Source organism: Zootoca vivipara, chromosome 9 (assembly GCF_963506605.1).
Source record: "Zootoca vivipara chromosome 9, rZooViv1.1, whole genome shotgun sequence".
NCBI lineage: Eukaryota > Metazoa > Chordata > Lepidosauria > Squamata > Lacertidae > Zootoca > Zootoca vivipara.
This window is the reverse complement of record NC_083284.1, coordinates 18177185-18249273: the sequence shown is the minus strand read 5'-3', so window position 1 is coordinate 18249273 and position 72089 is coordinate 18177185. Positions and strand designations below refer to the sequence as shown.

The window sequence follows — 72089 nt, the reverse complement described above, 5'->3', positions numbered from 1 at the left end:
CCCGAATGCTGAAAACCTTCCGTTTTTGAACATGCCTCAGAAGTTGAATGGCTTCCAAGGCGTGTTTCTCAATTTTCACCATTGAAATTACCGACAGCCCTTTGTGCCTCGGTTGTCGAACGTTTCGGAAGTCAAACGGTCTTCTGGAACAGATTACGTCTGACAACTGAGGTTCCACTGTACTGAAAGCAGCTGGAGGAGGAAAATAAATTTGGAGACCGGGTTTTTGTTTGTTTGTTTTGTACAGCAGCTTCTGGGTAGGAGCATTTCATCTGTGTAGTTAGAACTCTGGATTTCAGCATCAGTTCCCATTAAGATTCAGAACCAATCTTTACTCCCTCTGGTGTCAGCTTCCATGGGAAGGCATAGAACTGGGAGCCTGCCTTGAGGCAAAAGTCAGGAGAAACCTATTTACAATACCAGTGAAGTGTGAGGCAGCCTTTAGCTACAGAGCTTACTGGGTGGCCATGGGCAAATCACTGTCTCACAGTGGGACCTCCTTTTTAAGCATACTGTTGTGGAGATAAAACAAAATGCTATGGGCACCATACAAATGTTAGAAATTGCTTTAAGGATTTCGGAAGCATTTCAGAAGCACACTCGGCCTGCTTTGCCATATAGAATGAGACATTATAGGATTCTCCTTTTCATTCTCGAAATCCATCTGCTGCAAAATGAAATAGCGGGCAGTGGTGGATCACATTAACCCAGTGCTTAAGCTGCAAGAAATCATTTATTTCGTTACTAAGTGCATTGCTCTCAAACATCACAATACAAATCATTTCCAGTTTTAGGAATTTAGGATATTAACCTAGTTATCTTCAAATAAATTAAGCAAATACCACTTAGACTGGGGGAGAATGATTGCATATCCTTCAAAGGGATTGGTAAGCAAGTAGCCTGATCCTTTCCTGGAAACCTCTTTACAATGTTCTGAATGTCTTATGTACATAACTTAGGAGACATGAACTGCCCCATTTCCAAAGCCTGGTACATGGAAGTGTGTGTTCCTATGTGTGGAAACGCCATCTTCTCCTTCACCTCAGGAAGACTTGGGTAAGCCCTGATTGTAACTTGACAGTTTTTGCTGTGCTCATGCAGCCACTGCTCAGGAATTATGGGAATTGTAGTCCAACAACATCTGAAGAACACTGTACTCCTATGTATATCACACCCTTAAAAAATAAGCAGGGTGCAAATGTGACCCAAACACCTGCTGGTAATTTCCGCAAATTTTACATCCCAGTAATATGAATTATGGCCATTTTTATATGAATCCTTTAAAAAGCAGATCTCTCTCTGCAGTCAGTATAACTACAAAATTACTATAGGAAATCTTTGAAATGCATGGGAAGTACATTTGGGGGAAAAGGATATGAACAACGTCTCTGCAGATTCCTCACTGGAAACAGTTTAAAAAGAAACACTAAAAGGGAAGTAAACAAGCATTTAGATATACTTGACTGAGCAAGTGCTTTGACACCTACATTCAGGAGAGATTTTTTATGCATTGCACTTCATGTTGACTGAGAAATTTTCTCTCACTCACTCTAATTTTGGCCGTTTTTTAATGTGAGTTGCACTGCTGAGGGGCTCTAAAGTTTATGCATCCAACAAACTCTAGTCCATGAAGCTTATGCCATCATAAATTTGTTAATCTTCATTGTGCCACAATATTCTTTTTGGTTTTTACTTCTGAGCAGAGAGGTTGATAGAACTGGTCTGTTGAGCTTTGAAATTATTCCCACAACCTGCATTTCAATTTCAATTCCAAATTCAATGTATTGAAGCTGGAAGACAAGTATTTACATCAACTACTGAAAATATATTGTGTTCCATAATTTTGCAACTGTTCATTTCAGTTCTGCTAAAGTCAGGAAGGAAATAAATCGATGTGCATCACTCTGACCCAAATTGGTTTTGTTGGTTGCTTAGCTTTTGTGATGACTGGTGGTTTTTAGAAAATAAATTTGAATGACTGACAAAATTTTATTGACTAGCTTGGCATTTTTCATAGTAAGCAGAAGGCTCCATATTGAAGCTCCTGGAGTTTGGCTGTGTAGATCTGTAGGGAATTCATTCATCCTGGTATTCTGAGTATTTCCTATCATACAGGTGCTTTGGGGATGTATTTTCATTTTTGCTATACAGGAATTGATCCATTACTGGTGGCTAGATGGAGAGAGGGCGTTTTTAGTGGTGGTGCCAGCCTGTGGAATCCATTCCCCCTGGAACAAGGAACAAATGACACCATCCCTGTGTGGGAATGTTCAAGAATGTGGATGAGGAGATATTGTTTAATATATCCTATCCCCGCTTGTGCTAGCAAGCGCCAAACTTTAGCAGAGTAAAAACATTCCCCTTTTTCAAAATACACAGCAGAAAAACGTTTGCGCAGGCTTGATTTAAGCCACTAAAATAAAGTGTATTTTCCTGGTATTTCCCCTTTTTCCCTCTTAAAAGAAAAGACACAACACAATGCTCTTAAAAGTATAAAAGATGTTTACTTACAAGCATCCTGAGGTACAGCACACTCAAGAGGTAGACTTGCTTAGTTAAAAGGTAATATATACATTGTGAAGTTCACTTATAAGAAGTGAGACTCCATCTCATCTCTCTCTCTCTCTAGGCTGGAGGCCTTGAGGGAGAGACTCACTAAGATGTGTGTAGTCCAAGAGGTCTGGTCCAAGAGAGGGAAAATGGCTGTTTCCTTCGGGATTTATCTGCCACTTCCTCAACTCATTTGCATGTGAAGGAAGAGGAAACTACGCTTAGTCATATCCTCCTCCTCAGTCCTCCAAGTGGACTATCTAGGGATTGTTGTGACTTGACTGCACTTAACCCTTTGCATCCCACAAAAACCCCTTCTCAGGCAATTCACAACATACACAAAAACATACATAAATAACTTTAATCAACCACCCAAGAGTCCCAGCTTGCCACGAAGATCCTGGAACTTCTCTCTTGGCAGGGGCTTTGTTAGGACATCTGCAGTCATCTGGTCAGTGTTGCAGTAACACATTTCAACAAGTCCATCCTCGATCACCTGGCGTATGTAGTGGTACCTGACCCCAATGTGTTTGGTGCGTGCAAGGAACTTTTCACTTTGTGTCAGCTTCATACTGCTCTGATTGTCCTCCATCAAGCTGACAGGTCCCGTTCTTGGCACGCCAAAGTCCTTCAGGAGCTGATCCAGCCAGGGGATCTCTCTGCAAGCTTCCGAAGCCGCAATGTACTCAGATTCTGTGGACGATAAAGCTACACATTTCTGTTTATAGCTGCCCCATGCAATAGCTCCGTCCCCATACATAAAAACATAGCCACTTGTGGATTTATAATCCTTATTGTCCCCAGCCCAATCCGCATCAGTGTACCCAAGCAGTTTAGGGTCTCTGACAGCTGGCAGTTTTAATTTACAGTCCATGGTTCCCTTTAGATAACGAACAACCCTCTTAACTCCAGCCCAATCATGCTCAGTGGGACAACTTACTTTCCTACTTAGGATCCCCACTGCACTTGCCAGGTCAGGTCTGCATGTGGTAACCAAATACAAAAGTTTGCCGACCGCTGACCTGTATTGCGTGTTGTTTGGCAGCAACTTCGAACCTTGTTGATTCTTCAAGAAGTCTGTGGCCATCGGTGTCGCAACTGGGTGTGCGTCCTGCATCTGCATGCTTTCAATCAGTTCAGTTATCTTTTGCCTTTGGCTGAGTAAGAACGATCCATCCTCTTCTCTCTCAACTTGAATTCCCAAGTAGTATTTCACTTTTCCAAGTTCCTTGACCTCTACTTCCCTGTTGAGGTGTTTGACTATGTCTTTATAGTCTTTCTCATTTGACGTAGAAATTAAAAGGTCGTCAACAAAGGCTAAAATGTACGAAAACTGTCCATTCCTTTGTTTGGTGTACAAGCACTTATCAGCAGTCCCTTGCTTGTACCCAAGCTGCACCAGCATCTCATGGAGTTTCTGGTTCCAAGCCCTCGCTGCTTGCTTCAAACCATAAAGTCCTTTCTGCAGCTTGCACACTAGATGTGCCTCATTTGGTTTAATGAAACCTTTGGGCTGCTTCATATAAATCTGCTCAGAAATTTCGCCGTGAAGAAAAGCTGTCGCAATGTCAATATGGTAAACTGACATTTGCTTAGATGCTGCAATACTTAAAAGTAGTCTGACACTGCTGTATCGAACTGTCGGTGCAAACACTTGATCGTAATCCTCTCCATACTTCTGGGAAAAACCTTGTGCCACAAGCCTAGCTTTGTAGCGTTGCACCTCCCCTTCTGAACCCTTTTTAACCTTGAACACCCATTTACTTCCAATTGCTTCCTTACCAGGAGGTAGTTCTGTGAGTGTCCAGGTCCTGTTCCGATGAAGTGCATCTATCTCCTCCTGAGCAGCTTTCCTCCAGAGACTGGCTTCATCTGGTGGCATCCTCTCTATCTCTTCCCATTTGGAAGGTTCCTGTGGAGACGCCGACCTTGTAAGGTAGGACAGCCGTAATGGTGGAACACCTCTGTTGGTTCTGGATGAGCGTCTGACCTCTGGTCTTTCGACCGCATCAGCTTCCTCATCCTCCTCCAGCAGTGGCATATCCCCATACAGCTGCTCGTCATCATCTTCGTCTCTGGTGCTGCCAGGGGCCTGGACCTCCACGTCTTCTCGGGTGTCACCTATAGGGGGTGCTACGACACTAGAAGTTGGATTAGTACTTTGTATTGGTTCAAAAGGAAAAATCACAAATTCCTCATCCTGTGGCTCCTTGGAACAATCAATGGCAGTGTCCTTTGTATCAACTTTGCCTTGCTCATCGAAGTAAATTACATGCTGCGAACTTGTCTTGCCAGTTTGCGGATCCAAGACTCTATATCCTTTTCCTCCAGAAGCGTACCCAACTAGGATCCCTGCCTTCGCTCTGGAATCAAGTTTGTGTCTGTGCTCTTTGGGCACATGATAGTAGCACAAACTTCCAAATACACGTATATGTGACAAATTTGGGGCTTTTCCATGCCAAAGTTCAAATGGTGTGCGCTCTGCGCCTTTTGTGGGCAGTCTGTTCTGAAGATAGACTGAGCAACGAGCCGCTTCACCCCACAGCCTGTGTGACAAGTTAGCTTCCTTTAGCATGCACCTTGTCATTTCCAAAATGGATCTAAATTTCCTCTCTGCAATTGAGTTTTGTTGGGGTGTGTAGGCAACTGTGGTCACGTGTGATATGCCTTCTCTAGCCATGACGGCCTGCATCTCATGTGAACAAAATTCCCCACCATTATCGGACATTAAAATGGAAGGGGCTCGCTGGAACTTGTTCTTGACCATGTTAAGATAGTCCCTGAACAATTCCACTGTCTCACTCTTCTCCTTGATAAAGTAGGCTACGCAGAATCTCGAGAAATCGTCCAAAAATATCAAAATATATTTATTACCTCCTAGAGAAGACACATTCATTGGTCCACATAGATCTGTATGGACAATGTCCAATACTTTAGTGCTTCTCTTCTCTGCACAACGTGGGAAAGAAGGTTTAGTTGCTTTCTCACTAACACAAGTTATACATTTTGATGTTGGTGTATTTGTGTTGCTTTGCTTTACCTGCAGACCTCTCACAAGATCACCTTTCTGTAGTTCCAGAATAACGTTGGTGTCTCTGTGTCCAAGTCTCTTGTGCCAGAGATCCAGACTTCCTTCGTCCTTTTGACTTGGTTGCGCCACCTTTGCAGACTGGTTCTGCTGGTTCTCTGAAACATTAAGCTCATATACACCATCCTTTAGTGTGCCTTGAACATAAACTTCATCATGCTTAGTCACAATACATTGTCCTTTTTCAAATGTAATTTTAAAACCTTTCCTGTCCAAACTGGACACGCTGAGTAAGTTGCAATTAAGCTTTGGTGCAAACTTAACTTCAGTTATCTTAGTATTAATTGTTTCATGATCTACGTTGAATTTCAAATTCACAGTTCCTGAACCAATTGCCTTTACAATGTTGCCATCAGCAATCTCAATTTCAGAGGTTTCATCCCCATTAATCTCATTAAAATACTCCTTTTCATAACAGAAATGAGAACTCGCTCCACTGTCAAGAATCCACTTATTGCGCTTATTTTCACAATCCTGGACAGCTAAACTCCTCTCCTGCATCAACATGGTTTGCTCATGACTCCCCTTCTTAACACCTTGTGGTTTTGAGGGGTGGGATTCAACTTTATCCCCATTTTGACTCTTGCAGTTCCTTGCTATGTGGTTTTTCCCATTGCATTTAAAACAAATTATTTCTCTAGATGTCTGTCTGGACTTTCCAAAATGCTTGGATGCATAGCTGCTATCCTTCCTCCTTGGATTCCTTTCTTGAGAATCAAGGCTATCTCTGCATTCCTCTCTTAAATGGTTGATAAGCTCATTAAAAGTTAAATCCTTTGTGTGATCCATTATACTTTTAAATGGAGCAAACGTAGGTCCCAATGATGCAAGCATAAACGTTACTTTAGTCACATCATCAAAGGCTCTGGGAGTAAGGGCAATTCTTTGAACAATCTCAGAAAAATTCTTAAAATGCTCTGTAAACTCTTCTCTAGAATTCATCTTCAACTTGAGTAACTTATCCAACAAGTATCTATAGGAACTCTCTGTAGATTGTGCATAAATGCGTTCAATGTCCTCTAGGATCTTAGATGCATCATCTTCAAAATTTATCATTGATAGATGCTCATTCCTCAAACTGCTCAAAATTATGTGCTTGGCTTCATCATTTTTAATACTCCAAGCTTCTATCTTAGCTAAAGCTTCTGCATCGGTTCCTGTAGGCTTTTCTTCCTTAATGGCCTGCAGAACACGCCTAGCAGCAAGATAAACTAAAACGCGCTGCTTCCACTGCACAAAATTATTGTCATCCAGCAGCATAAAACTTGGTCTTGCCTCACTATCAAAACTGGAGCTTGCCATCTTAAAACTTCAAAAATTTCCAAAATTCAAAAATCTTTCAAAAATCAAATTCAAAATCTCAAAAATATCTTCACTACCTCTGAGCTTTCTCAGTGCTGTAAACTCTGAGGGAGGGGAGGGGTAGTTAATCCCCCAAGCACACTGCAGAACAAAGAGACCATGTGCTCAACCAGGAAATCCTAACTGGAAAAATCCTACAGAGTTCAAAATCACAATCCAAATCAATCCTTCAAAAATACACAAAATACGCAACTCTGGGCCGCAATAACCCTATGTGGGAATGTTCAAGAATGTGGATGAGGAGATATTGTTTAATATATCCTATCCCCGCTTGTGCTAGCAAGCGCCAAACTTTAGCAGAGTAAAAACATTCCCCTTTTTCAAAATACACAGCAGAAAAACGTTTGCGCAGGCTTGATTTAAGCCACTAAAATAAAGTGTATTTTCCTGGTATTTCCCCTTTTTCCCTCTTAAAAGAAAAGACACAACACAATGCTCTTAAAAGTATAAAAGATGTTTACTTACAAGCATCCTGAGGTACAGCACACTCAAGAGGTAGACTTGCTTAGTTAAAAGGTAATATATACATTGTGAAGTTCACTTATAAGAAGTGAGACTCCATCTCATCTCTCTCTCTCTCTAGGCTGGAGGCCTTGAGGGAGAGACTCACTAAGATGTGTGTAGTCCAAGAGGTCTGGTCCAAGAGAGGGAAAATGGCTGTTTCCTTCGGGATTTATCTGCCACTTCCTCAACTCATTTGCATGTGAAGGAAGAGGAAACTACGCTTAGTCATATCCTCCTCCTCAGTCCTCCAAGTGGACTATCTAGGGATTGTTGTGACTTGACTGCACTTAACCCTTTGCATCCCACACCCTGGAGCTGCCATAATTGTTTTCCCAACTGATGGATATCAATGGGAGGGAAAATGTACAAGGAAAAACAAAGAAACCAGGAAAGAGGGATGCAAGAATGGCTATTGGTTCTCAGTTCCCCTGTGTTGACACGTCTGGCAGAGTGCTCAGTGCCTCCATCTTCGGATTCCCCCCCCCCCTTAGAATTTCAGCCTAAGTGGAAATTTTTAAGTAAGAAAACCTTTTTATCACATTTTGGCCATTTCTTTAGGGTTTAGACTGTCAGGTCAAACAGTCCTTTGGATACGGACTGTGGCTCAGTGATGGAGCATCTACTTTCTATGCAACAGATTCCTGGCATCTCCAGGTAGGGCTGGAAATGTTCCCCACTTGAAACCCTGGGTAACGATTCAGGGATCTGAATTGGTATAAGGCAATTTTCTGCATTCCTACATACAGTCAAAGAAGTGAGCAGGCTTGTTAAGATCTTTTCAATAGTGAATAGCCCACCCCACACTTGTCCATGTCCTGTCTCTTTGGCAAATGTGCAGCTACTATTTGTGACTCCCAGTAGTGTGCTATTTCAGGTACCTGAAGAGGTTCATAAGAAAAAAACATATAGTTATGAAACTGGAATTACCCATCGAAATAGAAAGCTGTTGTCTGAAGAAAGGCCAATAAATGTGTCTGGAAAAAGCAGGAATTTAAAGAAATTGAACATGGCAGTTACCTGAGTATAAAAATGGTCAGGAATTTCATGAGTGGGCTGTTGTTTTTTGCTTCAGCCTTCGACATCAGACATATGGATGTGGGGGCTTGATTTTTGCCACCAAAGGAAATCTAGCTGGTACTTGCTGGAACTCGGGTCTCTCTAAGCATGGTGACACTAGTTAGATGGAAACTCAGCCAGACAAGTTAACACTTATATGGAAGCAGATTCCATTGATTTTGCTTACCTAATTACTGGGAACATAAGCAGAGTTGTGATGGATCAGGCCAAAGGCCCATCTAGTGCAGTATCCTGTTCTCAGTGGCAAACCAGGTGCCTGTAGGAAGCCTGAAAACAAGACCTGAGTGAAACAGTGCTTTCCCCATGTGTGATTCTCAACAACTGGCATTCAGAGCCTCACAGTGCTGGTAGAACGTAGTCATCATGGCAAGTAGCTACAGATAGCCTTATCTTCCATGAATTGGCCTAATCCCCTTTAAAGGCCATCCAAGTTGGTGGTCATCACAGCCTCCTGTGGGAATGAGTTCCATAGTTTAATTATGCACTGCAAGAAGAAGTACTTTCCTTTATCTGTCCCAAATCTTCCAACATTCATTGGATGTTCGTAAGTTCTATTGTTATGAGGGAAGGATAATTTTTCCCCATCCACATTCTTATTCTTCCAGACATTTGGGGTGAACCAGTGAGACCACTTTCTATTTCCAGTATTTTTAGGCCGTTCTTCTTGGGAATAAGAGGGCTTTTGCCCTCAGTTGGGGACAATACAGAATATTTTCAAGAAACAGTCAAGGGAACTGACCTAAATAGAAAAGACATTCACCAAAGAAAAGGTTGCTTCATTGGGTGGTCTGATTCCAAACAAGAGTTTGGGTGAGGTTAGATGAATATTATTTTTTTCCTACATAATCTTGTAGTTTCTTGTTTCGTGGTGTCTGAGCATTTTATCAAAGCATTTGTTCAACTTTTTTTTTTTTAAAGGCCTGCACATTTACTTAGAAAGCTGCCAGCTTTGGGCATCTCTGCCACTTAATTCTACTTCTGGCAGAAATGATATTCCATTTTGTAACTGTGAGGCACCAGGAGAATCTAAATGGGGAATGATAAATAACGTAGGACACTGCCAGACCAGTTGAGCTCAGTACTGTCTATCTGCACTGACTGCCAATGGTTTCAGAAAGGGAACATTCTCAGCTGTATCTGGAGATTTTTTTGGGGTGGGTGGGTGTGATTTGGGGGCTGTCTGCATACAGAGCAGATGCTTTACCACTGAGCCACAGCTCTTCCCCAAAATGCTTAGGTATCTTACTCCCTGCACCACCAGAGTACCTTTAAGTCCGAGTAAGTTATTTGTCTGCTATTTTTTGCACAACGCCCATGTAATGGGCAGCAGGGACACTAAAGCACATTGACCTTCCCTGGTCCTATTCTAAGGAACTTTTAGCAACCTGCCTGGCTTTATATAACTGCTGCTCCTGACTTTGTTCCTCAATCTGGGCAACTTGTCCATGGGTTAATATCTGCTGCTATGGAAGTTGACCTCTGGCTTTTTGAATCCTTGTCTATCTATTCTGAAACCTGAACAGCCCACCGTTGATTATATGGGTACTTGCTTTTGACTTCGCTGAACCCTGGCAGCAATGTAGCTCGGAATTACAAGCTGATGGGTCACATGTCAAATCAAGCGATTACAAGCTTAGCAACATCACTAACTTGCATTCATTTCTGCATGTTAATACTAGCATATGAAACCATCTGAGTTTTAGCAGTGAACAGATAAATGTGGTATTGAGTGAACAAGTGCCTTGCTCTACAGAAGACAGCCCTCTATTTGAAAGGCTGTTCAATCCAGTGATGGCCAGTGCCACCTGGGACCAACAATAGGCGTAGCCAGAGCCAATGAGAGGCAGAACCAACTTATTCTTATTTTGTCCCCATACTCCTGCCTGCTGAGATCTCTAAGGAGCACTAAAACAGGAGGAGGAAGCTGACAGACAACACCATCCTGTAGGTTGCTTCTATGGTGGAAGGAAAACAGATTGGGGCTGTCAGCAGAGTGATTTGGGCAGTGTGCCATTCACCCTTATGGACCACCCTCCACTGGTATGATCCAGGCCCAATTTAAAAATATGAAGGGGATAAGAAAACAAAAGCTTTGAGGCTGCCCATCAACAGCACCTGCATAGCAGATTGAGAAGGCACACAGATCATCTGACCAGTTCCCCCCACTATGGCCACATGCATTGCATTTCTATTTAGAGTAACTATTTCTGAATGTGCATCAAAGCACATTAATTGGCAAGTCCCAATTTTATGCAAATCCACATCTCCTGTTGTCCCCTTTTTGGGTGATGTGCAAGTGGTTACCCTACAAGGATAGCTAATTACATGTTGGCATCCATCTGTCAAGACAGACAATGGAGTGTGCCTATGGGGGTGAAGTCAAGCCGCTGCATTAGCAGCACTGAGGAGGAGTACGGGGCACCAGCCAACTATCTTAGTGACTCCACTCTGGATTTGCGCAGGGTTTACTCCTTAGCCTTTTCTTCTCCCAGATATATCCCACAAGGCAGTGAAGGTTTAGGATCAGAGTTTTCCTTCTCCTAGATGGACTACCTCCCCAGGTTGATGAGTCCCACTTCCTTCTGTAGCATGTGCATAAACTGCCTTCTTGACCATTGGACCCACTATTGGTCTTATCCACTTAATTCACCAGAGCCTGTCTTCGCGTGCAGGGAGGTCCCTAACTCATGCAGGGTTTGAGACCCATCAGCCACCCTCACCTGGTTTAGCAGGCCAGACGAAGCCGTTCCCAAGGTGTGGCTGCTGCTGCTGCATACTGACAGCTTCTAGGAGCCACAGGTGAGAGCTGAGATCAGGGTGGGGACCAAAGATGAACAAATTACCCTAGAAGGAAGACCAGAGGTACTTTTGTTGTTGTTTAGTCGTTTAGTCGTGTCCAACTCTTCATGACCCCATGGACCAGAGCACGCCAGGCACTCCTGTCTTCCACTGCCTCCCACAGTTTTGTCAGACTCATGTTGGTGGCTTCGAGAACACTGTCCAACCATCTCGTCCTCTGTCGTCCCCTTCTCCTTGTACCCTCAATCTTTCCCAACATCAGGGTCTTTTCCAGGGAGTCTTCTCTTCTCATGAGGTGGCCAAAGTATTGGAGTCTCAGCTTCACGATCTGTCCTTCCAGTGAGCACTCAGGGCTGATTTCCTGAAGAATGGATAGGTTTGATCTTCTTGCAGTCCATGGGACTCTCAAGAGTCTCCTCCAGCACCGTAATTCAAAAGCATCAATTCTTCAGCGATCAGCCTTCTTTATGGTCCAGCTCTCACTTCCATACATCACTACTGGGAAAACCATAGCTTTAACTATATGGACCTTTATCGGCAAGGTGATGTCTCTGCTTTTTAAGATGCTGTCTAGGTTTGTCTTTGCTTTTCTCCCAAGAAGCAGGCATCTTTTAATTTCGTGACTGCTGTCACCATCTGCAGTGATCATGGAACCCAAGAAAGTAAAATCTCTCACTGCCTCCATTTATTCCCCTTCTATTTGCCAGGAGGTGATGGGACCAGTGGCCATGATCTCAGTGTTTGTTTGTTTTTTGATGTTGAGCTTCAGACCATATTTTGTGCTCTCCTCTTTCACCCTCATTAAAAGGTTCTTTAATTCCTCCTCACTTTCTGCCATCAAGGTTGTGTCATCTGCATATCTCAGGTTGTTGATATTTCTTCCGGCAATCTTAATCCCCTAACAGCCCTACTAATTACATGTTAAAACAAAATTGTGCTAAGAATCAAAGCAGCTTAAGACACAGCTAGGTCATTCATTTACCTTTTTAAAATTCAGATCAAAGCTGGTTTGACGAAAAGATCATGAAATCATAGTAGTTAAATGTAGGATAGATGTGGATTGTGGTTAATGTTGTGTGTACACCCCCTTCCAAATAAACATTGGAAGGGCACTGGATACAAAGTAATTGAGTGTGAATGCAGTCAAAGAGGTAACCATTGAGTTCTGTCCTCCAAATGAGTGGGAGCAGGACCTTTTTACAATACCTTTAAATATATATGCTATATAAAAATAAACTTAGGGTTGCCATAAGTCCGGAATTTCCCGGACACATCCAGAATACTGCATTTGGCAGCAGTGTCCAGGCAGGAATCAGCAAAATGTTCAGGATAATCCAGACGTATGGCAGCTCATGTCATCAGCAGTGTCGTTTCCCCATAAAAATAGCTCAAAAACGGCTTCTTCTTTTTTGGGCGATTTTGCCAAAAAAGCTCAACAACTGTTTGAAATATGGCAACCCTAATAAACTATTATTTTTTTGTTCCTTTTCTCCTTTCCAAGTATGGATGACCTTTTAATTGCCTGAAATTTCATGAAAAAGCAGCCCTTTGGGCGCTCTGACAATTAGGGATTGTTTGTTCCTAATGATGGCTGCAGCATAAACAAACATGGTTTGTAGAAACTAATTCGCAAGAGCGGGAAATGCAATTAAAGGTGACATTTCCACCAAAAGGCCCACCCTTGGCTGTGGAGAAAGAAGCAGAATTGGCTGAATCAGCCCTGTCCAGCTTTTCTCCACAGCCTAAGGAAGAGGCTGGCTGTCATCTTACATCTTTTTTTGACCCCCTGTTGTTAATAAGAATCTCATTAATGTGATGTTTTGGGGAACGGGTTCTTTCGTTGTCCTTTAAATTGCTTTAAATTACTCACCCTTCCATTTTGGTGTCTAGTTCAATGCCCTGAATATTTTTTCTGGTGTTCCTTGATACTTGTCTGGTTAGATTTAGAAGACCCTGGCCATGCTCACCAGTCCACAACCCTCACTGCAAAAGCTGAAATTTTTGAAGGAACTGTGGTAATGTCTTTTGTTTGCCTGAATGGAGGTGTGTGTGTGTGTGTGTGTGTGTGTGTGTGTGTGTGTGTGTGTGTGTGTGAACCTCTGACATTTGCAAAGACACTCCCAAGTGTCCCTATTTTCCAGGGACAGTCCCAGATTTACAGAAGCCGTCTCAGTAACATTGCACTTTTCCTTAGGACGTCCATATTTTCGTCAGAGAAATGTTGGAGGGTATGATTTGCATGGCTGGATTATACAAAGGTAAGAGCTGCATCCATTGCTCCACTCACATTTTCTCTGACTCCACCATTTTCACTGGCAATGCAGCCCCCGGAAGAGAATGTGGCCCTCATTCTGCAAATGTTTCCCCATCCCATTCTACAGATTTATGACAGCTGAGAAACTTCTTTCAAGTTTCCAACTGGAATTTGCCTTTGCAATCAAGTGGCCTTTAGTGATAATGTTTAGAATTCACACATTGCAGCTCTTAAAATGGTGCCATCCCAAAGGCCCACTCTGTACCTGAGAACAACCTGAAAATGAAAGGAAGGGAACATGGGAAATGTCGCTTCGAAACACAGTGGGATTCAATAAGAGAGAACCAGACGCAGAATGACATAAAGAAGGGCATGCCTTTGGGCACGCAGGCAAAAAGAGAAATGAAAATGCTTGGAACATCTTCCTTGGAAGAAGCAATGTGGGCCCCATCCAAGGAGCTGGGAGAGAGCTGTACTCTCTCAAGTGTTTTCTATTCATAGCTCTCAGCTTGTATGTCGCTTGAAAAACTATGGAAGAGAAAGGAAAATGAGTTCCTCATAGACTTTATGTCGTAGTCCTGTGCTGCCAGCCAACCAGCCGAGTCTCAGAGGGGAACTTGCCTGGAGGCAGAGTCCGTATGCAAGGTTCAGTCCAGTCCCAAGGTCAGGTGTATCTCAGTTCATGTAGTCAGACGATCCGGGAGTCAAGAAAGCAGAGAGTCCAAGGTCCCGAGAAGCAAGAAGCAGCAAGGTCTGGCCAGGAACAACAAATGTCATTTCCAGCAAACTGACTGAGGCTGGAAACCTTCCTTAAGAAGCTGGAGCCAGCTGCTTCACATCAGGAGCAAGAAAGCTGATCAGCAGCAGGTAGAGTCACTCGGCCTTCTGCTCCTTCAGGCTGCTGCTCAGCAGGTGAAGCCGACTCCTGGCCCATGACACTTTATTCCCAAAAACTCTGATTTTAAAAAATGGATCCAGGGGGCTGAATATCTTCTCTTTTGCTATTGTGGGATCATAAAAAAAACACCACTTAACAGTCTTTCTTAGGAGATACAGAAGGGCTGCCAAGTGTGTTTGATATGCCCAAAGGCAAGTTGCAGAGAGTGGCAATTTCTGCGTGATGATAATTCATTCTGCCATAGTGAGAAGCAGGCAAATCTTAAGAGACTTGGCATCTGACGCCCAGGTAAATACGGTAACTGTTTTCCTTGCAACCCTCCTTGCCCTTTCCTCATGACAGCCTGCCACCTCTACAGCGCTTCTGCTTGCTCCATCTTACCATTTTGCCTTGAAATAAGCGGTTATGGGTTAGTGGTAGAGGAAACATGTACCAGGAGTGCCATTGCATTGATGGGTCCGGATTATGATGCAGCCTTCACACACCTGGTGCCTTCCAATGCTTTAGGAAAGGCTGAAGTTCAGTGGCAGAGCATCTGCTTTGTCTGGAGAAGATACTATAAAACAGAGAAGGCTAAAGCACTAGTCTCACCTAAAAAAACTACAACAAATAAACTCACCTTAAAACCCTGAGGCCACACTGTCCTGATCACAGAGCCTATAAATGTGAACAGCTGCTCATGGCAAAATAAAAAAAATCCTTCAGTAGCACCTTAAAGACCAACTAAGTTTTTATTTTGGTATGAGCTTTTGTGTGCATGCACACTTCTTCAGAAACACTTGAAACAGAAGTCAGACCCTTATGTATATACAGAGGGTGGTAGGGGTGGGTGGGAATGGGCGATGGGAGTGGTAAACCTGTAGATGGCTGTTAACGACTGCTGATGACTGCAATTGGTCCTGCGGGGGGAAAGCAAGGGCTGAGGCGCTAAAGAAAGCTTGATCATGCATAATGAGATAAGAATCCAATGTCTTTGTTCATCCCAGGTGGCTCCATGGTTTTAAGCTTGGTAATGAGTTCCAATTCAGTAACTTCTCTTTCCAGTCTGTTCCTGAAAATTTTCTGTAATAAAACAGCTGCTTTGAGATCTTGTATAGAATGTCCTGGGAGATTGAAGTGTTCTCCTACTGGTTTCTCTGTCTTGTGGTTCCTGATGTCAGATTTATGTCCATTTATCCTTTGGCGTAGGGTTTGGCCTTTTTGTCCAATATAGAGCGCTGAAGGGCACTGTTGACATTTGATGGCATACACAATGTTAGAAGATGAGCAATTAAATAGTCCTGAGATGGTATGTTGGATGTTGTTGGGGCCAGTAATGATGTTGTCCGGGTGGCAGCAAAGTGACAGCCATGTCCATCCAATGCACAATGATGAGTGTTGAGGGTGGGGTGAAATGTTCTTGACACCACGAGTGCCCTACTTACCCTTTGCTTCCAGGTAAGAATTAATACATGTGAGTTTAGGGTTGCCAGGTCAGGAGCATCACAGACCCTGATATTTCAGGGCCCCAACCTGGAACTTAGGGGACACTGGCAATGCCACAGTGGTAGGATCTGGAGGCAGAGGTTATTGTTATCTATTAAATCTCTATACTGCCTTTCATCCAAAGATCACAGAGCAGTTTGCAATAGAAAGGCACAAATATACATAACCTAGTTGCAAACAAAAAATACCACCTCCCAACAGTTTCAAAGGCCATAGATTGTTGAATCAGCCAAAGGCCTGGTGTCTAAAGATATGTAATAAAGGCACCAGGTGAGCCTCTGTAGGAAGAGCATTCCACAAACAGGGAGCCACCGCAGAAAAGGCCTGTTCTGGTGCTGTTCCCCCCCTCCCCCGGGACTTCCCATGGAGAAGGCACACGAAGGGGGGCCACAGATGATGATCATAGGATCTGGGGTGGTTCATAAGGGAGATGGGGGTGGAGATGCACCTCCAGGGGTGAAGACAAACCACTGTGTTAGCAGCAGTGAAGTGACATCCCCAGGGCAAGCATGGGCCATGTGTGTAGAGGGCCTGTGCTGACCAGATGACAAAACTCCCCCTCTCAGTCTCACCAACGTGGTCTAAAGGAAAGCAGAGCAATATGGTTAGCACCAGCTTGGCTGCAGGAGTTGCCAGAAGGAGGCATACAAGGCGCCATCAAACCATCTTAGGGACTCCACTCTGGATTTGTGTAATAATAATAATAATAATAATAATAATAATAATAATAATAATATTGATAATTTATTATTTATACCCCACCCATCTGGCCAGGTTCCCCCAGCCACTCTGGGCGGCTTCCAACAAAATATTAAAATACAGAAATCCATCGAACATTAAAAGCTTCCCTAAACAGGGCTGCCTTGAGATGCCTTCTAAAGGTCTGGTAATTGTTGTTCTCTTTGTCCTCTGGTGGGAGGGCATTCCACAGGGTGGGTGCCACTACCGAGAAGGCCCTCTGCCTGGTTCCCTGTAACTTGGCTTCTTATAGCGAGGGAACCGCCAGAAGGCCCTCAGCACTGGACCTCAGTGTCTGGGCAGAACGATGGGGGTGGAAACGCTCCTTCAGGTATACTGGACCGAGGCCATTTAGGGCTTTAAAGGTCAGCACCAACACTTTGAATTGTGCTCAGAAACGTACTGTTTACTCCTTTGTCTTTTCTTCTGAAGTGGTCCTGCAAGGCAGCAGAGGTTTAGGATGAGTTTTCCATCCCCTAGATGGGCTACCTTCCCAGATCGACAAGCCCCATCTGCCCCTCACTTCCCTCTGCAGCACATGCGGAAACCGCCTTCTTGACAGTTGGACCCACTTTTGGTCTCGCCCATTCCATCTCCAGAGCTTGTTTTTGCATGCAGGGGAAGGTAAAGAGGAGGGCAACACAGTGTTATTTCTGCACACTAGGGAGGTGGAAAACACACACTTAACCTAACAGTCCCCATCCTCCCCTATTTTCTACTCTGCTGTGATTGCACCATTAGTGAATGAGGCTTTGGGGCCCACGTGAGTGCTTTAACATGGACGTGACCTCTGCTGGCTTAACCTCTGCCCACCTTATTAAAACGGCTTTAATGCAGACAAAAGGGGAGTGGGGGGGGGCACAGCAACTCACGCCAGGAGGATCAGAACGATGAGCATGTTGAAATGGAGGGGAAAGCCGGGACACTGAAGAGGAAAGATCGCAGCGGTGCTAAAGGAATGTGAAAGAGGGAGAAAGGAGGCGGGAAGCTAAAGACTGGGGGTGGGGAGGATATGCCAGTAATTGAGTTTTAATATAGGTCAGGCTGGAAGAAGCATTCATAGTGAGAGGCGATCAGAGACAAAAAAATATAGTTCTGGAAAGACTCTACCTCTAGCGGGCAATGTGGCCCTCCAGTCTTCTCTGTCTGACCCCTGAAACTCCAGGCTACACTTCATCAGCCACACACCCCTTCCCCAGGCCACACCTCTCAGCAGGTCCGCTTTCCACCCAGCTGGAGCGCTTTTGCCTAATTGATGTTTTGTTGAGCTCTAGCCATCCCTCTTGCTTGCCTGGATGGAGAAAGGAGAAGTGTGTGTAAGACTAGCCTAATGTTCAAAGGCAAAACCTGCAGGTGTTGCTCCGCCCCACCTTTGCCTCTGGCCCCACCCCCCAAGGATCAAAGTCAGGAGACTAAAGAAAGCCCAAGAGGTCATACCTTACAAGCAATGAATAAATACTGAATCGCAACATTGCCAAGCTGGTGTCTTCCAGATGGTTTGGACTATTACAGCATCAATCAGCTCCAGCCAGCATGACCATCGTAGTCAGAGCCCCAAATATCTGGAGCACCAGGTTGGTGAAGATTGATATAAGTGGTGGCTGCCCCCAGTCATCTTCTTATGATCACGGTCCACAAACTAGCACCTCCTAGATGTTTTTGATTACAACTCTCACCACCCCTGACCATCTCCCTTTCTTTTTGCAAATTAATTCCACCTTCTTCCCATTGACCTCCTTCACTTTACTTCCAATGCTGCCACCTTCTGGGAGAAATGAAGCCGACCCCGTTTTGTAGCATTTTGCAATGAGCATCTTGTAGAATTTTTGAAGTCAGGCCTCTCCCCACCCCTGCCCCAGGGTCATTTTATCAACCATTTGTTTGGCAGGGGAATATGTGGAGATATTCCTGTGCGTGTATGGCCATGTGAATCAAGGGCAAGGGTTACACTGCACTGAAGAATTAAGGAGGACCTTCCTATCTAATCTAGAGCCTGGTTCCACTCACTGAGACCAGCACTGGTCTGCCATATACAAGCAAATTCCAGGAAGAAAAAATAAAAAATATCTGGGCTCAATTTGTGACCTGAAATACAATAATTGAACAGCTCATACATTCAACTATATATTGTGTTTTGGACATTTGAAAAATTGCCTTACAAGAGGTCAAATTATATGTTCAGTTCAACTAGTCTAGCATTAGCTCTCCAGGGTCTCTCTCAACACCAGCTGCCTTAATTTTTTTAACTGGAGACACTGGGAATTGAACCCGGAGCCTTCTGCATTTCACCATGACATTAGGAGTTATGGTGTAACCGGTGAGAGAAAGGTTTGTTTTGCACACAGCTGGAAGCGTCCTGGGGGACTTCACGTGGATGCCTTTTGCAGATGGTTCCCTCCTCATAAACTGTTCCTTCTGCAAGAGTGGGGGGCCAATTAAGATGGCCTGCGCTCAGAGACTTACAGATGACGATGGATCGCTGAATGCTCTGGGAGACTTTCCAGTAGAAAGAGGTGATCCAGTTGAGGCGCTCATCTCACCGTGGAATGGTGAGTTCTGAAGGACTATTGACACGATCGCTCCTGAGCGACCTTCTCCGGAGCTGTGGAGTCCGCAATGCCCTCTTGTATTCTAGTGAATTCTGTGTGATGAAACAAGATGGATGACAGCCAGAGCACTGGTGGGGTAGAACTTGCTTCCAAGGCCAAACAAGCACAGTTTACAGCATCAATAAGGGCAGCGAATAATTCTTTTTAAAAATTATTTATAGTTTTCTAGTTCAGCAACAGTTTTGTAGGTCAACTGGAATCTGGTCTCACCTGTTGGTGGAGATGTGCCTTTGGAGCCAACAGAAGCCTGCTGAAATAATTTGCTTCATCATTTTCAGGATGAAGTTGCTTGACTTCAGAGCACTTTATGCACTACCCACTATGGTTCCAGTTCCAGCAGAGGTGTCCATTGCTATGTCTTCCCTAACTCTGTGGCATCAATTTTAGTTTATGAGGCCCAATGCTGTGGACAAGGGGCTTGTGGAGTTGTGCCCATTGTGGCTGGTGAAATTGATCAGGGCCTTTTCAAACATCAGCCCAAAGGTTGGGAGAGACAATTAGGTTTGGGGGGGATAATAATTTCATTATTTGTACCCCCGCCCATCTGACTGGGTTGCCCCAGCCATTCTGGGCAGCCTCCAACATATATAAAAACATAATAAAAATTAAAAGGCTTTCTTATACAGAATTTGCCTCCCCCCACTCCTCCAATTTGTTGTTGTATTACAAGGAGGGCAGAAAACGTATTGCCTTATTGTATTACAACTCCCATAATTTCTGATCACTGCCCATGTTGGCTAGAGCCACAGTCCAATAACATCTGAAAGGCAGCATATTTGCTATCCTAGTTTTAACATGCTGACAAGTTTTGTGAGTTGAATGTGCAACTTATTTTTCTCCTGTTGGTGGGTATGTGTCAATGGGATTTCAGTTAGTTATTGTTTATATTCCTAACACTGTTTTATGTACCTTGTGGACTTATGCAAGTCTCATATGGTTCTGAAGGTGGGATAATACATATCATAAATAAAGAAAATAAATAAATAGTGACTGAGATATTGGGGCTGTGGAAGGAGGAAGAGATTGGGAAGAGACATATCCATGCAATGAAAAGATAGGAGCCTGGTAACAACATATATTTAGATTAGCTTGCAATCTAACCACTGGGTATAACCTGCCCTTTTTATGTATTTTGTAAAGCAACCTAACATTTTAAGCACTTCACAATGATCATAATCTTGTTTATTCCCAACAAAATTCAAGGAAGTTTTTATCTACAATACAACTATGTATAAACAATAAAATCTGTAAGAAAGTCAGTAAATGTTATTATATTATCTATAGCCAAACTAATCTGTACAAGACATCAAAACAAAATGTGATTCACTAGTTTCAAAGTTTCTGGAGAACAGATCTGTTGTCCATTACTTTCTAAAACCAACTGCAATTGGAATTCTTTGCCCAATTCCTTGCCCAGAAAACCTCAGCACAACTCTCCCATATTTAATAAAAAGTATATTTGAGGAACTTAAAACTTATGATTACATTGCGTTCCCAGTTGAAATGAAACTCCTTCTGGGTTTCAAAAAACCATTTACCAAAACACCATCAGCCAAGGTTCAATTTTTATTTTGTGAACAATTTGATACAAAACATTACAGTACTTCAAATAAAAACAAGCAGAGAGACAAACAATATGGGCATTTCAAATAAGGCACATGTAAAAAAAACCCCACACATCCAGTGAAATAGACAGGTTCTATATATATATTTGGAGGTAGAAATAATTACAAAAATATGGAACAATTTTAAGCATTAGCAGTTCAGTTCAAACTCGGATCCCATTTTAAAATGGCCTTGGTAAGATAGCTTATGTGGCATTTTATGCACTACATTTTTGTGGCATCTCTACTTTTTGCTTCGGAGTAGCAGAGTGGGGAGGAAAAGAAACTATGCCATGAGTAATACAACAAGGAAATTACAAAAAGTTATAAATGTCCATACAAATGTTTTCAATAACAAGAAATTATTGAAGCACCACATTTTAATTCCCCCCTCAAATTAAAAAGATATCTACAACACTTTTCTTTTTATTATTATTATTAGAGACCTAATGATGCTTTTAATAGCGTTGCTATATCTGCTGGAATGGCCCCTTCTTCTCCTGCAGAACAAAAAGAATGCGTCAGAGGTGTATTTGTGAAGAAGCATTTCATGCAACCAAATAATCAGAGTTCTACACAGCTAAAAAACCTGCAACCAATAATAATCCATCCCCTTCTGCAACCTTGCTGGCTTCTTAAGGTGGGGGGTCCAAGTGACCTCAAATCAATTTGGGTGTTACATTATGGCTAAGGACTAATGATGTAAAGAGTAGCTTGGATATATATACTGTACTTGCAAAACCAGAGACACAAACCATGCAAGTCTCTAGGTTTTGTACTGTTGCGCTGAGCCTGATACTATGCTTGCACAAGCTGTGATACAATATGCTAAGAGGCACAGTAAATATCTGGCTTGCAAGCATCTAGCATCCAGCTAGATGTGAAAAAGTGCTGCAATGCTTAAGAAAGCCATCAAAGCAGTGGGCTAGTATTCAAAATGCTACACTGAGCACACTACCCAGGCTCTTTCCTTTGGAAAAGCTTCAGATATCCATTAATCAACACGAGATTTCTACTCTGGAAATAAGGTGCCAGGAATGTGTTGCGTTGGAACTGAATTCGCAAGTTTGTACAAACAGCAATACGCTACTTGTTTTCCCATTAAATTCTTTCCCCAATAAATTCTTGTCCTTTAGAATTCTTATTCCAAAACAATGTTTTAGAAGTATGTCTGAACAGGAGAAATGTAAGAGATCTTTTCCAACACCCATTACATTTAAAGTCCTGTGATGAATCTGCCATTGCACCAGCTGTTAGCTGTGTTGACAAAATGGTGGAATTAAATATTGCTTTAACTGCACATTCTGCTTTCTTGCATTACTTTTTAACATCTTAACCCAAAGAACCACAACCTCAACTGCCCATAAATTATTCATTTCTCTTCCCCATTGGCCTCCTGGCACAATGAACCTAAAGATTGTATTTCTTTATTTCCCTCACAGTTTGGGGCCCAGAGCTGCTTCTACTCAGCATATTCAAAATGGTGCTGCAAGAGCTTACCTGCATCTGCTGCTGTCATGTCTTGTTCTAGTTTTAATTTCTGCTGACTAATTCTCAGCATGGATTCCTCTATAGTCCCTTTACTTATGAGCCGTATCACTTTCACTTCTCTTAAAATAAAATAAAAAGAACATGTTTGTTCATACAATTCTGTAAATCCTGATTTTGTCACAAGTGTTTTATTTCCATTTAAATTTCCAGCAGTTCTACAGAAAAGAACGGTGCTTGCACATTAATTATTTTTAATGAAGACTGTAAGTCAGGGGTCAGCAAACTTTTTCAGCAGGGGGCCGGTCCACTGTCCCTCAGACCTTGTGGGGGGGACGGACTATATTTTGGGAAAAAATATGAACGAATTCCTATGCCCCACAAATAATCCAGAGATGCATTTTAAATAAAAGGACACATTCTACTCATGTAAAAACATGCTGATTCCCGGACCGTCCGCGGGCCAGATTTAGACTGCGATTAGGCCACATCCAGCCCCCGCGCCTTAGTTTGGGGACCCCTGCTGTAAGTGTCTCATCGCATACACCTCTGTCAAAAAATAATATTCCAGTATAAAATTAATGGCAAATGAATTCAAGTTTTATCCAACACTATGCCAGTTATACCAGCTTGCCTACACCTCCACACACACAAAATCTCTTCTAAAGATTTAGAATACTTGATGCAGTGTATCATAGAGAATTTATTTTGCTTACAACTAAAGTTTCTCCTCATAAACTAAAAACTTACCTAGTTTGTCCTACTCTATGACATCGGTCTTCCGCCTGCTTGTCATTGTAAGGGTTACAGTCAATGTCATGAAGGATGACCACGTTGGCTGAGGTCAGATTAATCCCTAGACCACCGGCTTTTGTGGAGAGCAAAAAGATAAATATACCCATATCTGAATTGAACTCGTCTATCAAATGTATCCTACCAAAAAGAGAGAGAAAGCAAAGCAGTCATCAATATACAATCCTATTGTTGTTTTGGCTTCAACTATTTGAGCTGATCCTTCATGGATCACTGCCTTGTCGTGGTGAAGGGGCTTGAATAACTCAGAGAAGCTATGAGCTATGCCGTGCAGGGCCACCCAAGATGGACAGGTCATAGTGGAGAGTTTTGACCAAACGTGATCCACCTGGAGCAGGAACTGGCAAGCCACTCCAGTATCCCTGCCAAGAAAACTCCATGGACAAAGACAACAGGCATATAAAAGTTATGACGCTGGAAGATGAGCCCCTCAGGTCGGAAGGCGTCCAACATGCTACTGAGGAAGAGCAGAGGACAAGTACAAATAGATTCAGAGCTGATGAAGTGGCTGGGCCAAAGCCGAAAGGTCACTCAGTTGCGGATATGCCTGGAAGCGAAAGGAAAGTCCAATGCTGTAAAGAAAAATATTGCATAGGAATCTGGAATGTAAGAACCATGAACCTTGGTAAGCTGGATGTGGTCAAAAATGAGATGGCAAGAATAAATACTGACATCCTGGGCATCAGTGAACTATGGGAATGGGTGAATTCAGTTTGGATGACCATCATATCTACTACTGTGGGTAAGAATCCCGTAAAAGAAATGGAGTGGCCCTCATAGTCAACAAAAGAGTGGCAAAAGCTGTACTGGGATGCAATCTCAAAAATGACAGAATGATCTCGATACGAATCCAAGGCAGACCTTTTAACATCTCAGTAATCCAAATTTATGCACCAACTACCGGTGCTGAAGAAACTGAAATTGACCAGTTCTATGAAGACTTACAACACCTTCTAGAAATGACACCAGAGAAGGATGTTCTTCTCATTATAAGGGATTGGAATGCTAAAGTAGGGAGTCAAGAGATAAAAGGAACACCTGGCAAGTTTGGCCTTGGAGTCCAAAACGAAGCAGGGCAAAGGCTAATAGAGTTCTGTCAAGAGAACAAGCTGGTCATCACAAACACTCTTTTCCAACAACACAAGAGATGACTCTACACATGGATCTCACCAGATGGGCAGCATCAAAATCAAATTAATTATATTTTATGCAGCCAAAGATGGAGAAGCTCTATACAGTCAGCAAAAACAAGAACTGGAGCTGACTGTGGCTCAGACCATCAGCTTCTTATAGCAAAATTCAAGCTTAAACTGAAGTAGGAAAAACCACTGGGCCAATAAGACAAAATCTAAATCAAATCCCTTATGAATACACAGTGGAAGTGAGGAACAGGTTTAAGGATTTAGATTTGGTGGACAGAATGCCTGAAGAACTATGGATGGAGGCTCGTAACATTATACAGGAGGCAGCAATGAAAACCATCCCAATGAAAAGGAAATGCAAGAAAGCAAAGTGGCTGTCCAATGAGGCCTTACAAATAGCGAGGAAAGAAGGCAAGCAAAATGTGAGGGAGATAGTTAAAGATACAGGAAATTGAATGCAGATTTCCGAAAAATAGCAGAGGGCCTTCTTAAACAAGCAATGCAAATAAATAGAGGAAAACAATAGAATGGGAAAAACCAGAGATCTGTTCAAGAAAACTGGAGATAGGAAAGGAACATTTCGTACAAAGATTACCATAATAAAGGACAAAAGTGGTAAGAAGCAGAAGACATCAAGAAGAGGTGGCAAGAATACACAGAAGAATTATACCAGAAAGATATGGAGGTATCGTACACCCCAGGTAGTGTGGTTGCTGACCTTGAGCCAGACATCATGGAGAGTGAAGTCAAATGGGCCTTAGAAAGCACTGCTAATAACAAGGCCAGTGGAAGTGATGATATTCCAGCTGAACTATTTAAAATTTTAAAAGATGATGCTGTTAAGGTGTTGCACTCAATATGCCAGCAAGTTTGGGAAACTCAGCAGTGACCAGAGGATTGGAGAAGATCAGTCTACATCCCAATCCCAAAGGAGTGCAGTGCCAAAGAATGGTTCAACTACCACACAATTGCACTCATTTCACACACTAGCAAGGTTATGCTTAAAATTTTAAAATTCTACAAGGCAGGCTTAAGCAGTATGTGGACCGAGAACTCCCAGAAGTGCAAGCTGGATTTCGAAAGGGCAGAGGAACTAGAGACCAAATAGCAAACATGCGCTGGATTATGGAGAAAGCTAGAGAGTTCCAGAAAAACGTCTACTTCTGCTTCATTGACTACGCAAAAGCCTTTGACTGTGTCAACCACAGCAAACTATGGCAAGTTCTTAAAGAAATGGGAGTGCTTGATCATCTCATCTGTCTCCTGAGAACAAGGGACAAGAAGCTACAGTTAGAACTGGATATGGAACAACTGATTGGTTCAAAATTTGGAAAGGAGTACGACAAGGCTGTATATTGTCTACCTGTTTATTTAACTTACAGTGGTGCCTCGCAAGGCAAATTTAATTCATCCCGTGAGTCGCTTCGTATAGCGAAAAATTCGTTTTGCGAAGCGGCTCCCATAGGAACGCATTGAAGTGCGGTTTCCCATAGGGTGCCTCGCAAGACGGAAATTTTTTTTTCGTCTTGCGAGGCACCCTATGGGACCAAAAAAAAACGTCTTGCGAAGCGCGCCATAGGAAACTTCGACTTGCGAGTCTTGATTGAAATCACAAAACGCTTTCGTTTTGCAAGTTTTTCGTCTTGTGAGGCATTCGTCTAGCTAGGTACCACTGTATATGCAAAATACATCATGCGAAAGGCTGGGCTGAATGAATCCCAAAATGGAATTAAGACTGCCGGAAGAAATATCAACAACCTCAGATATTCAGATGACACAACCTTGATGGCAGAAAGTGAGTAGACACAACCTTGATGGCAGAAAGTGAGTAGGAATTAAAGAACCTTTTAATGAGGGTGAAAGAGGAGAGCACAAAATATGGTCTGAAGCTCAACATCAAAAAAACTAAGATCATGACCACTGGTCCCATCATCTCCTGGCAAATAGAAGGGGAACAAATGGAGGCAGTGGGAGATTTTACTTTCTTGGGCTCCTTGATCACTGCAGATGGTGACAGCAGTCACGAAATTAAAAGACGCCTGCTCCTTGGGAGAAAAGCAATGACAAACCTAGACAGCATCTTAAAAAGCAGAGACATCACCTTGTCGACAAAGGTCCGTATAGTTAAAGCTATGGTTTTCCCAGTAGTGATGTATGGAAGTGAAAGCTGGACTATGAAGAATGTTGATCGCCGAAGAATTGATGCTTTTGAATTATGGTGCTGGAGGAGATTCTTGAGAGTCCCATGGACTGCAAGAAGATCAAACCTATCCATTCTGAAGGAAATCAGCCCTGAGTGCTCACTGGAAGGACAGATCGTGAAGCTGAGGCTCCAATACTTGGGCCACCTCATGAGAAGAGAAGACTCCCTGGAAAAGACCCTGATGTTCGGAAAGATGGAGGCCACAAGGAGAAGGGGACGACAGAGGGCGAGATGGTTGGACAGTGTTCTCGAAACTACCAACATGAGTCTGACCAAACTGCGGGAAGCAGTGGAAGACAGGAGTGCCTGGTGTGCTCTGGTCCATGGGGTCAGGAAGTGTTGGACACGACTAAATGACTAAACAACAACATTTGAGCTGATACACACAGGTATGCTCAAGTCAAGCATGTTCACAAGCAAACCATTTTAGATCATACCCTACAGATACTCCTTTCAAGCAATACGTTTCAATGGAGTCAGTTCAGACATTCAGACTGCAATTCCATGTACACTAACCCGAGCATGAATTCTGTTGGAACATAGTGGGGCTTCATTCTGAATAAACACTGCTCTGTCAATTGCTAGAATTCAGCCATGTATAGGCTCCATGCTTCGGCGGTCATTAGTCATTTATATTATGATTTCCAGACAGCATGTCTACAGTTGGCTCAATCAACTGTGCACTGTATAATTATTATCTTTGTTTTAGGCTTTATAGCAATTATTTCCAGTTCCTTTCATTCTATGGATTATAAGAAGGGAAGAAATTTTAACCATCTTGCTTCAAGAGTTTTTCATTAACTTGAGCTGTTTTATAGATCTCCTCTAATCCCCAGTACTTCCCAGAGTCAAGCTCAAATAGAGGTAGAAATGACTATTGGTTGGACCCGATAATGCTTCCTTGTGTTCTTGTGGAAGACCTACCTGTCTGAAATTTGTGTCTTTCCATCCAGTCTAAGGTATCGGTGCTGCTTATGTTTCAGAAGAACCTCTAGGATGTCCAGCATCATAGTAAATTGGCTGAACAGGACAACCCTGTCACCCTAAAGGATGAAAGAGCAGTATTTAAGAAAAAAACCCATGCATGCACCTGAAAGTTTGTTTTATACATATCCACAGAGTTCAGGCACTTGAACAAAAGCCACCTTGTGTAAGATTCAAATTCTCTTCAACACTATGGAACAATCAGGAGATAAACAGCATGCTGGCCTTTTTACGGGCTGCAAACTTACAAGTGCTGAGTAATTATTTGAAGCTATAGGCAAGACTATACTTGGAGCAACCAGTATATTCGCAATGAAACACAGGAATAGAGAGAAAATGCCCCACTTTACCCTAGCTTACATAGCACAACAATATGATGTGATCTGAAGTACCAAGTTTCAGCAGTTCAATGTGTATTTTAGATCTCAAGACTGGAAAGTTCAGGTGTTTTAAAAACAAGCCTTTATGTTTCTTGATCGACTGAGTACTCAACAGCCAACTAATTCAACAAGTATTTGAACAATATCTGCATCCATTTTTGTTAAATAGGTATACTTTCTACTCAAGGACAATGGAGTTACAATTTAGGGTGAAGGATGAAAACATGAGTCCCTACTGGCTTCCCCCACCTGGGGTGCTCCAGATGTTTTGGCCTACAACCCCCAACAGCCCCAGTCATCATGGTCAATCTTCAGGGATGATGTGAGTTAAAAGTTCCATGACATCTAGTGGGCACCAGGTTGGAGAAGGCCACCCTATGCAGATACGAGCAAGGGGTAAATTGGAGAGCAGGCAAGAACTTTAACCAGGGTTAATTACAAGCCAAGGTGTTGGTGGGGAGGTGGATGGGGAAGGAATCTGTTGACTTCTGAACCCTGACTAGAGTTATTTCTGGCTCCCATCCATCCTCATATTGCCAGGAAGTCTTCCCACATCCAAGCCTAACACTCAAACGGCTTTCTACAGGATTTAGTGACATTAAAACACAGCACAATTGATACCAGCACATTTATGTGTAAGATGTGTGTATGTTCTAGGATGTTCAAAATCTACTTTTAGAACAAACCTTTTCTTTGAATTCAGACAAAATCCGCTCTAGTGTTCTAAATTTTCCCGAATCCAAAATTAGATCCATTTCAAGCTTGAAGTCATTAATATTTGCATACTGTTTACAAAGCAAATGCAATTCATAATCTGTCATCACAGACATATCTTCAAATATAAGGTCAGGGTTTGCTTCGGAGTGTGTAGGCTCCTAAAACAAATAATCATAAATCAAAATGAAGCAAGCTATCTAGGAATTAGCAATATTTCATCAGGTTTTCTTTTCTAAGTTTCCTAATGGATTTTTCAGTGTAACTGATGTTAGAAAATTTTAGATACATTCAATAGTCATAACATGTTAGAAACAAAAAGAATAAGCCTGACAACAACAATCACCTCCCTGTCCCACTCTTAGATTATATAGTTGTGGCGGGTTTATTATTTTTTTTGGGGGGGGGGGAGAACATGTGTGTCATGCCTACACAGAAGAAAGGTAAAAATGTTTATGATTGTCTTTTCAGCAGAAAATCGGGACTAATCCTAGAGCTGGAGAAAAGATTGTGACATATGCATACACAGAGTTATAAAACTACCTGCAGTGTGGTTCATATGAGTACAATTAGCTCTTGAAGAATTATTTCTCTGACCTGGCAGATTAGGGATTGGATTGGAATGTCAACCTCCGTACAAATGTGATGCAACCAAGAAATGGCAAGGCCAAATCCTGCCTCGTTATCTATGTATACCACACATGCCTTGAAAACCATGCTTCCCAAGAGCAATCATAATCCAAACAGCAGGATGTAAGTTTACAATGAAGGTCAGAAAGAAACAACTGTATTCTATGATGAAGTGGTGGCACAGGAGAAAAAGGGGAACAGTGCACTGCCTCACTCCTCCCTTGAAGAATGGTCCTGGTGAGATATTTGCTGGGGTGTGAGTGGGAAGAGAAAAGGAGAGAAAATGAACACATACAAAGTGTTATTGTTCTTTGGACTGTTTAATGTTAGACTTACTTCCTTAGTTACACACACACACACACACACACAGAGAGAGAGAGAGAGAGAGAGAGAGAGAGAGAGAGAGAGAGAGAGAGAGAGAGAGAGAAGAACTTATTGTATCTGGGGAAGGAGGCTATTGTCCATCGAAGTTTATGCTCAATTAATTTGTCAGTTTTTAAGGTGCTACAAAATTATTTAGTCTTGTTACTTGGGGGAGGGGGAGAGAAAGGGTTGGCCTTACTGGTTTTTATTTGGTTGCATTTTGCTGAATGACATCTGAATATTACTTGCACTTTTCATGTTTTTTGGTACATATTCAATTTCATTTACAGAGATAAATTATTTTTAAAGTTTCCCATCTGTTTCCACTAGTGTGGGCAGATCACAGAAAACTGGACCCTTTGTCTTGTTTCATCCCCCAATCTGTGACACATTTAGCATTCCAGCAATGTTTTCCTAAGGAAGTTTTCTCTATTCTCTATTGATAGTTTGAGAACATTAAATGGTATAATTCACTAAATGCAGGACCCATAGTTGAACAATAACTATTTGGTGTAAATACCAATTTGTTAATAACCAAATTAAAATGCACCAAAGGCCTACTAGATTACTGAAATCCAACACCTTACCTTGAGCATAAGTGTTGACATCACTTTAAGTTTCTCTGCTGTATAATACTGACGGTGAAGAAGAGGATGATTGGCCATTTTTCTTAGCTGCATCATGACATTGCCCATTTCTGAATTCTTTTCTAGGGTTAGAAAATAAATGATATATATGTATATATCCAGTGGATATTTTCTATCAATATACCCACAACAATAGAATAGTTCAGTATTTCTGCTCCATATATGATAAAAGTAACAGAGGAAGATGTAAACACCAACGCACCATGACTGTCAATTGATTTCTTTAAGTAGCGGAACAGATCTTGGTATAGCTTTTCCTGTTTCTCAGACATTTCACACTGCTCAACAATATCTTTTTTGGGAGGCAACTGTTTAAGGACCTGGTGGGAGAAAACAACATTTTGAATTATTTGGCTACCAAGCGTTCGAACTTAAGACTTAGAACCAGCACATACTGAGCTGGAGGCTGTTCCTGTTCAAAGAATCCTGTGTTTGGGTGATTTAAGTTAGTCTAAAGCAACCAGTATAATAACAAAATAACAAAAACAAACAAACAAACCACCAAACATACCTCATCTTTTACTCTTCTCAGGATGAATGGTTTTATTATCTGCTTGGCATGTGCAATTCTCTCTTTTTCATATGTACTGTGTTCCTCGGTTGCTTTCTAAAGAGGAAAAACATAGGCTGAATTGCATACAGTGGATGCAATCAAGTTATGTTGAGAAGGAGTTTTACTATTTAATAAAAATGAATGTTCTGAATATGAATGTTTTGTAGTAAATTGTTGTGATTTCTAACGCATTTACTATAGCTCCCCTAGCCCAAAACAGGGGTATTATGGGGTGGTATGCATGAAGACTACATAATGACTTTTCAGGCGGTCTGCAAGGATAAATTATAAAGACAGTGCTCATTATGAAAAAAATTACATGATTCTGAGTCATAAAAATGTTTTTCAAGTATACTTACTGCTTTAGAAGAGAACATCCTCCGAATTTCACTAGTGCTACTACTGAACATCCGTGGCATGACAAAATTCAAGAGCGACATAAGTTCTAAAAGATTGTTTTGCACTGGCGTCCCTGTTAACAGCAAACGGTTTTTTGCCTATTTTCATAAATAAATGAAAGCCATTAGCAGACATAATATGAGATCATCTATTCAAAATGACATTTCAACAGAAGAATGATTTTACTGTTGAGCAATCAAATAGTCTCAAACTAACTGCAGATTATCATTACCCTTATAAACCCAGGATAGATGTGCCTAGAGTTACAGCTTAATTATGTAAAGCAAAAATCAGGATGTAACTCATGCACATTTTAAAACAATTTCACTGACACAACAAAACCTGAAGACCTAAGGTAACATTTACAAGTACCAAGAGTAGTAAAGGGCATCAAAATCTTACATTAATTGTCATCAGATGTTGATAGCGAACGGAACCCATGTTTTTTAACATGTGACCTTCATCAAAGATTGCATAATTAATCTTCATCCGACGAAAAAGACTGCGGTCTTCTGCACTGCTAATTGCACAGTTATACCTATCAAGAGAATGAACTATGAGCATAAATCCCTATATATATTCTCTCTCTCTCTCTCTCTCTCTCTCACACACACACACACCCCTACATCTCATTCAGGTGTTCTACTTCTGTGTAAAACCAACATGTGAGGAGAGGGGAAGCAAAGACTAGTGCAGGCATCCCCAAACTTCAGCCCTCCAGATGTTTTGAACTACAATTCCCATCTTCCCCGACCACTGGTCCTGTTAGCTAGGGATCATGGGAGTTGTAGGCCAAAACATCTGGAGGGCTGCAGTTTGGGGATGCCTGGACTAGAGTGTCAAATCTGCCCCCATTGTCTTCCACAAATTGGGGGGGGGGAGACTTCTTCAGCAGGGGACCTTTCCTACTTGTGTATGTGTCCCACAATATGGTAGGCTTCTAAATTATGGAAGAAGCCTACATTAGTAGTGCAGGAGCCTTGCTTCAGAAATTATTCTTCCAACTCATGGAGGGTAACAGAGCTAGCATGACTGTTCTCATCCCTCCCCCAGTGCATGTTGATTTAACACAGAATGAAAAAATAGAGCTATAAATACAGTATATTCTGACATTCACAAAGGCCAGGAGACACTGCTGTGATAACATAGGATTGCGTTTTTTCACCATAATGCCCTCCACTGAATACTCAATCTAGAGGCAACAAGCAACTTAACCCTGTGTTAGATCTGAGGAAATGTGAGCAGAAGGAAAGTAACTGCTGGTAAAGATAAAGGTAAAGGGACCCTTGACCAGGGGTAGGCAACCTCAGGCCTGTGGGCTGGATGCGGCCCAATCGCCTTCTCAATCTGGCCCATGGACGGTCCAGGAAGCAGCGTATTTTTACATGAGTAGAATGTTTCCTTTTATTTAAAATGCATCTCTGCGTTATTTGTGGGGCCTGCCTGGTGTTTTCACATGAGTAGAATGTGTGCTTTTATTTAAAATGCATCTCTGGGTTATTTGTGGGGCATAGGAATTTGTTCATTCCCCCCCCCCAAATATAGTCCGGCCCACCACATGGTCTGAGGGATGGTGGACCGGCCCAGGGCTGAAAAAGGTTGCTGACCCCTGCCCTTGACCATTAGGACCAGTTGCGGACGACTCTGGGGTTGCAGTGCTCATCTCGCTTTATTGGCCGAGGGATCCGGTGTACAGCTTCTGGGTCATGTGGCCAGCATGACTACGCCACTTCTGGCGAACCAGAGCAGCGCACGGAAACGCCGTTTACCTTCCCGCCGGAGTGATATCTATTTATCTACTTGCACTTTGACATGCTTTCGAACTGCTAGGTTGGCAGGAGCTGGGACCGAGCAACAGGAGCTCACCCTGTCAAGGGGATTCAAACCGCCGACCTTCTGATTGGCAAGCCCTAGGGCTCAGTGGTTTAACCCACAGTGCCACCCGCAAACATTTGCATGGGGGGGGGATTGCACAATGCTACAGCACTTCTTGTGCTTTCAAGAATATCCTCAGTTTTAGTTTCACGTCTCATGGAATGCTGTAGCACAAAATGTAGAACAGTATTTCCATGACATGAACAGAGCTCATTTCCTGTACATAGAAGGACACATCTGGAGCCAACCCCCCAAGTGGTAAATTGTATATTGAGCCCCAGGACTGTTTCATAGTAACACTCAATAGTCTGCACACGACTCTGAAATTAGGATCAAATGAGGGAAGTCTAAACCCAGCAATTAATTGTTTTATATGAAATTTCAACTATTACAGACACCTCTGCGTACACTTACTATATACAATGTGGTTAAAAGACTGATGTTGCCAAAATACCGTCTTCCCCCAATGCCAAATCCTGTAATGATTTTTTACTCAGTCCTAGAAAATCCCCAACATTATGAGCAACAACTTATTGTGTATGGAGAAATATATTTTATATAGCACATACTCCTGGAGGGAAATACGATCTCTGTATGCTCTGTACGTAGCCAAGTAACACACAATGTAAGCCCCTCTGGGACCGCTGTGAGTGGGGAGGGGTTGGAGCACAGAGTGCCATGTATTTTCGGTGCTGCAAAGGGGCGGAACAGGGTGGACTTACATGCGTCCCCCTGACATGTGTGGTGGCCAGGAGCACAACCCCTGCACAAGTGGAAAGCTGCCTCTACAGAAGAAGGGGAAGGGGTGCCTGTGGGGAGACCACTGGAGTAAAAAACAAAACATGTTCCATGTGATCCTAGGCAATGAGAATCAAGCTTACTCCCATCTGTATAGCCCCAGCCTGGTTTCTGCACAGGTATATTTGGGACTGATTTAGCAGATTTAAATTGAACAGCATGTGGGGTAGTTTGAAAGAAGTGCCCAGTTAGGAAACAGCAAGTGGCTAAATTTCACGCAGTCCTTGTACTTACGTTGTCACAATGACATTGAAATCTGCAACTTTATTATGGATATCCATTCTGAGATGCCTCCTGTCTTCTTGCGAGCCTAGACAGAAATAGACTTTGTTTTTCCCCAATTCTAGAGAATCGCTTTATAAATCCTCAAACTTCTCTGCAATTCACGATGTTGTTTAGGGATTTTGGATACCCACATGTAAAAAGTCGTACTGTCCGCATTTTAGCTACAAATGCTTTATTCTAAAACAATATAATTTCTTACCGTAATAAAATAAAACTTGGAGTTCAGGACACCACAGGTTCACTTCTCTTATCCAGTTATCTGTTTTTTTAAAAAAATGAATCAAATAATTACAGAAGTATGCTATGTGTGCATACAGAATAATGTCAATCCCAGTTTTGTTTTTACTAAACTACAAGTCGCGAATACTGTGTGGATTAGAATCGTTGTTGTGCAGCCAAAAGAGTGGACTTCATTGAAGAACACCTCAGTTCAAAACCCCACTAGGCTCTGAAACTCACCCAGTGTTGATATCTCTCATCCCAATGTATCTAATTGAGAGTTTAGTTGGGGAAGCATTATTGTGTGCTGCCCTGAGCTTCCTTGAAGAAAAAGTAGGATATGCGCATAGATAGAGTAATGCAATATGTAGTATACATGTTTACTGATTATTGCATTTTAATATCTTGTTGGAAGCCGCCCAGAGTGGCTGCGGAAACCAAGCCAGATGGGTGGGGTATAAATTAATAATTATTAATAATAATAATAATAATAATAATAACCTGCTATTGGCTTTTAATCTCACAAAGCCTGTTTATAATTGGAGCCTTAAAAAAAGAAAATAAATTCCTTCCTTACCTATTGTTGACGCAGGCACTACAATCAAATGTGGACCTACATCACCCACTTCATAAAGATATGCCAGAAATGCAATTGCTTGAATGGTTTTTCCTAAACCCTGTGTAAAAGTTGAGATAATTTAAAATAAAATACTATTGCCTTTACAGCATTAATAAAGTTAAACAAGGAAATGTTAGCCCATAATATTTAAAACTGGAAAATGGAGGTTTGTATTCAAAATTATGATGTTGTTAAACCCTACTCTTTAAGAACCTTATAACCAGGTTTGGCTGACAGAGGCATGTCAAAACCTCTGGTCTCCACATTATCCATCACATAGGAGCCAGCAAGTAAAGTTACAAGTTAAGTGGTTTGAGTACACAAGCAGGTACAATTAGCATACACTCCTTGACCTTAGAATAATAGGATTGTAGAGCTGGAAGAGTCCACGAGGGTCATCTAGTCTAATCCCCAGCAACCAACCTCGTCCCTTCACAGGCCTTCCTCTTAGGAATGGAATATCACTAGCCAATGAGGCAATGGTTGCCCAGTATTCTCCTGGGATCTAACTTGAGGAGTCCTATGGAGACCCCTGCTACTTCTGGTGAAGCATAAGGTAAGGTACCATTTGAGCCGCTCCCCCAACATCTATCTCTGCCACTCAAGGTTCTATGGCTCAGACCTGGGACTATACTTCATAGAATCCCAGAACTGCAGAGTTGAAAGGGACCCCAAGGGTCATCTAGTGCAACCTCCTGCAATGCAGGAATCTCAGCTAAAGCACCCATGACTCCAAGCTCAAGGGAAGTAGTTGATCATTGGAGGAAGGCTCCACTTGTCACAAGGACTCAAGGAGGGAGGGGAATGGACAAAATCTGTAACCCCTGGCAAGTCTCAGAAATATTAAAATCACTCACTCCCTCCTTGCTAGTAGCAAATAACAGTATTACCACCCACTGAACATCCCCCTGCCCAAGAGACAATGAAAAGTTAAAAATCATTTTGGGGAATTACCTTATGATTTCCTATTCTATTAAATCACAGTCTTCCTAGTTAGCTAAGGCCAGCCTCAAATAATTTGCTAACACTGGCCATGCAGTTATAAATGTAATCACTAACAAGTGATAATAATGATGTCAACTTACCATTTCGTCAGCTAATATGCCATTTAGCGAATGCTTGTGCAAAAGTGCTAGCCAATTTAAACCAATCTTCTGATAAGGCTTAAGCTCCATGCTGATAATAAAGAAGAAAATGCACCATTAACACTCATGGAAACTCAAAACTAATGACCTGACGTTTACCAGAAATGTAGTAAAGTGGTTAAGAAAGTGAGTGATGGAATAAGAAAGTCCCTGGCTTGATTGTTGTGTACGCTACGAACTCATCAGACACTGTGTGAGATACTATGGACTTATGTTGCAGGGATGTTGCAAGGATTACAACCAGATAATGCATGAGGTACACTTGAAAGAATAATATTGAGTAGCTACTTCTAAAAGATAACATGATTTGGCGAAAAGGTTTAAGACCTGCTATGCCAACAAATTAAGTATATTTAAATAAAGTTTGGACTATGTCAGTTCACCATCATGAAATAGTTACTGTGTTTTATATAAATAGGGAATTTAGAGTACTGTATTAAAATAGATGCACATGCAGGTCCTTAAAAGGTAAAGGTAAAGAACCACTGACAGTTAAGTCCAGTCGCAGACAACTCTGGGGTTGCGGCGCTCATCTCGCTTTACAGGCCGAGGGAGCCGGCGTTTGTCTGCAGAGAGTTTTTCCGGGTCATGTGGCCAGCATGACTCAGCCGCTTCTGGCGAAACCAGAGCAGCGCATGGAAACACTGTTTAGCTTTCCGCTGGAGAGGTACGTATTTATTTACTAGCACTTTTTGGTGTGCTTTCGAAGTGCTAGTTTGGCAGGAGCTGGGACCGAGCAACGGGAGCTCACTCCGTCACGGGGATTCGAACCACCGACCGTCTGATCGGCGAGCCCAAGAGGCTCAGTGGTTTAGACCACAGCGCCACCCGCACCGCAACAGGTCCTTATACGTATGTTTCCAGTTTCCCAGATCCACTTCCAATTTTCTACAGCTGTTGCCTGCGGTATCATAAACATGTAGTGTTTTCAACTACAAAACAATCAGCTTTTTAAAAGTTGTTTACATGGGGCTTGATTTTCACAATACGTGGGTCTCTATAAGCTGACATAAAAACACTAGCACACTCCAACCATACTGTCTGAAGGCAAGGGGGAAAGTAGCACTAAATCTTGAGTCACCAGTGGGACATCTGGGGAGGGGGGTCCCATTACTCTCTCAGACAGTCTCCTTGGTACCCACAAAGACCTGCTGCCCTTCCTAATTTTATTAATACTTTTTAAAATAAGGTATTTGGGGCTTTTCTGTTATTTGGGGGGGGGGTTCTAAGCATCACTAGTTTTCTTCTTCTGTGAAATAGCTATTTTGTGCTGCTCATGACAGTTTTTATATCCAAAGGTACTTGTCAAAAGGTTGGGGACCTCTGGACTAGCTATTCCAAAACATGAACTTTTCACAAGGAGAGAGAATGAGAATAGTGGTTTTGCTTCACATGGATAGGGCACCATGGATACTGGCCATTTTTCAAAACCAGTCTCCTCTTCTAGACTTCGAGGATTTGGAACCCAAGCTTCTAGCAACTATTACATACACCTTTCTTTTATGGTACTTTTGCAACATTCACTAAAGAGCAATCCTACCAACCTTGGATTCAGAATGGAAGGCTGATCAATGTTCCATCCGCTTCCACTATCTCCAGTGATCCTCGTAACTTGTTTGGTCAGTTTATTTGAGATCTCTTCACATTTGTTCATTAGCTGTAACACGACAGCTCTCTCTCTTAGCAATATTTTGCAGTTCCATATAATATCTTCTGACAACCCATTAGTCTTGCACATTTTTGTGAACTATGAGAGATCATTGGGGGGGGGGAGTGCAGAGAGAAAGGCATTACTTCAACATAAAGACAGCAAAATCAAACTGAGCCTGAAAAAACTCAAATGTTGTTTGGTGCCCCAGATTACTCAATTATTCTTCCAAAATACCATGATATTCATTAATTAAAATTGCAATGGTAGGCATACATCTAAAAGCTTATGAAGATTTACTTATGGGTAAACACATTTTTATTATTTTGATATTTTGTCCCAGCAACCCTACCTACATAGAGAGAGTTCCTTCTGAGTAGGCAAAGGCAATGTAAAGATGGAAAACTCAGCTGCTGGCTTAAAAATGCTTGAGACTGAGACAAAGGAAAAAGAGGTAATGTTGAGGTTAGAAGGGTGATGCTTGGGTGATTGTCAGATCACCTTTGCCTTCATAAAAAACCCCAAACTGGAAGAGCATGTTATCTACATTTTCTTGCCCACACAAAATATGAATGGGTGGTATTCAACTAAGTTTTACCCAGAGTAGAACCACTTAAATTAGGGGACCTTGTAACTTAATTTGAATGGGTATACTCCAAGGAAAACTTAGTTGAATACCGCTCACTGTGGTATAATCAGAAATTTGTTCATGCATTTTTAGGGTGAGCTATATCACATCAAGAAGCACAAAAATATGGGGTTGCATTGATGCAGGCTTTCCATATCAGAGTTCCACTCACAGGCCACTTCTGTCAGAGGAAGGACTAGGAGTCCTTCTCTTTCTCTATTTCTGCAGCTCATTAAAAAGCTGTTCCAGGACAGTGTAGCCGATGCAAGAGAAAAAGTTGCCTCCTCCCCCTCTTGCAGGTGCATCCATTGTTTCGGAGTTATCTTCTGTTCATGGAATGGCATATCTGACTCCAACCCACTCAATTTTTAGACACCAATATCATTTTTAGTGATCACGTTTAGAACGTTGAAAGAAAACTGAAAATCCATGTTTCAACAGCAGAGGGCAACACAAAGCTAAAGATAAGCTGGACTACATTGAAACTGCTGTACTATACTTTTTAAAAAGTGTGTATGCTTTTATTTATTGTGCCTGGCTGAACTCCAAATGAGATGAAGGATCTTTATCCACAAAAAAAATCTTCAAAACACTCTCTCTCAATTACAAGAAACAGAATTAATGTGCTATTGAAAGTATAACGGGGGAGGATTTTTGCACCTACTCATATATTTGGAAATATAGCATTAGATACTTTAAACAAGATCAAACCTATCCATTCTTAAGGAAATCAGCCCTGAGTGCTCACTGGAAGGACAGCTCGTGAAGCTGAGGCTCCAATACTTTGGCCACCTCATGAGAAGAGAAGAATCCTTGGAAAAGACCCTGATGTTGGGAAAGATTGAGGGCACTAGGAGAAGGGGACGACAGAGGACGAAATGGTTGGACAGTGTTCTCGAAGCTACGAACATGAGTTTGACCAAACTGCGGGAGGCAGTGCAAGACAGGAGTGCCTGGCGTGCTCTGGTCCATGGGGTCACGAAGAGTCGGACACGACTAAACAACAACAACACTTTAAACAAATCAGCTTCTGTTCTTTCTAATGTATCTTGATTTCAATGAGGCTTTTGACAAAACCCTTCTTTTGTGGAGAAGCTGGTAAAATGTGGGCTGGGTGAGGTAACTGTTAGGTGGATTTGTAGCTGGTTGACTGACTGAGCCCAAAGAGTTCACTTATGGTTCCTCATGATCATGGAAAAAAGTGACAAGTGGGGTACTGCAGGGTTCTGTTGTTCGTCAACGTCTATATAAATGATCTGGCTGAAGAAACTGAGGGGATGCTTATTTAATTTGCAGCCGATACCAAACTGGGAGGGGTAGCTAATGCAACAGAAGACAGAATAAGGATTCAAGATTACTTTACCAGATTGGAGAACTGGGCCCAAACTATCAGAATGGATTTCAATAGGGGAAAATGTATGGTTCTACACTTAGGCAGGAAGAACCAGCTGTACAAATATAATATGGGGAACTGGGTTTGCCTATAGAGCATGTGAAAGGGATATAAGGGTCTTAGTAGACCACAAACTTGATACGAGTCAACAGTGTGATGCAGAAGCAACAAAAAGTTAATGCTATTCTAGGCTGCATCCAAGAAGTCTAGTCTTTGAATCAATCCTTCCAAGTATTTGTAGATGGCCTCTCTGATCTGCTGAAGGCTGTGCTACCAGTTTGCAATGTGGGTTGTTGTGGCATAAGACAGACACAAGTAGTTATGGCCTTCATGTTCCTGCATCTGCCTTGCGTGAGAGAGGCCCTTTCAGTGTCAAGATAATCAACATGGACAATACTTGTCACAGATCTGGCTACAGTTCTAAGACTGCCTCTAGCAGCAAAGAACCACCCTCCCTACTTGTTTAAACAGGGAAGTGATTTAAGGATATGAGGAACAGAATGAAAAACAAACTAATATTTTCCTAATCCCAAAGCTATAATAGCCTTTTGTCGGGCTCACTATTGCAAATGAGTACAATACAGCATCTTAATCTCACACATAATGTGTAAAATGAAAAGGTATTTTTGTTTTATTTTGGTTTGTTAGGATTGCTTCACAACCATGGCTTGCTTATAAAGCCCATTCAAAGCATTCTGAAAAATCACTATGAGCTAAAAAGGAACTCCTCTAATGTTTCCTTTGTACTAAAAAAAGCATGGCATAGTCTACACTTGTGGCAGAATGAGGTGGTAGAACACCCAAATCCTTGAATGACCAACTCTTTCTGCATTAGCCTACAACAGGCTTCCTCAAACTCTGGCCTTCCAGATGTTTTTGGCCTACAACTCCCATGATCCCTAGCAAGGACCAGTGGTAAGGGATTATGGGAATTGTAGTCTCAAAACATCTGGAGGGCCAAGGTTGAGGAAGCCTGGCCTACAGGTACTCTTCATGGGAGGCCCTTCTCATTGCTCCACCATTAGGAGAAATACACTTTCTATGTTGGCACCCTGACAGTGGAATATCCTCCTACAGATGCATAATGGCACTGACACTTCTGTTGTTTTGGCACACTGGTTTGCCCTGGCGCTTTTTTGGGGGGGGGGGGTTACAGCTGCAAGTAAGGAACCGAAATTGTGATTTGTTGGGTTGCATCCAAAGAAGTTGCCTCATTTGTACTTCTTCTCTCTCACTCACTCCCCCTCACATTTGTTCTGTAGTTTTCTTCAACCACCACAAGTAGATTTGCAAGGGGAGGTATGGGGACATGTGAGGAGAAACCCCTGTACTAGGAGGATGACTCAGTTATATAAAACCCAGTACTTTGGTGTTTTTGGAAGCTGTGTTGAATCTGCTTTACTTGTACAGTTTGTTTTACTGTACTGTAGCCCACCTTAGCATGCATGATGAAGGGTGGCTAAAAGTTTTCTTATAAAAATAAATAAAATGAGATAGATTGAGCCAGATGGGAGAAGAATATTAAAAGAGTGATACATACATATTAAGAACTCCTAGCAAGCAAGCAAGCAAGCAAGCAAGCAAGCAAGCAAGCAAGCAAACAAACAAACAAACAAACAAACAGTGCAGCAGTCTTAAATTTCTCACTAATCTATTTGCCACTAATTTCCATTAGAAAGGAACACCTCGTTTGAAAAGTGCATTTCTGTACATTCAGGGTAGCTTGATTTGGCTGTTGTGGTGAAGTCTTCTTGAAAGTAAGTTTAAACAACAACAGAATACTTTGTAATTTAAACAACAATGAACCACCAGGAGTAGAAAAGCGTGTTTGTTTGTTTTTTTAAAAAAACTCACGAAGTTATTTTAAACAGGAGATTAAAAATTCTATTAATTATTCTAAATGCCTAAAGCTCAGGTTGGCATAAAGATAAAACTTATAATCTTTAAATAATGCACCTCAAGATAAACCATCTGCTATAAAAACCACCCATTTTGTTTCATGTCAGATTGTTAACGTCTGTTTCCAAGTTACAACAAGAAGAACCTTCAGCTGTTTTCCAACTTGAGCCTCATGAACAATATGATAAGCAGTTTATGCAAAAGCTGCTCAGGTTTGTGCACTTGATAAGTACAACTGCAATCTGGACACAATTCAGCATTTTAAAGTCCCACTACCAAAGGACCTAGAAAACCTCTGCAGGGACCTATGGGACAGTACTGGACAAGATGATCCGACTTGATTAGGGTCAGTTTCATATGTCTATAGTTAACTGCAGAGGTTGTCTGAGGCCCAGGGCAGCAGTCTTTATTAGAGTAATGTTATAAACAAAAAAACAAAAAAGGCAGCCGGTCCCTGGCGGGTCCCCCTGCCAGCTTAGCCCTCTGAGGTCTGGGGCAAATGTCCCTGGCTGCCTCCACCCACCCACCCACCCACCCCCTGCACAGATCTGTTGCCCTGTCTGAATGCCACTGGTTCTTCCAAGGTTTCTCTCTTATTATTATTATTATTCAACTGAAGAAGTAAGATAATTCAGCTTGGGAACCTTCTGCATGCAATGCATCTACTGCCAAGCTGCAGCGCTCCAGCCCCCCCCCCCAACCTATAGCTAGCTTGAGCTCAGTACTTCCCAAAGCCTGTGTATGTCTCTGAAGTCTTTGAATCAATCCCTCAATTTAGCCAAGTTCTATTCTTTCCAATGAGCTCTGCAGAACTAAGGTCTCTGTATACACATTTCATTTTAACCCTGTGACTGCTGGACTGTTACAGAGAACTGGCTCTTGCATGCATATTGTCTAACAGAAAGGTTTTCACATTTTCCATCAAAAGGGGGGGGGGGTATTACAATATACACATTAGTTTCACAGACTTCATGCTTTCTCCCCCCCCCCCCACAAAGAGGTCACCACTACTCTGTAATAAGCACGAATACCCTTTCACAAATTTTAGACACGTCTTCCTTATACAAGAGTATAAGCAGGCAAAATGACCTGCACACAAAGGAGATCTTCCTCAGGAGAGAACGCCTTCTGATGCAGGGAAGGAAATTTGGATGCAACCCAACATATTTACCGCATTTTTTCGTGTATGAGACACCCCCATGTATAAGACGCTCCCTATTTTGGGGGACTCCAAATTAAGAAAACACCCCTCAAGACGAGCCCCAATTTTAAACCTAATTTTTCGGTTTAAAAAAACCCTAGTCTTATACTGTACACGGAAAAATACAGTACTGTAAATAATTACTCTGCCACTAATTAGGCACATTTCCCACTAATTAAATTCATGATTTTACACACAAATTAAAGAAGTCTAATCTAAATTTATAGTTTCCATGAATTAAGGTATTTCAAACTATAAAGGAAGCATGCAAATTTTAAAAACATGGACTAAATATGGAAACTCTAAAATTAAATTGAAGACTTCTAACATGTGCCTTTTGGATGCAGACTATAAATGTTTGGTTACCTTTTGCATTCAGCAAAATAAAGCTAGAATTAAACATGTTTCAAGATAGCATTACTACTTAGTAGCAAAAATGTTTGGCCTGCTGCACAGTCAGCCATAAGCACATTTAAAAGCTACTCTTTCAAACTTTCAAGATCTCCAATTTGCTGCATTTTATTAAAACTGTGGGTATGTAGTTACAGCAACTATGCAGCTCTCTGGGTGCTGACAAAGAGCTCTTATGAAAGGGATTGTTTAATACAAACAGGCCCACACAGTTTAATTGTATGGAACTATTTCAGAGGATGGCAGCCCTTTAGCAATTACTTTTGCAAAGAATCTGTCTCGGCGAAGCTCGACATGTTTCAGAACAGACAGATGTTCTGTTCAAAGTCAAAGGCTTCAGGCAAAACGGTCTCCGAAGCAGCATTTCAGTAAAGCTGCACTTCTGTGAATTTGCGTACACTCTTTAAAATAGAAAAGTTTGAAAACTTGACCAAGTCATCTTAGGAACTAATGATGAAATGCACCATTATTTTAAAAGACCACTATTATATATGCTGTGCACAGCATATATAATAGCAGTCTTTTAAAATAAAAACAAAACAAAACTGAACATATACATAAAAATGCAATTCCCATCCACTCCCCCCCTCACCTGAGAATACTACTTTAAAAAATACAGCTGGTACACCACCTAACTGTCAAAAGGGCCCATTTACTACTATTTCTCTAAAACCACATCAAACAGAAATCACAAAGTTAAAAATGCTGTAATTCCACAACTTTTCTTCTGAATTATTAGCATTTTCAAACACAAAATCAGACTGCTCTGGCTAGAGGCTATTCACTTTCCTGGAACATACATAGCTCGAAGCACACAATTATAGAAAACATTTGAAAAATAAGTAGTCCAATGACTGGGACACCGTACCAAGTACTCACCATTAGCTAGGTTTTATTCTTTCCATTCCTATGTTAAAAGTTTTCTGACATTGCTTTTGAAAACTGTAAGCTATAGCACTCCATAAAATGGCCACATTGCTCAGCTAATAAAACCAGTGTTAAAAAGACAGAGCATAAAGATTTAAAAGGAGGAACAACCACCAGAAAAATCATCAAAGGAACAGTTTCTTCAGTGAAGCTTAAAATATCCATCCTGGCATCTTCAATCATGGAGCAACCCTGGAAGTTGGTTGCTGATTCTCTGAAGCTGCAGCAAAAATTCTGCCACATTCTTGCCTTCTGCATGGTTTCTCGGCTGCAGCAGATCAGAACAGGCTAGCAAACAACAGCTTCCCAAATGAAAGCTCTAAATTCTTCTTCTACAGTGAAATGAACCAAGTTTCGGTGCTCAAGAGTGAGTGACAGTGTTGCCAGCCAATCAGCTTGGGTTTTTCAGGAAAATCACCCCTTAATTCATTCAAAACTAGGTCATCTGACACTATTTGAAATGCTATTGGCTTAGAATGAGCATAGTGTTTTAGCCTAATCAGGAAAAGGCCACCCATCTATGTCTTTTTGGATTTAAAGCATCCTTGACTTTATTACCTGCTGTACATATATTTCTTAAAAGAATGAATGCAGACTTACCAGAGCTTCCCAACTATTAAAGGGACGGAGCTCTATTATCTTCTGAGCCTTTTTCTGAGAGCACTGGGGGATCAAAGTGAGTTCACCCGGTGAAGCATCTTGCAGGAAACTAAGAATTTTAGTTTTGTAACCATCCTCCATCACATCATCACTACCACCATAGTCCTCATCAAGGGAGCTGCCAGCTTCCGAAGCAGACTCGTACTCCAAATCTTGAGCGTCCCTTTTAGTACTCCATATTTTTTTCTTTTTATCTTTTTTTCTAAAGCCGTTCTCAGTTCGTGTGGAGGATTTCTCTTTGAGCTTCACATTAGTGTCATTCTGGCGATAATGGCTGTTATTAATGGAGACCCCCTTTCCATTTGAAACTTCACTTTTGGAGGGGTATTGGGTATCTGTATATGCATTAAAAAACAACAACACAGAGAGAACTTACAAGTAGACAGTAATGATTGGGGGGGGGGGGCTGCACAGAACCAGTGCCTACTTTATGGAATAAGCTTCCATTTCCTTACTCAAAAACATTTTATCCAATATTTGGCACTATTCCCATGAGTGCATTGTGTTGCTCTGATATCTGACAATCATAACAGAACATTGCACAATCCTATTTAAAAGCTTAAATATCACATACAGGTGGAGTAACAGACATTTTCTTCTCAAGCCTTAAATAAATATTAACTGGTTAAATCAGACATTAAACAGCCATTGCTTTTCACTAATGTCTTGCAGAACAGGACATCTGTTGATAGTTTTAAGCATGAAGTTTTATTTTGTACCCAAATCTGTTTTAATGTAATGACAACACATTCATCAACAGTAAACCATGCCTGTATTGCTTATGTAAAACACATTTTGCAATTCTGTGCTTTTAAAGACATCTTAGTCATGAAACATTTTCAGTATCTCAAATTCAGTTCTTTTGGAAATAAGGCAACTTAGGCTGAAATTCTAGCCCCACTGAATTAAATAGGACTTACTTCTGAGCAGACATGGCTTGAGCTGTCATGTAACTAAATATCTTGCTACTTTCTAATATTTCATAGTTGTAAGAAATATTGTTTAAAGGAGAGTTAAATAATTCAATTATATTAGAAGAATTCACTGTAAAACTGTAAATAGTTCCATAATAAAAGGGATTTGTATTTTAGCCTTGTTAGGGAAGTCAGTTTAGCTATTTCACCTATTATTACAGTATGAGTGTACATTAAAGACCTTTAATAGAAGTAAATGGAATGCAAGTAGCAGTATATTGTTAAATATAACAACAGAAGTTGAAAAGGGTATTTTTCAGACAGCTCACCACCTCTTACGCTGTCCCTAGAGCGTTCTTCTTATCTTTTCGTTCTTCTACTTTTTAATTACAAAGGCTACATTTATCTGGTTCTTTTAGACTCTTGAACCAAATTATCTTTTTGACAGTTTTAAATAGTTTAAGCTGCTATATCTAAGCTGGTTCTCTAGGTTCCTCCCCCCCCTCTAATTTGTATTATTTATAATTGTTTTTACTGTTTAAACTGTGGGCTGCTTTTTTATTTCTAATAGGTCTATAAACTACCCTAGGAAACTACGTTATATGGGTGGCTTACAAATGTAACAAGCACGTACATTCCTAAATAAAAGTTGGTAATGTGTATTTGTGGAACACCCACCATGGAGTCACAGCATTTAATTCAGTTCACACAAAACCTAAAAGTTAAAGGAGTCTGTTTGCAGATGCCATAATAGGTAGCAGGGTCAGGATCCCAAAAATGGTGAGCTATAGGAAGCTTTTCGGCTTGTACTTCTCAAAGAGCAGCTCCCCACACATATGGCAAATTGCTTTTAAAAAATGACAGGACTTTGTGACATTGTGTGTTTGTGGGGATGACGGAGAGTAAGGTGTGTAAGTATGCTGCTCAAATGAAAAAATTCTAATAGGCTGCTACAAGTTCCTGTGTTCACGCAAGCAAGTATTTGGATCCTGGCCTCAGGTTTTAAATGTGCTCATCATTTTATAAGGTAACTTAAATATTACACCCCTATTTAATGAAGTGTCGGTAATGCAATTTTTAAAAAGAGAAGCAAGCAGAACACCAGCAGTAACATGTGAGAATTTGAGGGGGGCATTGTACATCACTGTTCATCACAGGACCTTCCCAAGTCACCTCCTGCTGGGATAAGCCAGCAGTTTCAAATTGTTCAAGTTCTTAGGAGAAGGGACGCCCCACACCCATAGTACAAAAAAATATCTGGTACTACCCATTTCTGGTTGTTATATAGCACACTTCCCATGGCTACTGCAGAAATGCAGCAGGATGCAGCCACAGCAGCTACAGTAACAATTAGGGTCCAGGATACTGACATTTTACATAGTTCAACCAGCCAGTGACAAACAGAAAGGCAGGAAATATTTTAAAATAAATGAATTTGTTCCAGTATTTCTCTTGTTATTTGCAATTATGTTCTAGACACTTATAATCAAGATGCTCAAAGCCTAGTCTCTTTCCCAAACACTTTCTCAGTTGGTACGTAAATTTACTGTTTTAAGTGCATTACTATAAACCAAAATCATACACTTATATAAAACGTGGTCCGATTTACAAAGGTGCTGAGCCATGAGAAAATCACTATGGCTCCCAAAACCGTCCTAGGGGAACTTCGGGAACTACCTCTAACACAGGGCAGGGAGAGGAGAGGCATGCATGAAAGTACTTGCACATGTATATAAGGTCCTTCTCAAACAGAAGGTACCCTTGCCACACAAGCCTTCCTGCACAGCTTCCCATGCCCAAAACACATTAACACCGGTCCTGAAAGACCTACATTGGCTCCCAGCACGTTTCTGAGCACAATTCAAAATGTTGGTGCTGACCTTTAATGCCCTAAATGGCCTCAGCCCAATATACCTGAAGGAGTGTCTCCACCCGCATCATTCAGCCTGGACACTGAGGTCCAGCTCTGAGGGCCTTCTGGCGGTTCCCTCACAGTGAGAAGTGAGGTTACAGGGAACCAGGCAGAGGGCCTTTTCAGTAGTTTTACCCAGCTTGTGGAATGCCCTCCCATCAGTTGTCAAGGAAATAAACAACTATCTGACTTGAAGACATCTGAAGGCAGCCTTGTTTAGGGAAGTTTTTAATGTTTGATGTTTTATTGTATTTTAAATATTTTGTTGGAATGATGTTTGGAAGCCGCCCAGAGTGGCTGGGGAAACCCAGCCAGATGGGTGGGGTATAAATAAATTATTATTATTATTATTATTATTATTATTATTATTATTATTATTATTATTATTGGAGTCTGAAGGGGAGGGAAGGAAAACCCCATTGTGTAAATGGAGCAGAAGTCAATAAACAGAGGTCATTATGAAATCACTGTACTATTTTTAAAGATGCCCCCCAAACTAAAATAATCAGCTTTGAACACAAAATCCGACAAAAAAACCCCTCTCATTCAACTGGTAACTGCAAAGCATATTCTACAACAAACAACAAATTGCAGTCATTTTTATTGTTGTTGCTTTTCTAGCAATTTGATTTGCTGATGGTGTTGTTTTTTTAAAAAAAGTCAAGCAGAGAATATATTGGTAGAACCAAAAGGCTGGGAGGAAGCTGGTGGCAGCAGCAGTATATGCCAGCTCTCTAGCAGGCATATGAAAATCTACTTAAATGGCATCAGCGATCACCAACAAAACTGACTTGAAAGTTCAGGAAACAGTACATCTGAATGTCAGAAGTAGTGCTTAGTAACAATCAAGAAAGGGAGGATATGAAAAATGTTGCGTCCTTCTTGGCAGTGCGGTATGGCAGTCTCTATCAAGTATTCTACAAAGAATTAGACCGGCTCCTTCCATCGGTTTACAATCTAAAATATTTTAATTGTAATAGCAGCAGTACATTGACATTAAAGCAGGATGAAGGTGGCTAGTTGAAATACGCAGAATGCTTACACTGCAGCTCCACTCTTAGGGACATAGGTTACTGCCTGATAGTAAGTCAGACCACTGGTCCATCTAGCTCAGTACAGTCTACACTGGCTGGCAGCAGCCCTCCAGAGACAGGAATATTTTCTATTCCCTACCTGAAGATGCTAGGAATTGAACCTGGGACCTTCTATATGAAAACCATGTGTGCTGGCATTGAGCTGTGAACCTTCCCAATCTTAGATCCCTAGTTGGGGAGGAAAACATGAAGAAAGGGAAAGAAACAGAAGGAATGGCAGGGACAGAGAGCAACGCTGCTAAGTTGCTTCTCTGCTCATATCATTTTGGGCTCTTCGTTGCATAGCAGAACCTCCGTCACTAAAGCCTCTCCTGAAGTTATTTGTGGGAAGTCAGAGGACATTTCAGAATGTTGTTTGACATGAGTCTGTCTAGGACAGGCATCCCCAAACTCGGCCCTCCAGATGTTTTGAGACTACAACTCCCACCATCCCTAGCTAACAGGACCAGTGGCCAGGGATGATGGAAATTGTAGTCCCAAAACATTTGGAGGGCTGAGTGTGGGGATGCCTGGTCTAGGAAGACCTTAGGCATGCATCCACAAGGCTCTCACCAAATGGTAAGAGATTGCAGGGTTGAAAATACATTGCAATAGTTCTGCCCACAATGGCTCCACAAGCCTTACATCACTTACGAGTTCCTCAACTTTTACTCCATCACAGAATCATAGATAGTAAAAGCTATATTCTTATATCAGCATCTGACATGGTCATTTTTTCCACTTGAAAATATTTCACATATTACTTACAACAGGACATGTAACTCCTTGGGATGGATAAAGCCTATATGGGTGTGTGTATATATATATATGAAAATGAAATTACCCTCATGATCTTCCATGAATACTTTTAAAGATTCAAAAGCTTCCTGAAATATCCAGTTGTGTTCCCGAAGTACATCTCTCAGCTCCTATTTAAGAAAAAGTCATCAGAAATCCTATGTAGTCACAGAATTAACAGCCTATGAATATCAATGCATTATCACAACTAGACAAACATCTATGCAGATTAAAACAAAGAAGACTATCCTTATGTAGCCAATATGACACCATTCACGTAGAAGAAGGTTTTAGCAGGCTTGAGGTAATCCCATTCTTGGCAGAGGTACGAAAGACTTTAGAAAAGCTTAAAGCAGTGATGGCCAAACTTGACCCTCCAGCTGTTTTGGGACTACAACTCCCATCATCCCTAGCTAACAGGACCAGTGGTTAGGGATGATGGAAAATGTAGTCCCACAACAGCTGGAGGGCTAAGTTTGGCCATCACTGGCTTAAAGGGAGGGTTGATGAGCACTGAATATCTGAAGGAAGGGAGGATAATGGAAAACTGGGGATGGGGGAGAATGGAATGTAATATCCTAAAAAAAAAGTTCGTGACTGGCAGGCATTTTGACGTGATCAAGTCACTTCATCTTTTTTACGCAATTCCAAACTCCTATGCAAAGGGAAGAGAGCTAATAACAGTAACTAGAACGTGGATTAATTTTTGTATGAGGGTTATATACAACACATACTTGGCTGAATGAAACATACCTCTTTATCCAAGCTGGGAAATTCTTTGTGCAGTTTGCATACTAGATTTTCACGCTTTTCCCATTGATTCTCAGGAGTCTGCAACTACAGTTCAGAAATGATTCATTTATTTTTTACTTATCCTATACCACTGACTAGACAACACACTTGCCCATGAATGAAAAAGGTAACTTGAAGGAACCACAATTGTGTGTGGTCCATGGGTGAGGAACCTCAGGCCTGCAAGCCTTCCTATCTGTCCTTCACAACTCTGCCCCAATCTCACCCCCAGGCCACACCCCTGCCTAGTCCTGCTTCACACCCTCCTTCAAGTGTTTGCATGGTTGGAAATGTCCTTCAAATCTGATAATGCCTTTTACTTGCCTGGGTAGAGAATAGAGAAGAGTGTGTGAGTGTTTGTAGGACATTGCCTACTGTACAAATGTTAAACATTCACACTTGTTGCACTGCTCACTTTTCCTCAATTACCAGAATGTGACCCCTGGCAGGCTACCCATTAAGTAACATGGTCCTCAGACTGAAAAGGGGTTCCCTATCCCTGGTGTAGCAGATACAGCTAAACCTCCAGATTTATCAGCTGCACTTATTGTAGCCAGATATGGATTAATGTCTTCACCTAGATTTTTTGCAGCACACTTAAGGTTTGAAAACTTCATCTGTGTATTTTGAAAGAAAGCGGTCAGAGGTCACACAAAATGGAGCTGCCCAAACGTCTGTGATTTCCCTCCTGTGAACTAACTCAGACATGTGGCTACCAAGTCATGCATTAAATACAGAAAATTCAGTGTATGAAAGAGATATGATTAGGAGAACGTTTAATTTCCAATGCTCTAGCACTCATCTCACAAATAATTAGCTCAGGAACTAAGCACACATGGAAAATCTTAACAAGGTGTTTACTCAATAAGTGCTAATTGGGGGGTTCTGTATGTAAAGGAAGATACAACCAGCTACTTACAGGATCAAGCCTTTTCTTTTTTGTATTTTGGTCATCCTCATCTTCAGTACCATCATTGGTACTTTCCTCAAGTTTCCTTTTGCGAGAGCTGCCTTTTGAAATTAAAAAGGGGATTTTTTTAAAAATCGGCAACTTCTTGCAGTCCAGTATCAAAGCACTTTGTTGCTTAGCAATTAATCTAAATGCCCTTTAATCAAAACCTAAACCAGCTTTTCACTTCAAATTAACCAAACAGTAAAAAATGTATAAATTTTATTGTATACTGCCATTTTTGTTATGAGTTGGCGGTTCATAAGAAATAAAATAAATAATTTTTTGCCTGGTTTTTTTCCTCCTACCCACCCCCCCACCCCAACCCATTGAGACAAAAAAAAAATAGCAGATGTTCAGAAATTCCTCCTTCTTTTAAAACTTGCTCAGAATCAAAGGAACCATGCTCTTATGTTCAGGCATGTTTCTTCATGTCTATTATTTTATACACAGGACGACTAGCTGAAATGTTTTTCAAAAAAGTTTGCTGTTAAAAGAGATATACATTTGAGAAGCTATAAAAATATGTAAAATTTCAGTTTTTAAAAAAATTAAAATTGAAATTGGATGGAAGGGGAAGCCAAGGGGCAGAAAGAAAGAAAGAAAGAAAGAAAGAAAGAAAGAAAGAAAGAAAGAAAGAAAGAAATGCCATTTTGGGACATGCAAGAGATGTACAGTTGAAATAATTTGTACCCAAAATCCAAGACAATACTATGTAGTTAATTCTTTCTTCTGAGTTAATATGTGCAAGAGTGTGTTGCAAGTCCCCTTAACTTCAGTAGAACTGGCTTCCACAGATGATACCAACTTATCTGTATGCTTTCACAAGTGAGATCACCACTGCATTTGCCAATACCTAGCATTCAAACTGATCCTGATAATTTGAAGCAGATGGAGTACACAAAATGGAACTCAACCAATATTCATGTGAACATATGCAAAATTAGGCATAGAAATGCTTTGTAGATGGAATTATATCTGAATTTAGAAATCAGCAATGAAGCATATGATCCATATGGGTACCAGTGCTTTGCAACGTTAAGGGTAACCAGTTGGGTGTCCATATTTGCAGATGACATAAAATTATTTAGAGTGGTTAAAACAAAAAGGAATTGCATAACATTTTTTTGTGCCAGCCAATGCTAAAGCGCCAGGTAAAAAATTGCTTGGAAACTATTAACAGAAAGTACTTCTTACCTTCCTCATTCAACTTCAAGCCAGCAGCTATAGCTTCATCCATTGTAGCAGTTGATGCTATCAGCTAGAGAGAGAGAAAGGACAAAAAAAGTCAACAAACATTTCTTTATTAAAATTAGAGGAATTTCAATTATATTCTGAAGAATTTACAGTGAAATCCTATGCATGGTTTTTGAAAGTTCTTTTGTATTCAAATTATCCACCCAAAAAATATGAATTCTGCAATCCATACAATTTATGCAAATAGGGAAAACTTGCTACTGATAAAGGGAGAGGAGTTATGCAATACACTGTAGTCCACCGGAAATTTTAATTCATCTGCCTTCTGAGCTGATAGGGAGACATTGCCCACATTATTTCAACTGTATCCTCACAGTCACAGTGGCTCAAAAACTTGTTTAAGAGGGAAAGCAGAGATTCTCAGGAAGCTGCTACACTCTACACGCCCACCCTACAATTCTTTCACTGGCACTATTTAGTGTTATATGCTGCTATGAGTTTCAAAGCTTCCCGTGGACCACCTCAGCAAGTCTTTAAGCTTCTACTTAAATAACATTTACTTAAGCTATTCTTTTATGGATTGCATTTCTAATCATTTTTATGTGCCATGGGGGGAATCACACTTTATAGGACAAAATGGCAAGAGTATACATAAAACAAATGAACTCATGAAAGGTAGATAGTATATGAGACTAAGTTCTCAGGCCACTATATGGAGAAGAGTTGCCTATCCAAGATCACCTACTCTGTTCGCGGCAAATGCAAGATTTGAAAATGGAACTCCCTGAGTCACAGTGTGTGAGAGAATGAGCGAGAAGGTGAGACTGAGTAGCTCACTTCCAAGTGTACACTAACACTGCTTTAAGACTAAATATTGTAATTCTTCACAATATTTTATGACTGGTGCTCCTTTCAAATTAGCTAACCATTCAAAAGTATATTACTGTACCAGTAATAGCTCTTCGTCACTTTTTTGTGGAAAGAGTTCCTTTAGTGTTTGGAGTTTGCAATAGTTCAGATCCTCTTCCTCTTCCTCCTCTTCTTCATCTTCCTTAACAGATTTTGATGGCTTGTCTTCATCCTCTTCACTTTCTGAAGGCTCTGAGCTGTCGTGTATGGTAAAAATATTTAAACCATTTTAGTCAAGCATTTTAGTCAAGTATTTCATTTTCTATAAATATATAAACTGGAGTAGCACTTGTAGGAATAACAGCAAATTTACTATGTCATAGGATTTCATGGACACATCTGATTAAGTGAACTGTAATCTCTGAATGGTTATACCATCTTAAAACTGGTCTTTAAGGTGCACAACACTCTTTATTGCTTTTTATGCAAAAAAACTGATAGGGCTACTCCTTTGGAATATAACTTTTTAAAACAACCGCCCTGTTAAGAGCCTTGGGAAAGCAAGCAATTAGCTCTAGCCTTAGAAGAAGAAGAAGAAGAAGAAGAAGAAGAAGAAGAAGAAGAAGAAGAAGAAGAAGAAGAAGAAGAAGAAGAAGAAGAAGAAGAAGAAGAGGAGGAGGAGTAGTAGTAGTAGTTTGGATTTGATATCCCGCTTTATCACTACCCGAAGGAGTCTCAAAGCAGCTTACAATCTCCTTTCCCTTCTTCCCCCACAACAAACACTCTGTGAGGTGAGTGGGGCTGAAAGACTTCAGAGAAGTGTGACTAGCCCAAGGTCACCCAGCAGCTGCATGTGGAGGAGCAGAGACATGAACAGATTACGAGCCTACCGCTCTTAACCACTGCACCACACTGGCTCTCAATCTTGCCCAACACAGGAGCTGTTTATAGACTACATTTCTGTCTAGGGAATTTATCTACATTCCTGTCTGAGGTATTCTGCTGCAGCAGATGCAACATTTTCTCTGTAAGAAGCTTAAACCTAATTTTCTAAGATTATGCCTTTCTGATGTCAAAGTAGCTTTCAAGAAAATTGCCGGAGTTACCCCATGCAACATTCCCCATCCCTAAACATTCTGAGTTACATCTAAGAAACCTCAAAAATATTGTCAAAACTAATTTACCTATATACTACATTGTTCTGTGCCAATGTTTCTGTATTCCAACCCTACTAGCTTTTAAGGTTACATCTATTCAAGAGAGTGTGTGGATAGCTTATAAGATTTCATAAGTACACAGTGAAGCTCTTAAAAATCACATAGGTTGTACAACACAGTTGCTACAAGAATTCCTAGACAATATGTATATGCATATGTCGCACACACAAAAGTGGTTGTGCATGAATATCCAATGTGGTATTGACCAGATGTTGTTATAGACCAGGCATCCCCAAACTGCGGCCCTCCAGATGTTTTGGCCTACAACTCCCATGATCCCTAGCTAACAGGACCAGTGGTTGGGGAAGATGGGAATTGTAGTCCAAAACATCTGGAGGACCGAAGTTTGGGGATGCCTGTTATAGACTATAATTCCCATCATCCCTGAACAAATTTGGCCAGGGCTAATGGAAACTGGGAGATCAACAGCATCACACTGGCTACCCTGCATAGACTGAGAAGACTCTGATCAACAAAAGAGATGCTTCTGTGGGCTGACAATAATTATATGGGCTGGAAGCACCTAATGCTTCCATAAGTAGCTTCCACTTAATGACCGTAAGTGCCTGGCTATTTACAAAGATAAGGTTAGTTCCTTTTTTCAACAAAAACAGGTTCTGAACACGCTAGGAAGGCCTAGGTATTGACTGAGAAGTTCATTTTCTCTATCTCATGAGCATAGCAAATACTTTACAAGAGTAACTCCAGTACACTTGAGCACTAACAGAATTAACACAGAGAAATAAGGCCCTGTCAAATACCATCTAGTTTACACACTCAGCTAGGAAGTTGATTTTGAACCACAAAGCCTGACCACAGTGATATGAAGCAGCCCTTTTCAAGAGGTGTTAAATACTTGTTAATTTGCCTTAGAGTTGCCTTGGGAAAACGAATTAAATGCATTACTTAAAGGGATAAAAAGTAGTTTCAAAACTCCATTCAAGTATTTGAAAACTTAACTCATAATACATTATCTTCCAAATCTTTTTATAAAACTGAATGCCTGAGGGCATGTTAAAATGCTCATCTAATTATCAAGTTGTTGTCATTTATAATATCTTTTTCTTGAAGATGTTGTGTAATTAAAGATCATAAAAAATAAGTATATAATTAAATAAAGTGCTATGGAAACAATAAAAAATGCTCCATGTACCATATAAAGAAGTATTTTTTGAGAATTTATTTAATGATACTGTCATTAAATGATACTGTCATAATGGGACTCCTTACAGGGACCCTCCCCCAGTCATCCTGACCAGCACTTCGCCCAGTGACAGCACAAGCAGCGGGTCAGGAGGAGGGAATGAGGAATGGAGCGGGTTGGAGAGCGACGTGTCAGAGCCTAGGCACCAACCCAGCTGGCCAGAGGGGGAAGGACAGTGCAGCGAGGTCCTGGAGCCTCTGCAATGCTCCAGCCGAAGGACGGGAGAAGGAACGCAGCCCATTCTGGCACCTGAATTGAGGCGGGCGCCGACACGCAGGGCTAGGGGGAGGTGCTTTGGGGTGCCCAGGCTTTTATGCTGGTCCAAGACACGAAGAAAGCCATTGCCGGGTTCTGAATCAGACTAGGCAGTCATGTTTTCTGATATCTCTGCACTGTAAATAATATGCACAATAAAACTCTGAAACTAGTTACAGGTAGGTAGCCGTGTTGGTCTGCACACGAAAGCTCATACCTATGATAAACTTAGTTGGTCTCTAAGGTGCTACTGGAAAAACTCTGAAAGACAGAGTGGACTGGAGCGTCTTTATTTGAGAGTAGCCACAACAACCCCGACAGATATTAAGAATTATTTTTCATAGTTAAAAACAACGGATGCATTTAATATTCAGATTGAAGGAGGCATGCATCTATAATCAGGAGAGATGCTAAAATGAACAATGCTTCATTGTGTGCTGCCAGTGTGGTGTAGTGGTTAAGAGCAGTAGACTCGTAATCTGGGGAACCGGGTTCGGTCTCCACTCCTCCACATGCAGCTGCTGGGTGACCTTGGGCTAGTCACACTTCTCTGAAGTCTCTCAGCCCCACTCACCTCACAGAGTGTTTGTTGTGGGGGAGGAAGGGAAAGGAGAATGTTAGCTGCTTTCAGACTCCTTTGGGTAGTGATAAAGTAGGATATTAAATCCAAACTCCTACTCCTACTCCTCTTCTTCTTCTTTCAATAACTGAGATTCACCTATTTTTAACTCTATGGCCTTATTGAATATATGTTAAATAGTAATGTTGCAGTACTTAATATTACAATCCAACCAACCCTTTTGACTGGGCAGTTTGCCATTATGCTTGTGTGGGAGGTGGTGATTATTTTATTTACTGTATGTTTTTATTATGTGTTTTCTTTCTTTTATCTTGTATTTTTATGCTGTGAACTGCCCTGAGACCTATGGTGGCATACCAATTTAATAAATAAATAATATATGTTCCCAGGCCTACAGTCTTTGGCTAATGAAATGGTAAACTTGGTGAAAATGGAATGAATTTTGGACTTACTATGAACATTCATTTTCTTCAGTGGATAGTTCTAACCTAGGAGTGAGTTACTCCTTCACTGTTGAATAATCAGTGCCACCCAGGGCAAAAGCCTTGATGGATTGATTGATTTACTTATTACTTCGTCCTGCCCACTACTGCCTTCCCTCAGGGCTTCAGTTCCAAGGCACCAGAATTCTCAACGTCATAGTAACCTGTAAGGCTAGCTTATACGTGGTTGCTCCCCAGAGGCATGGAGATGTGAGTAGTCATAACACCTTGCTACTCCATCTCACTTTAAGAGCTACCTCAGTGCCCTGCCAGCTCCTTTGGCTAGAAGTGTGAAGAAGAGCAAAAGACCCTCCCCTCCTCCATCCTCAATTAAGTTCAGCTGTCCAACAGCTTCCCCGCCCCCAGGTCATGGCTTGAAGATCAGCAAAGCAATAAGAGGAGCTGGTGCCGGAGGGGGGGATTAATCACTTTACAAGTTATGTAACCTTGTTACTTAATTCTTTTAAACTGTATTGTGGTATTTCTATGTATTGTAATTTTGCAGTTATTTTTATAGATTATAATTTAGTAAGGATACATTGTTATTGCTGAGAGTGAATTTCTGTTTAATTATTTGCTGGTATTTTGAGAGTCAATTTTATTGTGCACAATTAGATTCTAATGGATTACTGAATATTGCTTTATTATAGAATAGAATAGAATAACAGAGTCGGAAGGAAGAAGAAGAGGAGGAGGAGGAGGAGGAGGAAGAGGAGGAGGAGGAGGAGTAGTTTGGAATTGATATCCCGCTTTATCACTACCCTAAGGGGTCTCAAAGCGGCTAACAATCTCATTTCCCTTCTTCCCCCACAACAAACACTCTGTGAGGTGAGTGGGGCTGAGAGAATTCAGAGAAGTGTGACTAGCCCAAGGTCACCCAGCAGCTGCATGTGGAGGAGTAGAGACACGAACCTAGTTCCCCAGATTACAAGTCTACCGCTCTTAACCACTATAACACACTGGCTCTCCAGTGTCATCTAGTCCAACCCTGTGCGACACAGGACTCTTCGGCCCAATGTGGGGCTCAAACCCATGACCATGGGATTAATAGTTTCATGCTGTTTGATAAAGCTGTTTATTTTAAGCCATATTTCTTATTATGACATATGTGTTGGATCAGACGGTCGTAAGACATATTTTGTATATTTGTTGCTTCTTTGGCTTGTAAACTGCCTTGTGTATAGCAATACAGAAAGGCGGTATACAAATTAAACATGCAATGAAATGAAACCTATTCAGGAGCTTTCATGGAGTTAATGATAACAAGCTTTATTGTTTTTATACCAAACCCCCCTCCCCAATATTTTCTTGTAAGAAAGTAGTAATCAGAAATATGGACTTAATATCAATTTATGAGTATCAATAAGGGAATTTATATGTATAAATAAACAGGCATTACGAAGACTTACATAACAATCACATCCTTCCTGGGAGCAGCAAATTGCTTTAGACGGGAGTATTTTGGTGCCACTTCCTCTTCTTCACTTTCTGATGACAATTCAATAACATCTTTCTGACACTTAAAGAAAGATGATTGTGTTGTCCTTTTTGCTTCAGGGGTTTCTGGAACACTGGAATCATCTGTCAAAGCATTTTAAAGGATAAAAAGGACACATGTTACAGAAAAACAAGAGTACAAGTCTTACTATGACTGAGGTTTCATCAGAAGTGGCCACGTTGATTACACCAAATTAATTAGATACCGTATATACTGGCGTATTAGACGGCTTTTGAACCCAGGAATTTTTTTTCAAAAGTTGGGGGCCCGTCTTATACGCCGGGTCCAAGAATCTGCAGTCACCGCATACGGTGGGGGGAGCTCAAAAACGGCCGCATCCCCACTGTATGCAGTGACCATATGAACGCAAAGAAGCGCGCTCGGGAGGGGGCTGCTCCCCGCCAGGGAGAATGGCTCCCTCATGGCTTTGTGACCTGGATCAGCGCAGAGATACAGTTTTGTGTATTTCATTGGTGTCAAGCTGCTGCCTCTTCTCTTTTTGTCAGCGCAAAGTAGGAAAAACCACTGGGCCAGTAAGATACAATCTAAATCAAATCCCTTATGAATACACAGTGGAAGTGAGGAACAGGTTTAAGGATTTAGATTTGGTGGACAGAGTGCCTGAAGAACTATGGATGGAGGCTCGTAACATTATACAGGAGGCAGCAACGAAAACCATCCCAAGGAAAAGGAAATGCAAGAAAGCAAAATGGCTGTACAACGAGGCCTTACAAATAGCAGGGGAGAGGAGGCAAGCGAAATGCAAGGGAGATAGAGAAAGATACAGGAAACTGAATGCAGATTTCCAAAAAATAGCAAGGAGAGACAAGATTCCACCTAAACATTAGGAAGAACTTCCTGACAATAAGAGCTGTTCGGCAGTGGAATTTGCTACCAAGGAGTGTGGTGGAGTCTCCTTCTTTGGAGGTCTTTAAGCAGAGGCTTGACAGGCATATGTCAAGAATGCTTTGATGGTGTTTCCTGCTTGGCAGGGAGTTGGACTGGATGGCCCTTGTGGTCTCTTCCAACTCTATGATTCTATGATTCTAAGAGGGCCTTCTTAAATGAGCAATGCAAAGAAATAGAGGAAAACAATAGAATGGGGAAAACCAGAGATCTGTTCAAGAAAATTGGAGATATGAAAGGAACATTTCGTACAAAGATTACCATAATAAAGGACAAAAGTGGTAAAGACCTAACAGAAGCAGAAGACATCAAGAAGAGCTGGCAAGAATACACAGAGGAATTATACCAGAAAGATATGGAGGTCTTGTACACCCCAGGTAGTGTGCTTGCTGACCTTGAGCCAGACATCTTGGAGAGTGAAGTCAAATGGGCCTTAGAAAGCATTGCTAATAACAAGGCCAGTGGAAGTGATGATATTCCAGCTGAACTATTTAAAATTTTAAAAGATGATGCTGTTAAGGTGCTACACCCAATATGCCAGCAAGTTTGGAAAACTAAGCAATGGCCAGAGGATTGGAGAAGATCAGTCTACATCCCAATTCCAAAGAAGGGCAGTGCCAAAGAATGCTCCAACTACCGCACAATTGCACTCATTTTACATGCTAGCAAGGTTATGCTTAAAATTCTACAAGGCAGGCTTAGGCACTATGTAGACCGAGAACTCCCAGAAGTGCAAGCTGGATTTCGAAGGGGCAGAGGAACCAGAGACCAAGCCAAGGGGAAGGCAGGCGGCAAAAAGCCCTGGCAATTTTTCGCTGCACGCTGGACTTTGCAGTCGGAGGTTCATTTTTCTATGGCCACGCTTCGCAAGATGAAGCCATACGGTAGAAAACCTCGTCATCTTACGAGGCAACCTCCGATCGCAAAATCCATTCGTCTAGCGAAAAATTCGTCTTACAGGGCATTCGTTAAGCGAGGCACCACTGTATGACTATACAATTATTACCTATAGGCACTTGAAGTAATTCCCATAACAAACTCATTCTACATTTAGTGGGGAAATGTTCCTACTCATCCATAAAAAATAATCATTTTATTTCTTTATAAATAAAGCACCCCCTCCCGAAAAGAGTTTACAATCTAGATTTTTGCAATTGGAGGGGGGGAGGGAGAGAGATAATAGCTAAAGGTACAAGGGATAGATGTGGTGAACTAATTCAGTTAATAAAACCATTCATTATATTGCTCCTCATTGGATATTATTCTCTTCCCCCATTGTATTGGTTGCTCCCCTCATATTTTTTACCGTATAATAGCAGACCAGATTCTGCTAAGAGAGATTAGGTACTGGGACACACCATCCCTATTTGTGCAGTTTCTATGGAGACAGATTTAAATCCATTTATAAGTTTCCTTTTTTCAAAAAGATCTACTGCATTTTAAAAAAACAAAACCTTAAGTGCATACTTTACCTATGAACGTGAAAATTGTCCGTTATATGCAACAGCTTATTATCCCATGTTAATATTAACCTCTAGCTAAAGTTTTCTCTCATATTTTGGGGAGGGGTAAAAAAGATTTTCATCTTGATTAGATTTCTTTCCTTAGCACAGGACTAAGCAATTATCTATACAACCATACATGGCTCTTATTGTGGTACCCTCTGCTCAGGGAATGGGTGATGGGAGAAATGACATTATCACTGACCAATAAAAATGGCTTTCAAAAGCCATTGTACAATAGTAATAGCAACAGTGAATGCTTATGTTCCCATGTAGAAAATATCAAAGGATTGTCTGCTTTGTTTTCCTACCAAAACAACTTCAATGGATCAAGATGTTGGCAAAGCAGTCTGAATGTTAAGTTATGAGGGTCAAGCCCTATGGGATTTTCTTGCAAGTTCTTAATTAACCCAGATTTCCTAAATGCTTTTGAGAACATGATATTTGATACCAGAGAAAATGAATGTCTAGTCAGCCCACAGGAATACTCTGCACATAACCAGAGGAATTCAAATAATGCTCTAGAAATTAGAGCTGTAAAAGATATAACAAGATACAGCCACCACATTGCTATCAAAACTTCATTCAGTTGTGTGAGTGAAGATCAAACACTAAGCTATCAGCACGAGTACTGTAGACTAAATCAAAGCTGGTTGTATATAAACTTTCCCTTCATTTATAAATAACATGTATGAGAACTCACCAGTTTTCTCAGACACATCAGATGCTGGGCTGGCTGGCTTACTAATGTGATCAGGAACACTGTCATTTTCTTCGCCAACAGATGCAGCGCCATCTTTTGAAGGAGAAGAACATGTGGTATCCTTATCTACTGCATCCAAAGAAGTAGAAGAAGCCTCCTCCTGATCCGCAGAAAGGCCAGGGGAAGGGGCACTCTCTTCTGCCACACATGTCTTCCTTCCAAAGCGAAAGCGGTCCAGGTTAAGCAGACTCATGATTGGCCTTCCCCTTCTGTCACAGATTATGGAGTTCAATTTAAAATCCCTCGGGATTACGATAGCACCATATAAATGAAGAGTAGCTAGAGATTTAAAAACAAAACAAAACCCCAAGGGTGAGGTGGAAGATACATGATAAAGCAAGAAAATACAATTGAAGATCCTTATTTGTAGGCATTCATTCATTCAATAAATTTCTATACTGCCTTGGGTCATGAATAACCTCAGGGTAGTTTACACCTATAAAACTTAAGATTTATTGAAACTATAAAACACACAGTAAAAAGTTAGGCCATGTACAAAAGAGGAGAAAGCAGTCCCCAATTAAATTGGCAACACTGATTAACTACTCCCAAATGCCTTGGTGAACAAATGTATCTTCAGCTATTGTCAATGTAGACATCAACCACATTTCTGACCTGGGGGAGTTCCATAACCAGAGTGCCAGCACAGAAAAGGAACCACAGTTACCTCTACTCTGGGGCTTTGGCAGGTTTCCACAGCTGGAAAAAGAAGTGGTATTCCACTGATGCCATCTCAGCATCAAGTGATGCTGCTGGATCTAAGAGTATCCCCAGACTTCAAACCTGCTACTTCAAGGAAAGTGCAATCCTGTCTAGAACAGGTCATCTACTTACTTCCAAGACACATGAAGGCTCTTAAGCAACTCAACGAGTGCCTCCAAGCTAACCTGTACAGTCTCCAACAATTGTGATGAAAAAGAAGAACTAGAGCTGGGATTCACCCACATATTGATAATGCTGTGCCCCAGATCCCTGGATGACCTCACCCAGATGCTTCATATAGATCAGTGTGGGGAATCTTCAGTCTGTGGGTCAACTAGGCTCACCAGGCTGTTTTCCCCAACCCATGCCTATCCATGCATCTGCTAGTGACACAGGCTGCAACGGCTGAGCAGTCTAGGTGGCAGGGACACTTGCTTAAGGGAGAAGCAGAGCACTGTTTGAACCAGCCTCCCCCATCCTTAAAGGAAAAGGAAGTTTGATTCAAATGGCACTTTGCCACTGGAGGCATGGCTATTATATTAAAGTGCTTATCTTCAAAGTGCTGTTTCAGTGCCTCCCTACTTCTTTAAAGCAGTGTTTCCCAACCAGTGTGCCTCCAGATGTTTTGGGACTACAACTCCCATCATTCCTGACCACTGGTCTTGCTAGCTAGGGATGATGGGAGTTGTAGTCTCAAAACATCTGGAGGCACACTGGTTGGGAAACACTGCTTTAAAGGGAGCTTGGGAGAATAGTTTGAATTTGTCACAATTGCTGCCATATGGCAGGCATGATTATGTGCTCTCACCTGTGCCTTTTTACTATACAATGTGTGCCACATTTGCTTCAGCTGTGACCAAGGTATGTGAGTGGGTTGGCAGAGAATGGATGGATTTCGCTTTCTCCACCAGCCTGTTTGGCAGAAGGCAATCCACACCTGATAAGCAACTAATACCCTGCACTTCCATGCAGGCTGCAGAAGATGATTTCCCTCTACTATGACAAGCATGGAAACACAGGATACAATGATTACCTACCTTTCTAAAATATTTGTAGGCTACCTTTTGAGGTCAACCCCCTCAAGATTATTTCCAACATGTACATTCACAATAGTAGTAACTTTAAAACCATAAAACACGAAATCGAAACATGTTCTTATTCCAAGGCAAAGTTCACAAAGCAAAACACCTACTTCTGGGTTTGCAGCATTCTTAATCCAAGTTGTTCATAAACTAAGCTGTTCTTAAACCAAGGTACCACTGTATAAAGCAGAGTGGAAGCTCCCTAGCATCAATTTTCAAGACTTATCCTCCAAAAAGGACGGAAGCCACAGTAACACTGCGCCTCCTCAGCCCAACCCATACTGACAGCTCAAAAAATACCAAGGCCAATAGCACTGAAAGACACTGAGAGATCAATAACACATAGGACGGGACTCTCCAGCCCCTCAATCCATTCTCCAATGCAAGTAATCCACCAGGGCAATCAAGGCTGTTTCCAAATCAGCCTGAAACGTATCATCAGCATCATGTAATACTACCTAGAGTTGAAAAACCATCACACACTCCAGCATCTTGTTCATGAATGGCAGGTAACTGGGCAGTAACTATACCACATTTAGGTCTAAATTTGGTTTCTAAAGGTGATCACATCTAAGATCCATAGTTCCAGCCCAGCCCAGACAAATTTTAGTAACTAGGAAGGGCAATGATCACTAGAACTTGTGGTAGGCCTCAATCTTACAAAGAGTGGTACTGTCTTCAAGCCCCATCTATTTCAAACTATGCCAAATCTATGGTATCGAAATCAGCACATACGCGAGCAACTTTATAATTGAAATATGCAAACAAACTGATCACAGTGGGTCTTCAAGGGTTCCAATTTTTGCACACACAAAAAACAAAAAAACCCAAAATCATTACTGGATGACATTGAGAAAACACAATGGTGGTGGAAAAGTCAGTATTTTTCATTTTCATCACAATGAAGAATGACTGAAAATGAACTCTTATTTGCGTTCAGTCGTATTATTTACAAATCTTCCACCATTCATTCTAATCATCAGCCCTGCTTTCTCATCATCCTCAGCTTCTTGGAATACCGTGTTTCTCCTAAAATAAGACGGTCCTCAAAAATAAGCCATGCCAGGCTTTTAAGTAGTAGTATAAATATAAGACATCCCCCGAAAATAAGCCGGGGGTGGGAGCCGCTTCGGGGAGCGCAGCGCAGCGTGAAGAGCCTGTTGAGAGGCAGCTGCGGCTGCAGGTGAAGCCCGGGATCTGCGTGGGCGACTGGGGGCAAACGCACTGAGCGCTGCGGCGGTGGCGAAGAAGCGCCCGATCAGCCCGCTTCTCAGCTGATCGGGCGCCTCTTCGCTACCGCCGCAGCGCTCAGTGCGTTCGCCCCCAGTCGCCCACGCAGATCCCGGGCTTCACCTGCAGCCGCAGCTGCCTCTCAACAGGCTCTTCGCGCTGCCGCTTCGGGGAGCACAGTGCAGCGCGAAGAGCCTGTTGAGAGGCAGCTGCGGCTGCAGGTGAAGCCCGGGATCTGCGTGGGCGACTGGGGGCGAACGCACTGAGCGCTGCGGCGGTGGCGAAGAAGCGCCCGATCAGCCCGCTTCTCAGCTGATCGGGCGCCTCTTCGCTACCGCCGCAGCGCTCAGTGTGTTCGCCCCCAGTCGCCCACGCAGATCCCGGGCTTCACCTGCAGCCGCAGCTGCCTCTCAACAGGCTCTTCGCGCTGCCGCTTCGGGGAGCACAGTGCAGCGCGAAGAGCCTGTTGAGAGGCAGCTGCGGCTGCAGGTGAAGCCCGGGATCTGCGTGGGCGACTGGGGGCGAACGCACTGAGCGCTGCGGCGGTGGCGAAGAAGCGCCCAATCAGCCCGCTTCTCAGCTGATCGGGCGCCTCTTCGCTACCGCCGCAGCGCTCAGTGCGTTCGCCCCCAGTCGCCCACGCAGATCCCGGGCTTCACCTGCAGCCGCAGCTGCCTCTCAACAGGCTCTTCGCGCTGCCGCTTCGGGGAGCACAGTGCAGCGCGAAGAGCCTGTTGAGAGGCAGCTGTGGCTGCAGGTGAAGCCCGGGATCTGCGTGGGCGACTGGGGGCGAACGCACTGAGTGCTGCGGCGGTGGCGAAGAGGCGCCCGATCAGCCCGCTTCTCAGCTGATCGGGCGCCTCTTCGCTACCGCCGCAGCGCTCAGTGCGTTCACCCCCAGTCGCCCACGCAGATCCCGGGCTTCACCTGCAGCCGCAGCTGCCTCTCACCGGGCTCTTCGTGCTGCCGCTTCGGGGAGCACAGTGCAGCGCGAAGAGCACTCTTCTGGTGCTCTTGTGCGTGCGTGCGCGCGAGGGAGAAGTCCCCTTTTCCTTACCCAGGTGCACACACACACACACCGTTTCGCCTCGCTCCGTCTCTCCCCCCCTCCGCAAAGACACCAAAAAAAAAAAAGACATCCCCTGAAAATAAGCCGTGGTGTGTTTTTTGGGAGGAAAAATAAATATAAGACGTGTCTTATTTTAGGAGAAACACGGTACCAATAAACTGGCTTTACTCTACAACTGGATTGAGTCAATAGCTTGTTATTCACTCATTCCAAGCAGAGACCAAAGTATTGCGTGGTTATCACAGAATTAGCATAAAGTTATTTTTTTGTGAAAGCACTACAGCTACAGGACATAGCTAAGGGTGCCTACTGAAAGGAGTTATCAGGGTCCTAAACCAATATTAAACTGCTTCTGAACAGCTAGAAGGGCAGCATCCTCCCTAACACATAAAGCAGTCAAACAAAACAAATGGAGAACGTCCTAGTCTGTACTGACTTTTAAATGCTGGGTTCCAGCTGTGAGGCAGTTTTAAGGCACTTGTGGTTTATTATTATTATTATCAAATTTATAATTATCAAATTTATTATTAAATTTATTATATTTGTATACCGCCCTCCACCTGTAGATCTCAGGGTACTTTTAAATTGCCATTTCCTCATGTTTTATCAGGGTGACGTTTAAATCTGCCTAAAAGGGACCCCCAAGGGTCATCTAGTCCAACCACCCACTCCCGGTTTGCAATGCAGGAATCCCAACCAAAGCTGCTCAATAGCAATAGAAGCAAATGCTAAGCCAGACAAGATCTCTTCAAGCTGCCACACACCTTGACATTTATTTTAGCAGCCTGCTCACATGGCAACATCAGAGCGACATAAAGAGCAAGCGTGGGGATGGGAGGGGGGGACACTGAATATTTTATATAATAAAATAATAACAATATTTATTAAAAGCTTCCCTAAACAGGGCTGCCTTCAGATGTCTTCTAAAAGTCTGAAAGATTTCTTTGACATCTGATGGGATGTTGAACATGATGCTGATATGTTTCTGATGGGAGGGCGTTCCACAGGGCGGGCACCACTACCGAGAAGGCCCTTTGCCTGGTTCACTGTAACTTTGCTTCTCGCAGTGAGGGAACCACTAGAAGGCCCTCAGTGCTGGATCTCAGTTTCCGGGCAGAACAATGGGGGTGAAGACACTCCTTCAGGTATACTGGGCCGAGGCCATTTAGGGTTTTAAAGGTCAGCACCAACACTTTGAATTGTGCTCGGAAACGTACTGGGAGCCAATACAGTGGACACTCGGGTTGCGAACATGATCCGTGCGGGAGGCACGCTCGCAACCCGCAGCGTTTGCAACCCGCAGCGCCACGTCTGCACATGCACGGATCGCAATTCGGCGCTTCTGTGCATGCGCTGAAACCCGGAAGTAACCCGTTCCGGTACTTCCAGGTTTGGCGCAGTATGCAACCCGAAAATGCACAACCTGAAGCATCTGTAACCCGAGGTATGACTGTACAGTACAGGTCTTTCAGGACTGGTGTTATGTGGTCTCAGCAGCCACTCCCAGTCACCAGTCTAGCTGCCGCATTCTGGATTAGATGTAGCTTCTGGGTCACCTTCAAAGGTAGCCCCACGTAGAGCGCATTGCAGTAGTCCAAGCGGGAGATAACCAGAACATGCACCACTCTGGCAAGATAGTCCGCCGGCAGGTAGGGTCTCAGACTGCGTACCAGATAGACAGCTGCCCTGGACACAGAATTGACCTGCGCCTCCATGGCCAGCTGTTAGTCCAAAATGACTCCCAGGTTGCACACCTGGTTCTTCAGAGGCACAGGGAGTCCTCCACACCTGCCCACCCCCAAGAACAGTACTTCTGTCTTGTCAGGATTCAACCTCAATCTGTCAGCCACCATCCATCCTCCAACCGCCTCTAGACACAGGACCCTCACCGCCTTCACTGGTTCTGATTTGAAAGAGAGGTAGAGCTTTTAAAAGAGAGGTACCACCTCCATTCTAAGCAAACACTCGCTCAGCAGCGCTTCCTTCTGCCTACATAATCCCGCCGGCCTTAACCCCCCCCACCGGCCCCCAATGCCTCGCGGGCTCCAAGAGTTGGCACACACACATCCTCCCCCCCCGTCGCTCGGCCCTCCAAATCTCGGCCTCTCCTCCTCTTCTCCCCCCCCCCCACAATAGTCGTCCTGCCTTCCACCATCTTCCCTCGCGAGAAGGGGGAAAAAACACGCCACTTTTGTCGCCTTGGAAGGATGAGGAAGACATTCCGCCCCAAATTAATGCACAGTTCCTCACAAACCACCGCGCTCTCCCCCCCCCCACCGCGGAGCAAATAGCTTGAGAGGCAAACAAAAGATGGAGAAGGGGGGAGGGGGAAGAAAAGGGGGCCGGCGCCATACACCCCCACCCTCTTTCACTCTCCTTCCCTCCCTTCCTCCCTCCCTCACAACAACACCGGGTGTTTCTTCCTTACCCCGCCCCCGCTCCGAGGAGGCGCGCGAGCCTTTCCAGAGCGCCGACACCGGCCAGCGGCGACGGCAAAAAGGGAAAGGGGGGGGGGAGAAAAGAGCGGGCTGTGCTGGAGGGATGGCGGCGGCGGCGGCGGCGACAATGACGGCGAAGGCCGGCCTCAGCCAGCGACCTCGGCAAGGCGGACGATAGAGACGGAGGGGAGAGAAAGGCGAGAGAGGCGAGCCGGGAGGATGGGGGGGGAGGGGGCGTTGAGAAAAGAGAAAGGGAGGGAGGATTGTACCCCAAAGCGGCGCCTAGTGATGACCTCACTGAGTTTCATTCGTTTTTCCCAGCATTCCTCTCTCTCTCTCTCTCTCTCTCTCTCTCTCTCTCTCTCTCTCTCTCTCTCGCCGTCTTTTTGTTGTTTGTTTATTTATTTAGATCCACCATGGCTCTTCGTGTCCAACATGTGATGGGATATATACATATACAGAGAGAGAAACAAATACACACACACACGCACACACTAAAATACACACACGCATATATATGCGCACTCAAACGCGCGTGCACACACACTTCGATGTCCGCGCAGTTTGCCCCCAGAACTCGCAATATATTCAGCTGACGAATTCCGCCCGCTCAGGCCTCCGCAGCCCCTCGCGGTGCACCCGCGTGACGGCAGTTGGCTGCTCGACTGCCCAAAATCCTCGAAGGTTTCTTCTGGGTTGCCAGTCCTAGGCAAGAGTTTAAAGAAGCCCTTAAATCCACATAAATCTGCCTTTAAATCTTCAAGATGGAGACTGCAGAAATGAAGGGAAAGTGAGCTTGATTAGGTAGGTAGGTAGGTAGGTAGGTAGGGGTGTGTGTGTGTGTGTTTGTGTGATGTCATGGAGATGTGAGATTGTGGGTGCTTTCTTGAAAGAGAACATTATGTATGTAATATGTATACAGTATAGTGTGGCAGTTCGAAAGCACGTCAAAAATGCAAGTAGATAAATAGGAACCGCTACAGCGGGAAGGTAAACGGCGTTTCCATGTGCTGCTCTGGTTTGCCAGAAGCGGCTTTGTCATGCTGGCCACATGACCTGGAAGCTATACGCCGGCTCCCTCGGCCAATAATGCGAGATGAGCGCGCAACCCCAGAGTCGGTCACGACTGGACCTAATGGTCAGGGGTCCCTTTACCTTTTTATAGTGTGGTTAAACCACTGAGCCTAGGGCTTGCTGATCAGAAGGTCGGCGGTTCGAATCCCTGACACGGGGTGAGCTCCCGTTGCTTGGTCCCAGCTCCTGCCAACCTAGCAGTTCGAAAGCACCTCAAAATGCAAGTAGATAAATAGGTGGGAAGGTAAACGGCGTTTCCATGTGCTGCTCTGGTTTGCCAGAAGCGGCTTTCTCATGCTGGCCACATGACCTGGAAGCTATATGCCGGCTCCCTCGGCCAATAATGCGAGATGAGCGCACAACCCCAGAGTCGGTCACGACTGGACCTAATGGTCAGGGGTCCCTTTACCTTTATAGTGTGCCTATGTATGTGTGTGTAATTACAGTGGTACCTCAGGTTGCGTACTCAATCCATTTAGGGGTGCCATTCGCATCCCGAAAAGTACGCAGCCCAAGCAGCGCTTTAGTGCATGCACGAAGCGCCGATAAAGCGCTTCTGCACACACACAAAACGCGCAGAACGCTTCTGTGCATGCCATGTGGCGGAACCTGGAGGTAAACACTTCCGGGTCCGCCAAGTACGCAACCCGAAAGTATGCAACCCGCAGCGTACTCAACCTGAGGTATGACTGTATTTCACAAAAATGAATCGATTATAAAAAAGCAGTTTGCAATATAAAATAAAACATTAAAATTCCTGATAAAAACAATTTAAAGCAAGTATTAAAAACATCAAAAGGATTATCAAAATCAGCTCTAGCTAAAAAAGAAATAAAGCACCTTCAACTTCTACATGTCTTGGTTGTTGTTGTTTAGTCCTGTCTGACTCTTCGTGACCCCATGGACCATAGTCTTGGTAGGTTTGCCTAAAAATGTTTTACTCAGGTGCTGAAAACAGCTAGTGTGGCGTAGTAGTTAGTGCTGGACTAGGACTGAAGTCAGATGTTACGGAGAAATAGAATCAAGTGTCATCAGCATAGTGTTATAAGAAAAATACTGCTCCTTTATCCCTTATGGGGTATCAAAGAGCCCGTATAGAGTCCTTATGTAGGTTTTCTATTGGGAGGAGAGGAACCCAGAACAATGGTGTCCAAGCTCTTATATAGACATTTGAAATTGCCTCCCCTGTAGTTCAAGACCACCCCCCAAAACATCATACATATATCACAGAAAGAGGTAGTCCCCAGCAGAAATTTGAGTGTGTTGCTTCTCTCCTGTCTGCCAGGATACCAGATAATGCCTAATCTGATTGCCTTTTCTGGGTAGCCTGCCCATTTGAGATGGTAAATACCGTATATTCCGGTGTATAAGACGACCCCCAACTTTTCCAGTTAAAATATAGAGTTTGGGATATACTCGCAGTATAAGAAATACGACCCGGCGTATAAGACGACCCCCGACTTTTGAGAAGATTTTCCTGGGTTAAAAAGTAGTCTTATATGCAGGGTACTTAGTTCCTGAATCTCTTAAGCATATTGACAGTGTGCTCAGCTTAACAGATACTTGCCAGACTGTATTTACAGGGAGGTGTAAGCCCCTACAGTCCAAAGACAATTGGAAAGCTTTTCCCATTTCCTTCCTCCTTGCAGAGAAATATTTGAGGTCAATTTGGGAGAGTCAAAATGGCTTCAGGATTATTCTCCTGTACACGTGGTTTATATACAGTACTTACATACCGGTATTTGTTTGCATTGTACATTTATGAACATTTATTATGACCTTAGAATTCTTATAACAATAGTAATCACACCCAACTTCCAACAGCAGGACCAGCCCACCCATGAGGCAAGGTGAGTCAACTGCCTCAGGTGGCAGGATCCATAGATCTGGCCTCCAAGGAATGTATTGCCTGCTGTAGATATTTATTCCTCACTCATTCCCGATGTAAATCCTTATTCCCCACTTGTTCCTGAAGTAGATCTTCACTCACTCCCTTTTCCCTGGTGTGGGAGGGGATACCATTTTGTGGTTAGCCTCAGTTGCCGAAATGTATTGGGCCTAGCAGCTTCATTTAGATACCTTTTGTCTTGCCCAGTATAGCAGGAAACTCTGAAGTATGACCATAGAATAATAGAATCTTAAGAGTTGTAAGGGACCCCTTGGTCATCTACTCCAACCGCCTGCAATGCAGGAATCTCAGCTAAAGCATCCATGACAGATGGCCATCCAACCTCTGCTTAAAAACCTCCAAGGAAGGATGGCAGGATGCTGGGAAGAGCATTGCTGTGGAGAAGGGTAGAGGCACAATGAATGTGCAGATTAAATATTAAGAAGACACATAAATAGAATGTGAACAAGGCAAAACTTGTTAGATAATAAAACAACACTTAGTGGAAGTTTGAAAAACCCAGCGGTAGAGAGATTAATTCTTTTATACTGTTGTAATTGCTCACTGTTATTATGATTATAAATATTACTATCTGGGGTGACTTCCTGGCAAAGAAAGTGAACAGAGTACAAACTGAAGGATCAGGTGCACCAGTCAAAGGTTTGTTTTGTGGGAAACCAATAACTTCTGGATTTTTTTGTTGGTGCTAGTGTAAAATTGAAA

The 72089-nt window shown here is 42.4% G+C and overlaps 1 protein-coding gene across 5 annotated transcripts; it reads right to left on the bottom strand.

The window, feature by feature from the left end:
• Positions 1 to 17058: 17058 nt before the first annotated feature.
• On the bottom strand, positions 17059 to 68624 carry SMARCAD1 (SWI/SNF-related, matrix-associated actin-dependent regulator of chromatin, subfamily a, containing DEAD/H box 1). Of its 5 annotated transcripts, none has more exons than XM_035112283.2 (24): positions 68395 to 68624; positions 61824 to 62162; positions 58624 to 58795; positions 53577 to 53733; positions 52628 to 52691; positions 51401 to 51492; positions 50443 to 50526; positions 49736 to 49820; positions 44933 to 45327; positions 37770 to 37972; positions 36166 to 36256; positions 35039 to 35138; positions 34442 to 34501; positions 34192 to 34267; positions 31687 to 31822; positions 31245 to 31382; positions 30844 to 30939; positions 30535 to 30652; positions 30273 to 30394; positions 28665 to 28853; positions 27539 to 27657; positions 23207 to 23389; positions 22469 to 22578; positions 17064 to 21468 (listed from the first exon to the last, which is right to left on the bottom strand). In XM_035112283.2, exons 2-24 carry the CDS (start codon positions 62074 to 62076, stop codon positions 21407 to 21409), a joined length of 3105 nt encoding a protein of 1034 aa, XP_034968174.1. In that variant the 5' UTR covers positions 62077 to 62162; positions 68395 to 68624; the 3' UTR covers positions 17064 to 21406. The 5 variants fall into 5 exon arrangements, with proteins under 5 accessions (XP_034968178.1, XP_034968174.1, XP_034968175.1 ...); XM_035112284.2 differs by lacking the exon at positions 68395 to 68624 and adding an exon at positions 63394 to 64704 and having other exon boundaries at positions 17065 to 21468; XM_035112285.2 differs by lacking the exon at positions 68395 to 68624 and adding an exon at positions 63778 to 64704 and having other exon boundaries at positions 17065 to 21468.
• Between the last annotated feature and the right edge of the window lie 3465 nt (positions 68625 to 72089).

What these genes read in the sequence shown, in the direction of transcription:
- SMARCAD1 (XM_035112281.2), bottom strand. Translation starts at nt 62,265, where the DNA reads ATGAATGAATGCCTACAAATAAGGATCTTCAATTGTATTTTCTTGCTT. An exon ending in TGATGTGTCTGAGAAAACTG is followed by an intron (nt 58,796 to 61,823) that starts GTGAGTTCTCAT and finishes ATGCTTTGACAG; the next exon opens with ATGATTCCAGTGTTCCAGAA. An exon ending in CTTGAAGTTGAATGAGGAAG is followed by an intron (nt 51,493 to 52,627) that starts GTAAGAAGTACT and finishes TAATTTCAAAAG; the next exon opens with GCAGCTCTCGCAAAAGGAAA.